General features: G+C 34.1%; 1 protein-coding gene across 4 annotated transcripts; it reads left to right on the top strand.

Annotated features, from left to right (window-relative positions):
- The first annotated feature begins 5,263 nt into the window (after window positions 1–5,263).
- On the top strand, window positions 5,264–36,228 carry LOC128552063 (uncharacterized). 4 transcript variants are annotated; one of them, XM_053533059.1, is made up of 16 exons: window positions 5,267–5,556; window positions 11,072–11,398; window positions 12,434–12,808; window positions 13,651–13,713; window positions 14,013–14,186; window positions 14,724–14,894; window positions 15,470–15,643; window positions 16,212–16,373; window positions 20,780–21,106; window positions 21,654–22,028; window positions 22,880–22,942; window positions 23,244–23,417; window positions 27,431–27,544; window positions 33,373–33,511; window positions 33,925–33,989; window positions 34,139–36,228. In XM_053533059.1, exons 1-16 carry the CDS (start codon window positions 5,499–5,501, stop codon window positions 34,237–34,239), a joined length of 2,862 nt encoding a protein of 953 aa, XP_053389034.1. In that variant the 5' UTR covers window positions 5,267–5,498; the 3' UTR covers window positions 34,240–36,228. The 4 variants fall into 4 exon arrangements, with proteins under 4 accessions (XP_053389035.1, XP_053389036.1, XP_053389034.1 ...); XM_053533060.1 differs by lacking the exon at window positions 16,212–16,373 and having other exon boundaries at window positions 5,264–5,556; XM_053533061.1 differs by lacking the exon at window positions 23,244–23,417 and having other exon boundaries at window positions 5,266–5,556.
- Window positions 36,229–58,313: the final 22,085 nt, after the last annotated feature.

The following is a 58,313-nucleotide window of genomic DNA, read 5'->3' as shown; positions in this document are numbered from 1 at the left end:
GATCCTACAGACAATATGTTTATAAAAAACTTGCTGGAAACTTCAAAGCGTCTGCATTCTAAACCAGTCAACAAAAAGGAACCCGTTTCCTCAGAAATAATAACTGAACTATGTGTAGAGTATGCAAGTAGTGAGGACATATTTGTTATTAGAGATCTTTGCATGATTGTTCTTGGTTATGCCGCATTTTTAAGGTATGACGAGATAAGAAATCTTCGTTGTAATGACATTACTTTTCATGAAGATTATTTTTCATTAAAAATTGAAAGAAGCAAGACTGACCAATATCGCTTAGGCAAAGAAGTAGTAATTGCCAAAGGGGTGTCTTTAGCATGTCCTTATGTAATGCTACGGAGATATTTAAGCGTATTGAAACAAACTGTTAAAAGTTCGAAATTTTTATTTCGGCCAGGGCGTAAGGTCAAAAGGTAGCATTTTTTAATTTACAAAGATAAATGTTTAAGTTACACACGGGCAAGAGAAACATTGATTCACAGATTGAAAGAAGTTGCCGGAGATTTAAATTTGGGCTTACATTCTTTAAGGTCCGGAGGCCGTAAACAACCGCTGCTAACGCAGGTGTAAATGATCGTTGTTTGAAACGACACGGTCGTTGGAAAGCAGATAGCAGTAAAGATGGCTATGTTGCCGATTCTTTAGACAGTAGGCTACAAGTGTCAAAGCAGCTGGGTTTATAATTCATCAGTTTGTTTGCACAATCACGATCAAGCCCGTACTTTTCGGTATTCTAAACGTTCGTCTGGCCTTGCATACGGTGTTTGTGTTTTTATTGTAGTTTAGCAAAGACTAAAAATTTCACGCGTTTCGATAGTAATAGCGTGAAATTATTGTCTATCGCGTTACGTATTCAACAGGGTGAAATTGGTCAGTCGTGTTTATTGAATCGAGACATTATGACAATGTGTAGAATATAATATGTAAGTGGTCATTCTACCAGACGATTTCACACAGAGAACTACGTATAAATCATTTTGTTTTCAAAAAGGATTCGCCTAAATTTTTTTTGAGTGGTAATGAGTCTTTTATTATATAAATTCATAAGATTGTAGAACACTGAAAGTGATCAATGGCACAAGCTTGTTTACATATCCTTATAAATAACCAGATAATGTGCAGAAGCTTGTAAAATTTTTGATACAAATTTTATATATATATATATATAATGCATAAATTGTATATTCTCCTTGTAATGTTTTTAATATCCAACCTTTATTATTTTTCGTGTTATACACATTTCTACACCAAATTTGTTGACAATGAAAAAGTTCATCTTAACTTTAATAATTTGGGCATGTATTATGGATGTGTGTTTTTTACATGATTTATGCATGGTAGCATACGTCCGCGCAAATAAAATGAGGTCCAACATTAGCAAACTGGCACTGACAAACGGAAACAGGTTTCCAGTAAGCTGGTTTTTCCTGGGCGAGCCGGGTTGCAATGCGAGTCAAATTTAAGCGGATTTTTGTTTTGCGCATAATTGGTTAAAATTGTTTATTTCATTTGACTTGGGGGTATGCTATCATATGGATATACAGATTAGCAAGGCTTAAATTAAGCATGTTTTTTTGCAGCATTTGATTCGTATTAATTTGTGACTGAAATTGAAGTGACTTTTGCCTTTGTAAGACAATAATGATATGTGTATTGTTTTATTATAATGTGCCATTCATGGTAATTGATTTAATAGTTTGTACTTCCGGCTGCAACATTTATCAATTAAACGTTCGTCTGGCCTTGCATACGGTGTTTGTGTTTTTATTGTAGTTTAGCAAAGACCCATAAATAGTGACAATTTACCTCTGCAGAGACATCATCTGTCCTTGAAGGAACTTTTATTGATTTTCAAAGTTTGGTCTTTACATATCGATAAGTTTAATTGACCCTGAAATATTCGTAATGGTTTTCCTTTTTACATTCATAGGTGCATGTAGGAGGTGAAAACAAAATACCTTTTTCACATTTAATCTCACTGCGACATTGAAATAACCCCCACTAGGATGCCAGTTCCCCTTCAATTCTAAACAATAAGTCCTATATAAAGATAAACATGGCAATCAAGTAATAACAAACTCTGTTATCTGAGGTCGCTTTAGACATATATGCTACAATAAATAGGCCAGTCAAGCGTGAAAACTTTTTTTAAATATTTTATTTATCTTATAAATAACATTTTAAGGACATTAAGGCTATCTAAAACGACCCGAGAAAAAGAATATTGTAATTAGTGTGCTTTAATATTTACTTTATACTCGCGCTCAATAATCCTTGTGGCAAGACCTGCAACTGAAATATATATAGATGACTTCGACATGCTTACTACAGCCCAAATGAATCACAAATTTAGTTCATACTTGTACACACAAGCCCTACTAGCTGACCTATATATATATTTATGACCCTTTAATATGGGAGAAAATAAGACATATAACACTGCTGTGATTAATGGTCAAAATCGAAATGCTCTATGACGTTGCATACGTTGTTGGCGAACACCGGGAATTTGTATTTCTTACACTTCAATATTTCATGAAACTCGTTTTGGAAATACGGTTGTTTATATTCTTATATCACAAGAAAGGCTAAACAACCACCCTGTTAGTAAATGTGGTTGCATTTACGTTTAACTATTAGTAAAAATCTAATTCAACATAGACTTATAGAGAACAACACAAAAACGACATGTAAGATGTAACAGAATTTACCGAAGTGCATTACGTAACGGTTTGGTAAATTCATAAAATCTTCTTTTTTTTTTTCGTCAAATAAGAAGACTCGGTGCCGTGACGTCAGCTACATTTGACGTCATTATAATAATTTACTTAAGAAATAATTTATAGCAAAAGAGTGTTTAAACACTATTTATACACGATGGACGGTTATACTTCTGGCATAATAATTTCCGAGGGCGCAGCCCGAGTGAAATAATTTGACGGCGTATTACCACCCGAGTGTATAAATAGTGTTAAAACACCGGTTTTAATATAAATTATTGTCCTTAATCTCAAACATTAGATAAAATATAGTAGTTCTCTTTCTTGGTCAAAACAGAAACAGTGACGTCACCGCACGTTAACGTGACGTCGTTCTAGCATACGTGTTTTAACGGAGAAAAGCATATTAGAATGTTCAATACTTTCTGTAACAAACAGGAAGCGAAAGACAGATCAAGTTGAAAACGTAAGATTTTATGTCTTTCCTCAACCGGATTTGTTAAAACTTATTTTCTTTAACTATTTTATACTTTTTATAATATTTATTTTGACAAAAAGTACAGAAATTCTACTTTTGAATTTGTAAGGTTTTATCCTTTTTTGACTTAAAGTTTGATAATGGCGTTTAATATACGTATTCTTTAATCTAGCCGCGATGTCAGACGTGTCAAAAAAAAAATAAACAACTAATATTCCAAAGTTGTTACGTACCAAAATATTTAAAGAAATATGTATTTGTTTACAAAACTGCGACTCAGCCTGAAAGTACATATAATTGTCTGCTCATTGATATGCATAAGTCTTACGTTGAATATAAAGCAAATTTAAGATATGAAAATTGCAAACTCTAGCCGAGATGTCACATCCGTGAAGTTAATGTAACGTCGACGTTACGTTTGAAAACTGAATAACGTATACGTATTACAAATGTACCCGAATATTGCAATATAATTCACTGTCTGATAAATAATTTGATTGAATAAACATTTTATGTACATTTATATCAAATATTTCTTTAAATATCGGAACGACATGATTTATGAAAAATGTAGCCCAAACACACCAAGCAATCCCTGTAACGTTAAAACTGTTAAAAACGTTGATAACGTCAGTTACACTAATGTACGCCAACAATGAACGAAACGTCTTATTTGTTTACCGAGCGCCCATGCTAAAAATCATCTTGGATTCCAATTTTGCTTACACTTATCACTTCTCTATTTAAAACAATAGTTGTCACATGGTCATGAAGAAAGCTACTTAGTCAATAAATCGGTTGAATATCCTTTGTCAGAGTTTGTCATTTACTGGACGCATGCTTTAATATCTGCACATGATTTATCTCTGTAATATAGGATGTTGTGCGATTGTTCGAAGTTGACGTATACTCTAAGTACAACTTGTTTATAATCACTAAGACATTTTCGATGGAAGGGGTTTCAGTACTCTTTACAGTAGTTTATCTTGTTTCTCAGTGGTTCGTTGAAATATAACAATATCATTGGAAAACTTTACTGTTTCAAAGGTGTGTTTTTTTTCATCAAACGTCATCGTGTAACCAAGTGTATCAAACAAAAAGTTGTGCCTGATAAAATATGTATAAAACAATGTTGTTTAAACTATTGAAAAGAGATGAAAAGATCGAAAATTCGTTGTTTTAAATGAAAATAAATTGCACTTGTGTCTTCCCAATTTCACATTATTTTCACTCAGTGATATGATATGATTTTTTGTTTCAAAAAAGTATGAAAATCCAAATCATTTTAAACTTGCAAGAAATTAAGCACTTTTAGATTAAATCTATAGGGTAATGTAGGTTGTCACGCTAATATAGTTACTCTTGTACCAAACTGTAATTGACAAATTACAGTCAAGTTGGCTGTGGCAGTCTGACACGACCATCAAAAACAAACGTGGATTTTGTCATCCCTGCCCTTCAATGATGAAGGTTTGAAAAGTAACAGCCAACCCTGCCCTAGAGTTTTCATTTGAATGTGCCTATTTCACTGTTTGATTGCATGTATTATTACTTATAGTTGCCACCGGTAACCGAAATGAGCGACTTCGCCTGAAAACTGTTAGTAATATTTGTGGAATGATAGTGCAAGATACTGAAGACCCTTCATTTCTAGAATCTCTTCTGGTTCTTTAGCGTGCCAGGTGTAAAACACCCATAAACGGGACTCTTGTCCCAGCAATTTTTAGTTGAAGAAGCGAGGGAGTGTGTGTGGGTGGGGGGGGGGGGGGGAAGGGGACTCACGACACCTAATTTCGTAGTCAGACAGTGGCAGACAGTGGTACCAGTATAAATATCTTGTTACTTTTTATGTAGTCAGTCGTGCATATAAATATTCATATCTGTTTGGCATGCAATACCTTATAAAATCAATGAAATTAACGCGGGCAATTTTAGAACGCATTTAGTCGGAACGAATAAATGAATTATATACAGCATAATGTTTCAACAATATATTTCCTTTCAACAAGATATTTCCTTTTTATGGCTACTGATATGAGGTGTCATCTGTTAAGTAATCTGCATAAATTGATATCAGACTTGTTTTAAAACTGACAAATATAGATTCAGTTTTTGTTATGATATACTTGTAGCTGGTGAATAAAACACATTCGCTGTATACAGGGAAAATTTCTTTTCGAGCGAACTACCACATTGTATAAAATGTTGAAACAGGAAGCTTTTTCGTTTTTCTAAAACGCATATACTTTTGTAAGGACGAACGACAAACAATAATATTGATCAAAATGATTGGGACGTTTATTTGTTTAAAATGTATTTTGATATATTTCCATTTAACAGCAGGTAAGCAAAACAATTACTGGTTTTATTAGCAATTGACTGTTGTATATTGTTATAACACGTATAAGAACGGTTAATGTAGTAGCTAAATACAATACTTTTCAATGCAAAAAGAAAATCTTTGTCTGTATATAGAGGTAAATTGATATGAATCATAACTGTTAATATATTGTGTAGTTGTCATTTGTGTTTAGCATTCTGATAAGATAACAGATTGTTTACAGCACGTACCTTCTTTATTAAATGATTTTGATGTGGGGATCAGCATGCGTATTTCGTATTTTAAAATTCTATAGATCTACTATTTCAACCTAGATTTAATAGAAGAACCTATTGGTTTTTACAATGATATGCGCTTGTCTGTGAAGTGGTGAATAATTAATAGAAGTTTATTACTATCAGATATTTCTTATCTGTTTGCGCAGTTGTTTTCTTATCGAATAAAATGTGATAAAGTCATCCAATATACCTAAATTAGTTTATCAACATACCGATCTAATATACATAAGCCTTAAATTTCTCTGTTTTTCTTATTACATTTTAACAAAATTCAGGTAATAATTACATTAAATACATTATACAGGCAAAACATTGTCGGTGACCATTTGGATATAATTTTAATGAACAACTCAGTTAATACGTGTTTAATTAATTTCAATGACAAGGATCATTTACTCTCCAATAAGATGCTGTATATGTGAAAACACGCTTCGATTTATAAAAACACATACGGCCTACAGTCAAACACGCTGTGATTCTTATAAACATATACGGTCCGCAGTGAAACAAGCTTTGTTTCAAATAAACATAAACTGTCTGCAATGCAACACGCTATGTTTCGTATAGGCATATACGGTGAGCAGGGAAACGCTAGGTTTCATATAAACATATAAGGCACACAGTGAAACACGATATGTTTCATATATACATATTCGGTCTGCAGTAACACACGCTATGTTTGATATATAGAGAATATTACATGCGTGTCTTTTCGTATTGAACTTATTTAACGAGCTGCCGAGCATTTTATCAATTTTATTCAACGAGTTTAATAAATTCAGTGTGAAAAGTCACAAATGTAATTTTCTTTTTATCACATGTTAGCCACTTCATGCACCTTTTTCAAACTCAGCTGCTCTCTAAAATAAGTCGCGATAAATACGGACAGTTCAGAAGGCTAAAAAAGTTAAGTTTTTGAAGAAAGGGAGTGTCGGGAGTGATAATAAAACGGAGAAAAGCAAAATAGAAGAATCGTCGATTATGCATATTTTGGTAATGTATTTGACAATGGTTGCAAAATATGCGGAAAAAGACTTTACTGAAGCCCGCCCAAGCTCAGTAGGTAAGAGCGTTGGTCTACGGATCTCGGGGTCGCTAGTTCGATCCTCGGACTTTACTGGAAAAACCCTATTTTCCGAAACTAAATATGGTCTATATAGTGTACTACATTTTAAAATGTAAAATCTAAAATGCTATGGCATTTTACGGAACCCCTATTTAATAAACGTTGCAGCTGCATTAGGTAAGCATGGGATAATTAAAATACAAACATTTCCGCACAGTTCTATCCGAATGTGAATTTCGTTTAAATTGTATTAATGATACAATTAAAGGCAGATTTATAGAATTTAAGTAAGTACTACAGTAATAAGACTGTTAAAAAAGTTGATTAATTTTCTGAATCAAGTTTTTACGCTCGTTTCAACAGTATGGCGGGTAGTTTCCTTAAACATTGTTCCTGGGAACGACCAGTACTAAACCCCTAACCTCCGACACAAACTACCAAGTGTTCTCACATAAAGAGCCATGTTCGGTAGCGGGGCTCGAACTTACAGTCCTCCATCAGTGAGATATCTCAGTGAATCAGACCACGTAGGCAGTCCTAAAAGTTGACAGTTTATATATATACGCTATTTTTCTTTTGCAAGCAGTACAATGGAATTTTAAAATTCGAATGTTACGTATGAATTTTAAGATTCCGCCGTGTACTGTTTGCAAAGATTACACGTCAATACATTTACATAAATGGTTACCGTTCTACCTGTTTTAACATATGTTATTTGAGCCGCGCCATGGAAAAACCAACATAGTGGCTTTGCGACTAGCTTTGATCCAGACCAGCTTGCGCAGTCTTGCCAGGATCTATGTTTTTCGCTTTTAAAGCCTATTGCAATTTAAGAAACCGTTAGCGAACAGCATTGATCCTGACCAGACTGCAAAGCCACTGTATGTTGATTTTCACAAGGCGCGGCTCATTTCATTAAATATTTCTGTTATTTGTTATTTGTTGCACAGGACGGGGAAAAAAGCCTGAACAGAAACGACTAAATTATGAATTTTAAACATGCCATCACGGACAGGTGCCCCTTCCGTTTACATGACGACATAACGATATAGAATGATGAATGTTCGTCCAGATGCCGTTTGTTTCACGGCTTGTTTCACAATATTGTCTTTCCTAAAATTCAATAAAAAATATATTAAAGTTTGCAATGTTGGTCCAAATAGAAACTAGCAGTATACACTAAAGAACGATCACTCAAAAAGATGCTAAATCCGTTCCCGATCCTGGATTATGTACTGAGCTTTTATTTTACACGTATTTTAGAAAGAATAAGTTTGAATAGAATGGCTGTATAATAAGTCTTAATAAATTAAGAATGCTTATATTTTTAATCAAAAAACAGCCAATGAGCGGCAGTAAGCTTGTCTACCTGCCTGACATAACTGAAATACTGAAAGGGCCGTAAAACAGGATTCTATCAATCAAAACAAACAATAATATGAATTCATTTGGAATTTCCATATAAGCCGACAATCTCGCATGTTAGGCGCCCTTTTCCGAGGTCACCGTACCGCGCTACTGATAATTTCCTGACAAGTCAACACGATGCTGGTACAAATCTATACTTTAGGTTGTGTTTCTGTAATAAGAATGTATATAACAGCCGTACTTAATCAGTATCGTTTGTCTCCTTTGGCTATATTTTTGCATGAAAACAAAAATGGGATAATCTCGTAATATTAGTACTAAAGAAATATTATCAATAAATCTATCTATAAATATAAATTTGCCATCAAAATATTATGTTTGTTTCAAAACAACTTATTACATAAAATAAATACACATACAAAAATAATATATATGCAAATTTAACACACCCGTGTGAGTGATAATTATCTATGACTGCTATATAAGTATAATAATTTTCTAAAAGTTAGAGTGAAAAAGAGTAATATTTTTATTGGGTTTTCTGTCAATTATTTATGTTAATTTCGTTTTGAAAATTATATTATTATTGACCCTTGAGCCATTGGATATGCTATGGTATTCGCTGGAAGAGGTCAATATTGTCCTCCTCCGTTGAATATCACATCATATCCGATGGCTTAACAGTCAATAACTGTTTTATTATATGGGTTCAAGTTTATAAATAAGTAACAAATATTGTTGCAACATATGTAATGTTTGAAAGTAACAATAACTGTGTGAAAACTTATCAAAGTTTACACGAAAACAATTAAATATGGTCAACTTCACAGATGCCAAAAAATTGGAGCAATTCTGTAAAAGCTATGGAGCCCGATATTCGTGCTCAATTGCATAAAGAGGCAAGCAATTCTGGACTGATGTACAAACATATTATAGAGGACGATGACTCTGCAGCAACGAAATAAACAAGGGAGAAAGTTAATTCTGACATTGTAAAATTTTCAGATCCAGCACATACAAAACGGATCGTAGGAAATAAACTTGAAAAGATTAGTCGAGCCTGTCCATCATTAACCGAAAAAGTGAAATCATCATTCATTAAAAAATTCACATACGCTGTCAATCAAAACAAACAAAAAGGAGAAGCTGAATTAATACAGGCGCTAGAAAGCATAGTTCCACATACGTATGGAGAGCACCATCTTTGCAGCCACTGGTGTAAAAATAAGGCTAATAATGTAAATATTCACGTGTTTACGTCATGTCTTAAGCGACGTTGTTTATTGCGTCACAATGCTCTAATTCAAACGGTTGTACTAGAAAAACGCTTCGGTGAACTTTTTCTATTTTGGCACAGCCATTAACATTATAATGAATTTTTACATACAAAAATTTGGCAAAACTTCCACGGGCCAATTATTTGCAAAATGGATCAGAAGCGATTTTTTTCCTGAATTTTCTTAAACAACCAAAAGTCTGTTTTCGCAAGGAATTTATTTTTGTACATTTTTTTTATGTCTTTGGTATGATGCGGCCGGGGATCGAACCGACGACCTCCCGCACTCGAAGCGGACGCTCTACCACTAGGCGTCCGAGGTGGTTTTGTCATATAAATATAAACGGTCTGCACTGAAACATGCTGTATTTCATTTAAACACAATCATATGGTCTGCATTGAAACACGCAATGTTACATAAAATCATGTACAGCCTGCAGTTTAACACACCAAGATTCATATAGACATATACGGTCTGTAGTGAAACTCTTTGTTATAAATCTATACGATACATAGTGAAACGCTATGTTTCATATAAACATATAAGGTCAGCAGTGAAACGCTCTACGTTTAATGTAAACATATACGGTCTGCAGTGAAACGCGCTACATGATCCTTATAAACATATACGGTCTTTACTGAAACACTTTTTTCATATAGGTATATACGGCTATGTTTCAGTATGCAGTGAAACTCTCTATGTTTAATATAAACATAAACGGTCTGCAATGAAACACTTTGTTTTATATTAGCATATACGGTGCGTAGTGAAACGCTATGTTTCGTATAAACATATTTGATGTTCAGAGAAACGCACTTAGATTCGTATAAATATACATGTATACGATCTGCACTCTCTGGTCAACATTTTTCCCATGTGATCAGCTTGTAATATAGTAATTACATGACTTAAAAACGTCATATTGAATCGGCAGCTTTGTAAACAATATGACAATGTATTTAGATACAAATGAGCCATGGATATTATGTACATATACGAAGGATTTTGTCATATCGTATTTGTCGATTTTGGAAGGATTGTGGTTATAGCGTAAAAATTGTGTTTCTACATAAAAAGTAATAATGAAAATGTTAACATTTATCATGTATTAATCCGAGGTTTTTATTCTTTCCTGCCTTTTGGTTTTAATTTATTTTCTGTTTGATTTCAGCGTAATAATCTAAAATTATGATTGGGGTATGAGGAAACAAATTTTGTTTAAATAAATAAAACATTCTCCGTTCCCAGAATTAGACAACACATATGTCGTGTTATATAGGAATGATACAAACTCGCAGTATTACAGTAGCTAAAATATGTTTAATATTAATATATGCAATTAACAATTCGTGGCGATGGTGTGAACTTTTAATGTTTGTGTGTGTGTGTGTGTGTGTGTGTGTGTGTGTGTGCGTGCGTGTGTGTGTGTGTGTGTGTTCGGGTTTAACGTCTTTTTCAACATTTTTTCAGTCTATTTGACCTACAGCAGGTAAAAAATAAACATTGAAATATTTGTTTTCTATAACAGCCCAGTTATCTCAAAAGGAAACGTTGAAGAATATTACAGAATGCGTTCTCAATGCCGGTATTAGATTAACCTGTGCAGGGGACGAGGTGATTGCAATACATTCCCTACAATATGCCTACCACGTCCGTTGTGATGGAACATGTTGTAATACCTATACAAGTACGCACTGCTTTGCTGATGCTGAAGATACAGACATTCAAGACATCCGTCGTGACTGCTCAGGCAGGTCGTCCTGCAACGTACTTAACCTTCCAGATAAAGTATCCTTCTGCTCATTCGGTTTAAAGGACATTTCTTATGTATTTCTACAATACTTTTGCATACCAGGTAAGTACAAAACACATATCAAAATTTAATAATAATGAAATTTAGTGCTTTTCATGATGAAACATACATTGAAATAGGGTGTCTTGCCTTGTGAGTTGACTAGTCCTGTATAAGCTAGCTTGGCCTATTAATATTCAAGTTGATAGTACACTCGGAGACCAGTACGCATAATGAATATTACAGTTTCCTGTTATGCCTATTTGTACTATTTATGGTTTGTAATGCTTGTCATCATGTCGATCTTATTTTGTATCACATTACAATTTATTATACCACACTTTTGTCTACAATGGTAAAATCCCATTACCCGAAAAAGAGATATTTTGACTATCAGAAACATTTTCAACTTTTTTGACACGTGACCAAGCGAAAGTGGCTGTCAGGTCATGTGACCGCGCTGATATTTTGAATGTCATATAAGGGCAAATAACTCCTTCAATCTTTTAGCAAAATGATTGCCTCCCTTGTACACAATGTCCTATTGTAATAACGTCACTATTCAATGTGTACACAGGTAATTACCGCGCTAAAGATGAAACTGTTGATTTAAATGAATTTAAAACATTTAAAAAAACTTTTTATGTGCTTAATTTTGTTCGGTATAATAAAATAAATATCATATGACAGCTAGTGTGACATTGATATTGTCAACCCTCGAAACAGAATGTCGCCACTCGGCTTTCGCCTAGGGTGACATTCTGCCCTCGGGTTGACAATATCAATGTCACACACGCTGCCATATGATATTTATATAATCTTTTCTGTTCATAAGGCAAGGTATTGCCAAATAAGGTAATAATATTTTGTGCTGTCTTGTTGTCTCAGTCGGACAGTGTTTTCCATATCTTTTCACATCAGTAAATTACTCGTTTTCTTGAATAAACGTTATACTAGTCTTTTATGTAATATCAGTCATAACAATCTGAGGTTCTTAATTAACTTCCCGCAGTTTGATTGTTTGTTTTTGTTGTTGTTGTTGCTGTTGATTTGTTGTTGTTTTTCTAATTTCAAAACTGATATATCATGTATCTACAGAGGAAAGACTAGCTTCCATATGTTCAAACGGACAAACACTTACGTCAGACGATGCTCCACTCTATTTGACAAATGATAATTATCCGAGTGTAACGACCGGAAGTGAATCATGCTCCTGTTCCCTTGAAGTATACTCCTGCTCTTCCAGCATTAACATGTACATAATGGACGCAGATCTGTACTTAGATACAAGTAATTGCTACCAGACCTTAGAATTTCTAGATGGATCTGATAAAACTCTGTATGTGATTGGTTGTGAAAGTCACTACTTGAACCAAATAGAAAACAACACAGCGAATAGCCATTATCTAAAAATAGATTTCATCAATAACAGTACGTCAAACCAAGAAGGATATTTTTTCATTGGCCTCGAAGGTAAGTTGAAACTCATTCTAAACAAGTAGTTCGTGGACTTTATAATTAGAAATACATTATTGATATTGTGAGATAATTTTCAAAAATATCAAATATTTGCAATAAATAAAATATTTGCACAGCATAGCTCATATTACGTCAAATATATATTTTCTACATAAAAAAAAAAAACATCCATTATCAATAATCAAATAATTTTAAATCATAAAACGAATGTGTTCTTTTTATATGTTTAAAATCTGACATGAAATTTTAGCGATGTGTTTCTATTATAGTGATAAACAGTCTATAATGAACTCAAAATACAGGCAACATGTACATGTACATTATTTCTTACAAGAACATAACAGTATATGCATCCTGTAATTAAAATGCAATAGAATTTATGTTCCATAGAAACATACAACGGTTTTCAACCAACATAAAATTGGCACGTGACTGGCCGAGTAACTGTGTAAATTTTAGTAAATACATACAATAAAAAAGAAAAGCGCATTTTATTTTATTTACTCGTGAACATGCAGTATATGAACGATAGATTGACCTTCCAGAGGATAAATTAAATGTCTTCAATATATTAATCAAAATTGGTGGCTATTACAAATGTATTTATTGGCTAAGAGTTTGATACAATTTCCAATTATTTGAGAGGCTAATTACGTATTGATATCTATGTATTAAATACCCAGTTACTATAACATGCAATTTGTTCAATCTCGTTCAACTCTCATTATTATCATTACCCATATTCCGTGTAAACATACAGTATTATCAAACAACGTTTATTTGTTTTTTCTTTAAACAAACTTTAGCTCTATCTAAAAGCATTCATTTTGTTTTAGCTTCAGAGTCTGGAGCATCTTTCCGCCTCAGCTGCAGCTATGAAAAAGAAACATGGTGTGCCGGTAAATATAACATTTTACTTCCACGTGGTGAACATATTATTTGTCGCCGAAATAATTGGTTATTGTCATTTTTCATAAAAATAACATTCATAATTTAAAAATCTAATAATTTCTGTGTTCGTGATGATGACGATATGATATCATAACAATGTGTTAACCATCGACTTAGAAGAGATTATAAAAATAACTTTGATATAAGATTTATTGTATTGTAGCATTTTAGAAATATTAATTGCGTCAGGACCAGAGACTTTCAGTTTGTTAAGATTTGTAAACATGAAAACTATTTGTGTGTAAAGGATGTGGTGATGTACCAGTGATCGCGAATGGAAATGTAGAACTCAGCAATGTGAACGATTCCTCCTACGAAGCAGCAGCAAATGTTATCTGTGATTCAGGATATGAAACAAATACGCCTACTATAAATTGTCTTGCTAATGGTACATGGCCTGATCCGGTTTGTACAGAGAAAGGTAGGACTGTTTCTGAGGACTGATTGTAGAATGTATTTGTAAACGTCATTTTCTGTAAGACACTACTGTACATGACAAGAAAATGAAAAACAAAATAGTGTGGTTCTTTGTATATCGTCTTCTTGTCCTCGCGTTTATTGTATAATGAAAAGATATACTTAATGAAATAGCTAAGTAATAATAAACTAAAAATATCATATATTAATGGTTTATATAAATACATATAAACAGATATCATATCAATGATACCAGCAGTACCATTGTCACAGATATATGAATAATATCCCTAAAGATATTCGAGCACAGTGCTGGTTCATTTGCCTGAACCGCACTTTTGTTTTATCTTCTAAATGTAATAAGACTCCCTTCGAAATGGCGGATGGAAAGCTACAAATAAACCAAATAACATAATAGTATTGATGATTACATGATATATCCGAAGAGCTTTAACTCTAGGGGTTATTGTGTACTTATATCTATAGACAGTAGTCTCCAGTTTTATGTGTTAATCTAATACTATTTGGTTAAATTTTACAGACTGTGGGACATTGCCAGCAATTTCTTCAGGAAAATACGAACTAGTCGGTTCCAGTACAACATTTGGAGCTTCGGCTAGAGTCATGTGTGATGAAGGGCATAAGGCTGATAAACAAAGTGTAAATTGTCAGTCCACAGGGATATGGGGATCCGCTGTCTGCACGTTGGCAGGTACAGACTTTAGTTACTCCTGCGCCTTTTTCTGTTTTCTGTATGCAAACTTATTTATCTTCTGAAATAGAGGAAATTGTTTAGTACGGGCCATTCTCGCCTCTTGGAGTAATTATCACATGTATCTTAACTTCGTTATTATCGCTATATGGCCTGGGAATCCGTTGAAAATATTCGTGCTTTGTTAGAAGAAATTATACCTAATATCTATGCATTAAAGATTCCACTTAATTTGCGCTAGTTAGTGTTAATTCGCATTCATCGAGTTTCTGATAATGTGCAGGTAGAAAACAAGTTAGAAATTGTCAAACTGGATTCCTTTGATAACCGCTATGTTATTTATCTACCATTGTCATTATTTTCAGTTTACAAGGTTCCGAATACAAACAAAAAAGAACAGTTATGTTTGTAAAAACAAACCTTTTCAATTAATCACTAATCTACCACGTATTTTCACTTCTGCCGGAACTCTATATAAACAGTAAGCCTAACACTGGAAACCAAGCTGTGCAGTTTTATTTGTTATCGGTTTATATTTGTTCTGTCTTGCTTGAGTTTCTTTTCTATGCTTAAAGATTGCGGAACAGTGCCGGACGTAGTCAATGGTAATGTAACTCTTAACAAAGACAACAACACGACGTTTGCAGCTACTGCTTCTGTAGCATGTGAAGAGGGATATCAACCAGCTAAAGTCTCAATAACTTGCCAGGCTTCAGGAAAGTGGGAAACGCCTTTGTGTGAAACCGTCGGTAAGTAGACAGTAGTTAGTTCAAAACTGTCTATTCACCAACAAAAGTGACTACATCAGAACGACCTTTCGATATAACCCCGTCACAAAACTGACTGAACGATATTTCCAAGTCACAAATCTGACTATACGGAATATCCAGACCTAAACTACATATGTTTTAAATCAAACAGTATTCAAAGTAATTATAAAAAGTTATAAAAATCGTGTTCTCATAGGATGGCATGAGTAATAGCATAACATGGTCGTATAAGTTTGCGCAGGAAGTGTACCTTTTTATAAAACAGGTTACCTATTTTAAACTCGAACTTCAGAAAGTATTTTGTTTGCATATTACATTCTTAACAAGTCTTTGTGTATACACTTTACGTGTCTTCCATGTTGTCAGCACCCTTATTGGTATGTTCTGCCTGTACTTTTGCTTTTATTGTTGAAAGCGTAAAATTACAATTTCATTTCGCTCACCTGTAGTGCTAGTTACGTGATAAATATGCACAGCTGAATAGTTTAACAGCTGCTGTTACCGTACTTATATGAGTTATACAATCACATTATATATATCCTTACAGATAAAAGCACACCTTCATATGGTGGGTCTAAAGATGACAAACCAGCATTAAACCTTGTGCTTATCATTATCATTGTAATTCTGTGCACGTTATTCCTTGTACAGCTCGGAATTATGTGCTTTCTTCAATGCAAGATACATAGCATACGAAACAGAGCATCAGGTATAGTACATTGTTTTACTGCAAGTTACGTTACTATTAATTTACTGTTAATTCGCTATGTAATAGACATTCCTCATTTCTTTATGTTTCATTTATCAGTCCTGCGTGATGAAAAAAGTTCATCAGTCCATCAAAAACGAAACCATAATTAAGCATTTTCCGTATCAAATCAATATTATAAGGATTAAAATGCGGTGGTCGAAAAAGGGCAACTTTTACATTAAATTACTGTGGCATTTTTTTTGGCCTCTGATCAGGCACTTAATCGACCGCATGTGATTATGTTTAGCGCTTCGAAGTACTTTATATGTAAGCAATATATATTTTAAACATTTTTAATCTAAGTTATTGGGCATTTTTCTTAAGTCAACCTGGGAAATAAAACAATATTTTCATAGATGTTCATGGAACAGTTAACACTAATATTCCGCATTATTTTGGGCGCTATTTATCCGCATCTGGAAACAAATCCGACGTCGTCGAAAATAATTTTGAATTGAAACACTCATGAAATAGATATTGCATCTTTGTTTCAGTTTGTTTACAATCTCAAGTTCATTTGATGTCAGTTTTGCTAGTCGTATATGTTATATAGGTCATTGTATATATATTTCTTTTGTACACTGTCCGCTGTTGTATTTGTGACTATGTATGTCATCATGGGCTTTTTAGCCTATTTGATTTGAAATAAAATGTCTGTCTGTCTGTCTGTCTGTCATAACCCTTAAATTTCTCTGTTTTTCTTACTACATTTTAACAAAATTCAGGTAATAATTACATTAAATATTATTATTATATTATTATTATACCACATTTATATAGCACTCTTTTCATGCACTTGTACACGTTCAAAAGGGCTTTACAGAATAAATTGCAAAAATACAAACAAATACGTATACAAAGATAATGCATTCCACATGAACAAAAATCATGAATGAAAACAAGTATAATTTAAAAACAAGATAAAAAAACATAAATGTATCGGTCAGTTAACAAAATATTATACAAAGAAGTGGGTTTATACAGGCAAAACATTGTCGGTGCCCATTTGGACAACTCAGTTAATACGTGTTTAATTAATTTCAATGACAAGGATCATTTACTCTCCAATAAGGTGCTGTATAAGTGAAAACACGCTTCGATTTATAAAAACACATACGGCCTACAGTGAAACACGCTGTGATTCTTATAAACATATACGGTCCGCAGTGAAACAAGCTTTGTTTCACATAAACATAAACTGTCTGCAATGCAACACGCTATGTTTCGTATAAGCATATACGGTGTACAGGGAAACGCTAGGTTTCATATAAACATATAAGGCATACAGTGGAACACAATGTTTCATATATACATATACGGTCTGCAGTAACACACGCTATGTTTGATATATAGAGAATATTACATGTGTGCGTGTCTTTTCGTATTGAATTTATTTAACGAGTTAAATAAAATAATAAAATGTGAGGCGCTGCCATTTTATCAATTTTATTCAACGAGTTTAATAAATTCAATGTGAAAAGTCACAAATGTAATATTCTTTTTATCACATGTTAGTCTTTCTTGTAGAATCATAAAAAATTCTTCTTTCTTTTACTATATAATTATAGAGGATATTTATTTTTTTTCAGTGTAAGATAAAAATATATTTCACCGAGTGAACACTATAATGCAATATTTTCACGAGTGAAATATATTTCGATCTTACACTGAAACAAACAAATTTTCTATTTATTTTATGCATTTTAATGTTTTTAACCAAATGATATTCAGTTTGTCCGCGCAACGTCACGTGCATCGCATTATAACATCATAATGTCGTGACGTCAGGATGCTTTGTAGAAAAAACAAACTATAAATAGTTCTATTACCACTGGGGGAATCACATGATCAAAATAATCTCTAAACCAGAGTTAAATTTTGAAGAAAATTAATAAATTTCCTACTATGGTAAGATATAAAACATAGCCTAACATATGACTAATGAAAATTGTTAAATTATTATGTAGTTGACAATGACAGCTATTCTGTAATTACAAACACTAAGGAAAATACTAAGTCTCAGTTTCTTGAAGTGTTTTAGAAAATCATAAAGTGATTGTGATTAAAATCTATATCGTTTTAGGATACATCTATGTTGCCATATGATAGGCTATATTTAAGATTTACAGCAAAAGTTGCTTCAATCTTATCCAATATTATTCATAAATTTATTTTGGTTTATAGATTATTTTGATCATGTGATTCGCCACAGTGATTACGTTTCCTGATTTCTTTTACATTTCATTATGATAAAATATAATTATTTATGATGATTTTAGGCTACTATTTTTATATATCTTTACTTTTACTGGAGAATATTTTGCAAGGAAATTCCTATCATTTATAATTCGTATCATTTCGCATTCAAAAGTAGTTCCGTACCAGTGAAAAATAAAAAAAGATATTTTTCACTGTGTGAAACAGTGAAAATATCAATTTTATTAAACTGATAAATTTCAGTATATCACAGAAGAGCATAATATAAAAACAAAACAATTTAACCAACGTCTCCTATATTATAATTGACGTCGACGTCAAAGCTTTATTATCATTTTAATTTAATGGCTTTATTAAACTGCCGCAACGTCAAACATGTGACTAAAACATATACGGTCTGCAATGAAGCACGATGTGTTTCATATAAACATATACGGCCCGCAGCAAAACACGCTCTGTGTGTGTGGTGGGGTGGGGGTGGGATTAACGTCTTTTTTCAACAATTTTTCAGTCATATAAACGACGGTGTCTGCTTGTAGCAGTGGGCATAATGCCCAATTTATAGTGCGGCCTCACTGGAATATCACGCCGTAGACACGTGGCATGATACCCCACCCAGTCACATTATACTGACACCTGACTGACTAGTCCTAACACTATCCTCTTAATGCTGAGTGCCAAGCGAGGGAGCTACTAGTACCATTTTTAATGTTTTAGGTATGACGCGGCCGGGGATCGAACCGACGACCTCCCGCACTCGAAGCCGACGCTCTACCACTAGGCTACCGAGGCGGTTTTGTCATATAGATATAAACGGTCTGCACTGAAACATGCTGTGTTTCATATAAACACATATGGTCTGCAGTGAAACACGCAATGTTACATAAAATCATGTACAGCCTGCAGTTTAACACACCAAGATTCATATAAACATATACGGTCTGTAGTGAAACTCTTTGTTATAAAATATATACGATGCGTAGTGAAACGTTATGTTTCATATAAACATATAAGGTCAGCAGTGAAACGCTCTACGTTTAATGTAAACATATACGGTCTGCAGTGAAACACGCTATGATCCATATAAACATATACGGTCTGTAGTGAAACACTTTTTTCATATACAAATGTAGATATATACGGCTATGTTTCAGTATGCAGTGAAACTCTCTATGTTTAATATAAACATAAACGGTCTGCAATGAAACACTTCGTTTCATATTAGCATATACGGTGCGTAGTGAAACGCTATGTTCCGTATAAACATATTTGATGTTCAGAGAAAAGCACTTAGATTCGTATAAATATAATTATACGATCTGCAATCTCTGGTCAACATTTTTCCCATATGGTCAGCTTGTAATATACATGACTTAAACGTCATATTGAATCGGCAGCTTTGTAAACAATATGACAATGTATTTAGAAACTCGGGGCTTTGAATTCTTCATGTGAAAAAGCCATCCAGCTGGCTTACGGAAGGTCTGTGGTTCTACCCAGGTGCCCGCTCGTGATGAAATAATGCACGGAGGGGCACCTGGGGTCTTCCTCCACCATTAAAGCTGGAAAGTCGCCATATGACCTATCATGTGTCGGTGCGACGTTAAATAAAAAAAAACAAAAAAACAAACAAATGAGCCATGGATATTATGTACATATACGGAGGATTTTGTCATATCGTATTTGTCGATTTTGGAAGGATTGGGCTATAGCGTAAAAATTTTGTTTCTACATAAAAAGTAATAATGAAAGTTAATCATTTATCGTGTATTAATCCGAGGTTTTTATTCTTTCCTGCCTTTTGGTTTTAATTTATTTTCTGTTTGATTTCAGCGTAATAATCTAGAATTATGATTGGGGTATGATAAAACAAATTTTATCTAAATAAATAAAAAATTCTCCGTTCCCAGAATTAGGCAACCTGTATGTCGTGTTATATAGGAATGATACAAACTCACAGTATCACAGTAGCTAAAATATGTTTAATATTAACATATACAATTAACAATTCGTGGCGATAAGTGTGAACTTTTAGTGTGTGTGTGTGTGTGTGTGTTCGTGTTTAACGTCTTTTTCAACATTTTTTCAGTTTATTTGAACTACAGCAGGTAAATAATAAAAATTGAAATATTTGTTTTCAATAACAGCCCAGTTATCTCAAAAGGAAACGTTGAAGAATATAACAGAATGCGATCTCAATGCCGGTATTAGATTAACCTGTGCAGGGGACGAGGTGATTGCAATACATTCCGTACAATATGCCTACAATGTTAGTTGTGAAGGAACATGTTGTCACACCTATACAAGTACGCACTGCTTTGCTGATGCTGAAGATACAGACATTCAAGACATCCGTCGTGCCTGCTCAGGCAGGTCGTCCTGCAACGTACTTAACCTTCCAGATAAAGTATCCTTCTGCTCATTCGGTTTAAAGGACATTTCTTATGTATTTCTACAATACTTTTGCATACCAGGTAAATACAAAACACATATCAAAATTTAATAATAATGAAATTTAGTGCTTTTCATGATGAAACATACATTGAAATAGGGTGTCTTGCCTTGTGAGTTGACTAGTCCTGTATAAGCTAGCTTGGCCTATTAATATTCAAATTGATAGTATACTCGGAGACCAGTACGCATAATGAATATTACAGTTTCCTGTTATGCCTATTTGTACTATATATGGTTTGTAATGCTTGTCATCATGTCGATCTTATTTTGTATCACATTGCAATATCTTTTCTGTTCATAAGGCAAGGTATTGCCAAATAAGGTAATAATATTTTGTGCTGTCTTGTTGTCTCTCAGTCAGACAGTGTTTTCCATATCTTTTCACATCAGTAAATTACTCGTTTTCTTGAATAAACGTTATACTAGTCTTTTATGTAATATCAGTCATAACAATCTGAGGTTCTTAATTAACTTTCCGCAGTTTGATTTTTTGTTTTTGTTGTTGTTGTTGCTGTTGATTTGTTGTTGTTTTTCTAATTTCAAAACTGATATATCATGTATCTACAGAGGAAAGACTAGCTTCCATATGTTCAAACGGACAAACACTTACGTCAGACGATGCTCCACTCTATTTGACAAATGAGAATTATCCGAGTGTAACGACCGGAAGTGGATCATGTTCCTGTTCCCTTGAAGTATACTCTTGCTCTTCCAGCATTAACATGTACATAATGGATGCAGATCTGTACTTAGATACAAATAATTGCAACCAGATCTTAGAATTTCTAGATGGATCTGATAAAACACTGTATACGATTGGTTGTGAAAGTCACTACTTGAACCAAATAGAAAACAACACGGCGAATAGCCATTATCTAAAACTAAATTTCATCAATAACAGTACATCATACCAAGAAGGATATCTTTTCATTGGCCTCGAAGGTTAGTTGAAACTCATTCTAAAGTAGTTCATGTACTTTATAATTAGAAATACATAATTGATATTGTGAGATAGTTTTCAAAAATATCAAATATTTGTAGTAAATAAAATATTTGCACAGCATAGCTCATATTACGTCAAATATATATTTTCTACATAAAAAAAAAAAACATCCATTATCAATAATCAAATAAATTTAAATCATAAAACGAATGTGTTCTTTTTATATGTTTAAAATCTGACATGAAATTTTAGCGATGTGTTTCTATTATAGTGATAAACAGTCTATAATGAACTCAAAATACAGGCAACATGTACATAATTTCTTACAAGAACATAACAATATATGCATCCTGTAATTAAAATGCAATAGAATTTATATTCCGTAGAAACATATAACGTTTTTCAACCAACATAAAATTGGCACGTGACTGGCCGGGTAAATGTGTAAATTTTAGTAAATACATACAATAAAAAAGAAAAGCGCATTTTCTTTCTCGGCTACGCCACTCGAGAACATTCAGTATCTGAACGATAGTTTGACCTTCCAGAGGATAAATTAAATGTCCTCAATATCCGTATATACAGCTAATCAAAATTAGTGGCTATTACAAATGTATTTATTAGCTAAGAGTTTGATACAATTTCCAATTATTTGAGAGGCTAATTACGTATTGATATCTATGTATTAAATGCCCAGTTACTATAACATGCAATTTGTTCAATCTCGTTCAACTCTCATTATTATTATTACCCATATTCCGTGTAAACATACAGTATTATCAAACAACGTTTATTTGTTTTTTCTTTAAACAAACTTTAGCATTATCTAAAGGTATTCATTTTGTTTTAGCTTCAGAGTCTGGAGCATCTTTCAAGCTCAGCTGCAGCTATGAAGAAGAAACATGGTGTGCCGGTAAATATAACATTTTACTTCCACTTGGTGAACATATTATTTGTCGCCGAAATACTTGGTTATTGTCATTTTGCATAAAAATAACATTCATAATTTAAAAATCCAATAATTTCTGTGTTCATGATGATGACGATATGATATCATAACAGTGTGTTAACCATCGACTTAGAAGAGATTATAAAAATAACTTTGATATAAGATTTATTGTATTGTAGCATTTTAGAAATATTAATTGCGTCAGGCCCAGGTACTTTTAGTTTGTTAAGTTTTGTAAGCATGAAAACTATTTGTGTGTATAAAGGATGTGGTGATGTACCAGTGATCGCAAATGGAAATATAGAACTCAGCAATATGAATGATTCCTCCTACGAAGCAGCAGCAAATGTTATCTGTGATTCAGGATATGAAACAAATACGCCTACTTTAAATTGTCTTGCTAATGGTACATGGCCAGCTCCTGATTGTACAGAGAAAGGTAGGACTGTTTCTAAGGGAGCAAGGGACAGTTAATTTGAAAATTCCACAAATCTGCGCTGATACTAGTGCGAAAAAAAAGCATGAAAAATCCAATTTTGATACATTCAAGGCAAGTGTTGAGCGAATGAATTGCATAGACTAAGCACATCATTGTGTGACATTTTCAGCCTGCCGATTCTGTTGCTTCTGTGGTAAAAACGAGTAAAACGCAGGTTTCAGGACACTAAATTTTCAGGCAAAAATGGCCCAAAATGCACACCTTGCGCGACCTGTACCGTATTATCTGCAAATGACTGACCTAAACCACATGCATCTTTTTAAAGCATGTGGCCAGACGAAAATAATGGTGGGAAGAAAATTATCTCATAACCGTTTACTTTTTCCGCTATTTTGAGCTGAATCTGGATGGATGAATGACCGTTTCCATTTCGTCTGAATTCCGTTACCTCAGGTAAGACTTTAGACCCGGCCGTCTACACGGAGCTAGGAAAATCGATTCAAGTACATATTTACTTAACACAATAACTACTCGTACGCAGGAATCCTCAGTTCTATAAACATCATAAATAACCAGTTGAATATAAATGCTTTTAAAGTGCATCTGTCTATTTTATTTAAAAAACGTACCCGGGCCAAATGCGAAACTGGCCCCTGCCACTTAAGGACTGATTCTAGAATGTATTTGTAAACGTCATTTACTGTAAGGTGGCAGGGGAGAGCAAATTTGCAAATTCCACATTGACGTGTGGGTACCAGTGTTGAAATATCCATAGAAATCTCGTTTTTGCTTATTTTAGTTTGAAACTCCTATGGACCATTGCAGATACTACAGACTACATAAAGACGCCTCTCCGGTCCTATGCACCTGTCGCTTTCCACGCCAGATGTAGTGAAAATCGACCACAGCACCCAAATTTTATAGACCAAAAATAGCCTTACCGGGCCTCACTTTGAACTCTGCCATTCATTCATTTCTATTTTTAAATCCAATTTCGTAGCATATATGTATAGTACCGACATGCATACCCAGATGGTGTAAAATGTGTCTGCCAACTACCACTTTATTTCTCTAATTTTCACTTGAAAAAAACGTGGATGGATGACAGCCGCGCGTCTGGCCGACTTTTTGTTCTGATATTTATGTTTTAGCCTCAACCGGAAGTACGGAGCTAGGAATTTTAAAACACCCGTCATGTAGAATCATTAACCGTTCCACATTCCCCAGATATACTAAAGAATTAACCAGTAAGATAGATATGCCTTTATATCTACCCTGTCCTGTTTATACAGAAAATCGACAGGGGCCAAAACTACGAAACCGCTCCCCTGCCACCTAAGACACTACATGACAGGAAAATGCAAAAAAATAGTGTGGTTCTTGTAACTCGTCTTTCTGGCCCTCAAGATTTGTGTACAATGAAATGGAAGTCTTTAAAAAAAACTAAGTAATAACGAACTTAAATATATCATATATGAATGGTTTATACATGCACTCAGAAATCATATCAGTGATACCAGCACATTAACTGGCGGTACCATTGCCACAGATATATGAATAAAATCTCTAACGGTCGAGCACAGTTCTGTATCATCTTGCCTGAACCGCACTATTGTTTTTTCGGCGAACGCCGTCTAAGAACGAATTCGTTACCTATGCCACGTGACTTCAGTTTGCAAATCAAACTACTTGATAACGCATTATAGATAATTTATCAAAATGGAAGATTTATGCAACACTCTGCCTGATTGGACGAGAGTGTCAATTTCTTTCACTCTGTTGATTGTGCTACGCTGAGTGAAATGTAGACAAAGCGTTTATCCTAAACGACGCTGTTCACAGTTTTAAAGCTAACTTTGGCTCAGTATATTTAGCAAGAATATTGATATATCTAAAAATGATAAGTAAGTTTAATAAATATGATAAAAACCTGTTCAAATACCAACATATATCAAATTAAAGAAAGAGCTGAATACGGTCTGCGTATCACATGAATAAGGGTGTGATAAGAGTCTTTTATGTAGAGAAGTGCTTTTTAAAAGATTTTCCTTGTTACAATTGTCGTCTGTATATGAAAAGGTTTCTTGCTTTTGTGACTTATTCAGATTGCATATTAAAATGAGTACTTGTTTGCTTTGACATATTTGTTATAAATTATTTAACTGATTTATTATATATGAATATTTTTCTTTAGTATGGTATGCAAATATTGAACTCAGTTGAAAATGAAGGTGCGCTGCATACAGTTTATCTATGTGATACGACTACGGTCAAACTTTGCTTATGAAACAGAAATATTGAAATAATTACAATTGTATGTTTTGCTTGACCTTCACTTTTTTATAGGTGTGACGTCATTGTCCAAAGATTCATGAATAGCGAATATGCATTTGTTAAAGCGGGATCAGTTGGCCTATTTTAGAAATAAATAATAAAAAATCCTTTAATTGATTTTTTCTCATGTATTCTAATCAACTTGATTTGTAGCATCTTTATTAAGCCCGCAGCCAACTTTGTTCAGCTGGGACATTTGACCCCTTTTAGGGGCTGCTAGAGCTAAAACTAGACTAGCCTTTATACAGCGTCTCATGAACAGATTGGTGGATCTTTGTCATACTGGATCTGGAGCATCATTATAAGGTCCTCTTCCAAATTTATTTATATAGGAACTTGGGCACTATTATAGCTAAAAGTAGATATGCCTTTCTTCGCATTAACCACTAAAATGTAATGGATTTTTATCAAACTCGATGTGTAACAATATCGTAAGGTCTCCAGCTATTTTATTACAAATGGGGATAGGGACCAATTTAGCTAAATATATAAACACGTTTAATGACCTCTTCTCATGAGCCGCTTCATGAATCTTCATCAAACTAGTGCTGTAATTGTTCGTCTAAGGATAAACGAAACAAAATTGCAACCCTACGAAACCTTTGCGAAAAATTAAAAGAGAACCATTTAAATTGTTAAAGTGCGGTGTTTAGTTTTGCAATTTGAAAAATGTAAGATGAAAGATGAATGTTAGATGAAAAAAATCATAAACTTCTTTCCTTATAACAATTCGCCGACCATCATTTTTAAAGATATTTATTGTTTTCTTCTAATTGGAACCTCATGAACATTTCAAACCAGTATAGATTACATTGGTAGCTATTATATCGTAGAGGTTGCTCATGAGATACATGTAGGGTTATTTTAAGCGAAATTAAGAATAACAAATACTAGTTTGTTAAGTTTTGATCAAGTCCGCTCAAACCGATATGCATGTGTATGAAAAAGGTACTCAATTGAAATAAATTTGTAAGCAAGAGCTAGTCCCTACTGCTAAACTGGCTGTATCAAAGGACCAGACAGGATTGCTCGAACGTGTCACTGGAGCCGACTAAAACAAAACTATAATCCTGGGATGTATGAACTGCCCATAAAAATAATTTTGGAATATTAGAGGACTTTGGCTATGGCCGTGGAGGACCTAAATCTTTAAGGTCGAGCATCTCTTTTCCAAAAGTTGATCAGTTTTCAAATCTGATATCAGATTATGAAAACTCGAAGTAGTCTTTCTTTAGCTTATTGTTATTTTTAATTTTCCAACATGCCGTCTCTTACTAACTCATTCAGCATGTTTTCACCGAACTATATTATTCAGAACGTTTAGTTATTATTATTTTATATATGAATAAAATCCCTAACGGTCGAGCACAGTTCTGTATCATCTTGCCTGAACCGCACTATTGTTTTTTTCTTCTAAATGGAACAAGACTTTCTTCGAATTTTAAAAATAAAATGCGTTTTTCTTTCCTGAGATTGTTAGCATTGATAACTAAAGACATACAACAAATAAGAATAATAATTATATATTATACAGTCATATCTACATATGAGATTTCTGTATAATTCAAGCTTTTTCTGTCAAGGTAAATTATTATACACCAAAGTAAAACAGTATAGAAATGTACAATTAATGATTGAACACTATGCATGTAGGTATATGTTATTATATTGTAAAACAGCCGCCTGTACAGCAAGTCAGTGGAGATGTACTAATGGAGACTGTGTGTTAGACAGTCAGAGATGTGATAATGTTCCCGACTGCACGGACCAGTCTGATGAAGAAAACTGTGGTGGTAAGTCCAGTAACGAGTACATAAATCACAATCAGTTAATGTAGTCAAACAATAGGAAGAAAATAACAAAGCTGGTGTGAAATGTTTCTTCATAAAATAAATCTTACTTGATGAGTACTGAGAACGAATACGTGATGAAATGGACATTTACTAAATATTTATTGAGTAAAGCATGGATATGTATTCACGAAAATGACATTTGAATATTTAAATCAGTATTTTCCAGTTTTTTAATTGTTTTGTAAAGTAATATACACGTTTTATAACTATGCTGTTTAATTTTCATGTAAAACAACTCTTTCCTTCGATGATTGGGTGTAGTTTGATTTTTTTTCAAATTATGGGACTGACCGTTTAAACAAATTCAACATTATACCGTAACTGTACTGAATTCATTAACCCTTTGTGGTCAACTTACAATAACGTATGCGTGCTGGCCAGAACCTCTTGAAAAATTCAAACCAGTATAGATTACATTGGTAGCTATTATATCGTAGAGGTTGCTCATGAGATACATGTAGGGTTATTTTAAGCGAAATTAAGAATAACAAATACTAGTTTGTTAAGTTTTGATCAAGTCCCCTCAAACCGATATGCATGTGTATGAAAAGGGTACTCAATTGAAATATATTTGTAAGCAAGAGCTAGTCCCTACTGCTAAACTGGCTGTATCAAAGGACCAGACAGGATTGCTCGAACGTGTCACTGGAGCCGACTAAAACAAAACTATAATCCTGGGATGTATGAACTGCCCATAAAAATAATTTTGGAATATTAGAGGACTTTGGCTATGACCGTGGAGGACCTAAATCTTTAAGGTCGAGCATCTCTTTTCCAAAAGTTGATCAGTTTTCAAATCTGATATCAGATTATGAAAACTCGAAGTAGTCTTACTTTAGCCTATTGTTATTTTTAATTTTCCAACATGCCGTCTCTTATTAACTCATTAAGCATGTTTTCGCCGAACTATATTATTCAGAACGTTTAGTTATTATTGTTTTTCTAAGTTTTATTTTGTTTTGCGTTTTTCTTACCTTGTGGCCTAAGAAAAGCAAGTCAAGAGATAGCATGGACGGACAAAATTAAAACCAAATTGATTTTGACAGGAATCGTTATTACCTTCAAATCCATGTTACAAGTTGATTCTTTTTAATGCATATACAGTGTAACATAGAATGAAGTGTTATCGCCGTATAGTTGCATCAAAATGTCGCATGTCGCATCGTTCGAGTCGTATCATACCGTTGCAGGAAAGATAGCTAACACCGGAAACGTCTCAAATTTAAATAAAAGTATATCATACGAGTATATGAAGAGTATGCTATAAGGCTATATACCAATAAAAGAATTTGTTCTTTGTTTCATATAAATTCAGCTACTTCAGACCAATTTTGTTACAGTTCCTAGATTTTCACTCCGTCGTAGACCTATTTTCCACAAGATATCCATACATTTGCTTCAAGAAAACGAAAAGAAAAAGGGGTGTTGAATAGTATGCAGTGAAATGCAAGTCAACTGAAGTCAGGTACCCTCATATTGCCGCATTTCAGAAAGCTGTCCGCAGAATAAACACCCTACTTTCGTTTTCAAGTAAACAACTCGAAAACATGCGAATATTAGCATGAAACGTGTCCTATTTTATGTAAAATTCATTCCACGAGTGAAATAATGCCCATTTGGCCCCCGATTTACGCGCAAATGCGCGAAAAATGGAAAAATTAGGATCTATTTATTAGGGACTTCTTTCGACTACACCACGGAAGCACATTTTGGACCGAATTACTGCATTATAACCATAAGCGAGTAAAACGCAAACGTGTAGTAGACATGATTCTGTTGAGTCGAATTGTTAATATTTGTCAAGAACTGGTTCTAGAAAAACAATACAATATGAACATCTGAAAATTGTAATTACAAGTGTTTAATATACTGCATGTACACTATCCAACATTTTGAGGCGCATGCATTTACGCTTTGACAATATACGAATAGTGTTCTTCGGCTACAAATAAGTGACTACCATTAAACAGATGTTATTATTATTATTATTATTATTATTATTATTATTATTATACCAGATTTATATAGCGCCCTTTTCATGATAAACACGTTCAAAGGCGCTTTACATATAGTAAACGCAGCCACACAGGGCGCGAAATTCATCCTCTACTAGTACAGACACATCTAGCGATTTGACCAGAGGGACAGAGTGAGATAAAGCCCCCAGAACAGATAGAGAGAAATCCTTTTTAGATACAGGCCTGTCCGGCTAACTTAGCCTAGCTCTTTGCGAATAGGCACTCTGGTTCTTTAACGTGCCCGGTGTATAGCACCGATACATGCGAAGCCGTCTTTCCTGGGAAGAACCAGTACAGGCCTCTTAGTTAGGTGGGAGACACTAAAGAGCATCTCAGAAATTTCCAGTGCCTGGACCGGGATTCGAACCCCGGACCTCTGGATTGACAGTCAAGCGTGTTACCACTAGACCACCGGCCCTATGTTATAAGTAGCAAAGTAACCATAATGTCACATTATTTATTAAAAGTCACGGCTTTCATGACGACCAATTTTTCTATGTCATGGCTTTCTGTTTACAGTTAGTTAGATTTATGACTTAGAAAAATGGGTATCTGGACATTTCTTTCATGATTGCAAAGCGTCTGTGATACTGTGAACAGAAATTTCATGTACCAGTTTCGGTTTCCAGCAGGTAGTTAACGTTTTTCAGTTAACGTCACAGAAAGCGTACTCGAATGACAAATTGTTTCTCTGATATTATTACCAGATGCTATTGAAATATATTTACCGGTATCTATTCACAACTGCCACGATTTTTACATTGCCAGTATGCATTTTCCATTACTTGTTGTTTGACAGAATAATACCCGAAATTATGGCGCTTTTTCTTTTCGCACAAACGTTTTACATCTGGAGAGTTGAAGATCTCCGTCCCCTGTTGACAACGGGGCATAGCTTAATCTGGATCCTACGGTGTTCCGTTTGGACAATCGTGACTTTTATTTAACACTAAACCGCGATGCACGATGGTACGATGACGAAAATGCGATGGCGCGATGGCACGATGATGAAACAACGATGATACGATGGTGAAAACGCGATGGCACGATGATGAAATCGCGATGGTGCGATGGTACGATGGTGAAATGTCGATGTAATATCGCGTTTTCATCATCGAACCATCGCGTTTTCACCATCACACCATCGTGCCATCGCGTTTCATTATCGTACTATCGTGCCATCGCGTTTTCATCATCGTACCATCGCATTTTCACCATCGTGCCATCGCGTTATCACCATCGTACCATCGCGTTTTCACCATCGTGCCATCGCGTTATCACCATCGTGCCATCGCGTTATCACCATCGTACCATCGCGGTTTCACCACCGTACCATCGCGTTTTCACCATCGTACCATCGCGTTTTCATCATCGTACCATCGCGTTTTCACCATCGTGCCATCGCGTTATCACCATCGTACCATCGCGTTTTCACCATCGTGCCATCGCGTAATCACCAGCGTACCATCGCGTTTTCACCATCGTGCCACCGCGTTATCACCATCGTACCATCGTGGTTTCACCATCTTACCGTCGCGTTTTCACCATCGTACCATCGCCTTCCGGTTAGAAAGGCGTAATTCCGTGCACTTGAATTTTTGTCAACAATAGATGAATGTATCTTAATGTATTTTGTGAGAAGAAATTTACCATTTAGATTCTGCTGTTTTGCAAAATGTTTTTGAAAATGTTCAGTGCTCAGCTCATTAAAACTGTGTAAAATCTTCAAGACCACGTCCTTTGTATTTATGTATGCATGAAAGTAAATAAAAAGCTGGATGTAATAGTTATTCTTGTTAGGATGTAGAAGGTACATAGTGCAATGTGAAAATGAGATTTATTACTGACACATAATTATACTGTACCACTGCGCATGACCACCGGAAGGCGAAGGTACAATGGTGATAATGCGATGGTACGATAGTGATAACGCGATGGTACGATGGTGAAAACGCGACGGTAGGATGGTGATAGCGCGATGGCACGATGGTGAAAACGCGATGGTACGATGGTGATAATGCGATGGTTTAGGATTCAATAAAAGTCACGATTGTCCAAACGGAACACCGTAGGATCCATACCACAACTTCTACTTCAATGTAGCTACTCGTCAAAATTCGCAAGTAGATATACAGGAATAGCGTCTTCTGTATGTATGTAAGCTTTTGTTTCGTGGTTTATGACTTATTTCGTCGAAAAGACAACCTGCACAAGAATAGTCTACGAATTTTTAACTTGTCTTGGGACATTATCTTAAGTATATCAAATACATATAGCGATCCTGTTGTGGGATGTTGCAATATTTTGGGAAGATGCTCACGTACGAAATGCGTACTTGGCAAGCACATTGCCCAGAGGCAGTACATTACTACAATACATCACAGTAAACTAACCTGCGATAATTAGGCTTGTCAAACATATTGTTTCTATGCAGTAAATGACCCCTATTAATTTAAAAACCACAGGGTCCAAATGACCTAGAACCCTCACTTAATATGTAGGTAATGCACATTGCCAATGTTATTTTAATGACAGGCCTGATGGTCAAAGGTCAGAACTTTTAGTGACCGTTAGTAAAAAAGAAGATTCCTCTAGGATACCAATTGTTTCTGAGATTTCTAATGCTTCGACCGATGATCTTACACTTAATAGGCACGATGCTTCGGGCATAATTTGCCCAGCAAAGCGATCTTCTGGTAATGCATTTCTTAAGAGACAGCTAAGACAGATAACTTATGGACAACTTAGCTAATACGAGGGATGTTCTAAAAGAAATGCAGCACGTATTCGCAATTGTTCGTGTTTAAAGTTAAATAAATTATTTGAACACAACTGAAAGTTGGACATTTTTCTTGTATTTTGTACACATTTCACGAGAACAAAATAATAAATTATTTTTCTACAGAAGTTTGATTACGATACCGTCATATACACAAAAGATAAAAGACTGTTTAGTTTCGTAACTGATTTGGCACATACGATTTGTTTGAATGGCTATAAAAATGTAGTTGAGCTCGATAATTTAACAACCAAACGTTGAATGATGTAATTGTGTCTCTGTTACTCGAATAAAGATTTTACTTTTGGAAGTGTCTGTATTTTTGTGAGAAATATCCAGTTTAATGTTGACATAGATTTTAAACGTCGTAGTATAAAAGATATAAAAAGCCGAAGAGGAATTTTCATAGGGAGAAAGGGACTTTGTAATGAAAAATGTCGTAAATACACGATTTGAAAAGAAAACTGCTAATCTACTTCGAATTTGCACATTTTTTAAAGAATTTGGTACATAAGTAATGAGAATAAAATTTAACATACATAAACTGACAACACTTAAAACAAATTTACAATTGCAGGAAATAATGTAACCAACACTCAAAAAATCAACATTTTTAAAAGAAGACAGATGTTTTAATAAGACTGTGATTTAAAATGTTACAGACTTCAGCACATGCACTTTAGAATTTTTTAACAAAACGATTTTGTCCTTTTCTTAGTGTTTAGTTACCTTTATAATATACCCGAAAAAGGGTCAAAATACACATGATTTTTTTTACAAAATGAGCATAGCTTGCAAAAAGCGGATCCAGTTGCATTAATTTTCGAACACATTATATGACACACCCAACAGTCTTGTACCATTAGTTTATATTGTTGTAACTTTGGCCTTCCATATAATCGTATGCTATACTGAAAGGTACAATTTTATTCTTCTTGTGGCAAATACTAGTATTTATGTAACATCCTCAGATTGTTTGCAACGTCCACTGGAGACTGTAGAGACTGGTGTTTCTTCAAACATAGGAGCTTTCGTCGGTGTTGGCGTTGGTACTTTCGTAACCACCCTAATTATTGTGACCATTGTTTTTACCCTTTACAGATGCCTGCGGTAAGACAGTATTGATATACTCTATCATTGGTCAAACAAATACTATATGTTAATACATTGTTTATTTAGCTGTTGAAATTATAGACATTTGGCCGAATTTTACAAATGTAACATAAGTAGCATCTTTACAGTTGCATACAATTCTACGGAATGAAGACGTTTTATAGGTAATAATTATGGTACATGACATATTATGCATGTTGCACTTCAGAATGAGAAGAAATGTTAATAAATTAAATGCCATTACAAAATGAGTATTTTGGCGATGTGCATGAATACATATCTCAAGATTTATTCCTGGTAATGACAATTGTTTTTTATCGAATACTTGCCGAAAGACTGTTTAAAAAGAGCAATGTTTCTATGTGTATTGTTCTGACATTTCAAGACAAAATTATTTGATTGGTTTTCAGACTTAGACGAAAGCATACACAGAAAGATGTAAACAATGTTCGTGATGCTCATAGACAAAAAACAGGTAACTATAATCATATTTCTTGACTAAATTAAACCTTTATATTCTTAGATTTACAGTTAGGTGAATCTTGGACATATATCTAGCAAAATGGTCAGTGTAACTAAATGTTCTCAATTTATAACATTAATAAAATCTAAAATTTATTTCAGGCACAGGAATTGATAGCGAAACTTCGTTAACATATGAAAGTCTAGATGACACTAAAAAGGAAAGAAATCTGTACAGCCAGCTTTCAGCTTCAAACGAATAGCTTGACTAAGTCACAAAAGAAAATAACGCTTAGTCACATGAAAATGGAAACAACATCGCATGATATTTCAGACTACATCAATGTCAAAATATAAATAGATAGTGGCATTCATTAGATGATTAATCAAGAATCCCTATTGACAGTTTTAATAATAAGTGTTTGTAATTTGCGTTGTGTGTTGTGCTGATTGCTGCTATCATTACATTTTCGAATTTACAAAACAATTGCCTTAGTAAATTACCAATTTTGATAAATTGTTTGTATGCTAAGAATAGTTAAGCTGAAACGATCGATCTACAAACTAGTATAGATCAGAAAAAGAAATCTAGGCGCAATCCTTGATTCGAAAATGGACATGGAAAAGCATATAAGTGCCGCATGTCGATCTTGTTATACACAGTTGCGTCAAATACAACATATAAGGGACTACATCACCTCCGATGCCACAAAGTCGCTAGTAAACTCCCTGGTTACCGCACGTCTCGATTACTGTAATGGTCTTTTGTATGGCATTCCAAGGTCTTGTTTAAACAAACTTCAGAATGTTCAAAATGCGGCTACACGTCTAATTACGAGAACACGCCGTAACGAGCACATAACACCAGTGCGTAAAGAACTACATTGGATTCCTGTACCAAACAGGGTGGAGTTTAAGATCCTGACCCACACCTATAAAGCTCTTCATGATCGTGCCCCTAAATACATCAAGGACATGCTTGATGTATACAGACCTTCAAGAAATTTAAGATCACAAAATTCAAATTTACTTGTTGTGCAAAAACCACGTACTGTAAAATACGGTGACAGAGGTTTTCGACATGCTGCACCAAGACTAAGGAATGCTCTACCTAATGACATAAGAAACTGTGGAACACTCGCATCCTTCAAAAAATCATTAAAAACACATTTATTTGTAAAATACTATGGACAGTGACAATGCATATGTAATAGTCTGACTGTGACTTTGTCAGCTTACCAATCCTAATTCTTTTCTTAGTCTCGTTATGAATTGTATTTTAAACACTTCAGTGTTGTTTTCTGCGTAAAACTGTTTTAGATGTAATTTGTGTTTAACCAGACAATTTGTGCTGTTTGTAGTCATATGCTTTAAATTTTGATGGAATTATGCCTCTTTTTAACTTAGAAAGTTTGGTTAAAGTTTTTGATAAAGTAAAATCAAATATCTCTGTTACTATCAAAGCTATTGACTTGAAACTTAAAATACTTATTTACCATCCCAGGAGAAACAATCCCCTTCATTCTGATTTGAATTTTGACAGAATTATGCCCCTTTTTAACTTAGATTTTTTTTATTTATTTTTTTTTTAAATATCTCTAATGCTATTAAAGCTCTGTACTTGAAACTCAAATAGTTGTTTACAATCAAAGTCTACACCAGGAGACACAATTCCCATAACTCTGATTTGAATTTTGACAGAATTATGCCCCTTTTTAACTTAGTATTTTTGGTTAAAGATTTTGATAAAGTCAAATATCTCTGTTACTATCAAAGCTTTTGGCTTGAAACTTAAAATACTTACTTACCATCAAAGTCTACACCAGAAGAAACAATACCCACAACTCTGTTTTGGTTTTTGACAGAATTATGCCCCCTTTTAACTTAGAATTTTTTGTTAAAAGTCAAATATCTCTGTTACTATTAAAGCTTTTGACTTGAAACTCTAAATAGTTATTTACAATCAAGGTCAACACCAGGAGACACAATTCCCATAACTCTGATTAGAGTTCTGTCCCTTTTTAACTTGGAATGTTTTTACTGGCAAAGCTCTAATTCAGAGTCAAGCACTGAGAAAAGTCGAGCGCGCTGTCTTACGGACAGCTCTTGTTTTTTAGATAGTCTCTTGTAATTCTATATAGAATGGCCATTTACTGATGATATGTATGATTTTTATTGTTTGTATATATATATAAAATGTAAATGGATGAGACTCAAATAAAAAAATAAAAATATGCATAGATATATTGCAAGTGCGATATTGTTTTGATTTTCATGTAGTAGCCTGTGTTTAGCTTTTAATCATGTTAATTATTATTTAATTATTTTAAACACGTATCTTAATTTCATAATTGATCCGTATCATTGCTTTTATTTTTATAACTATCTATTGTACATGTATGTCCATTCTATTGTTAAGCACTTTTTAACGTATATTCTTTTGTATGAAAAGAGTGCTATACAAATATGGTATAATAATAATAATAATAATAATAATAATAAACATAATAAACGGCAAACTGCATGAACATATCCGCATTTGGTGTGTTCTTGGTATGTAACGTCAGAATGTTTCGGATTATGTCATTTAAAATCGAATGGAACTGTCAGTTTTGTTATCTGTAAAATCTTACCACAGAACTAATTATCGAGGGAGCTAACTCCGGAAAGAATATAGCAGTAAAGGTAGTTAAATTAAAAAAATTACCACCCCCACCCCTTAAATCGTTAAATACTTTCAATGTTTCTGGTTTAATAGTATCATTTATAGAATTTTTTTTTTGCATGTTGGCATTAAGGTCAAGAAGGCGTAATGCAGCGTCATCTAGCGGAACGTCAAACATTACGCTTGACGACGCCATGGCTTTGCGTTCTAAGCGTTGACGGTAAACAGCTTGTACGCTAAAGATTTCATTTCGCATCCAGTTTTTCGTCATATTTAAACAATAAAATATCTACTTGTAGTTCATAAAAGAAGTTGGTATAAATACTGCCTACTTTAAATATATATTTCTGATATATTCTTTTCCATCAAAGCTATAATGAACGCCTTGAAGCAAAAAAATATTTATTTATGATTAGCGTAAAAACATGGCTAAGATTTTACCAGCATTTGGCCGTATTCATATTGAACACTCAGATAAAAACTTCCACCGTTTCTATCAGTATGTGTATTTCTTTCTAAATTTAAATAACATGAACATTATAGCTGGATATAGCCACTAAATCGCTGTCTTTTTCAACTTAACCGGGTGATATGAATGAACAGAAGTATGAAATACGAAAGATCGGTGCCGTTTCCAAAATTTAGAACCCGAGTCCCCCGAAACATGACCGCTCAGAGTCTGTTTTAAAACGACACTATCAAAGAAATAAATAAAAAATAATAATAAACAAGAGGGCCATGGTGGCCCTATATCGCTCGCCTGTTATCATTGCACTTGAGGACAAGAAGGTCCTCAGAAAAAAATATCTAAGTCCAAAGGACAGGAACAACAAAGGGAAGAAATTTAACAAAAAAGAAAAAAAATTCTTACAAGGTAAATGTGTCAAAATACACCTAAAAATTGGTGGTACCATCCATGTTGTACCACAGAAAAGTGGTCTCGGTTTTTCCCTACGGCCAATAGTAAAAAAGTTACTAAAAAAAGCTATTTATAGTAACGTAAAAGGGAAGTAATTTAAAAAAAATTTATTGTAAGTGAACAAAAGAAGGATCTGCCAAATAAATATGTTGACATAAATGAAATTTCATTTCAGTATCTTCATTAGTTACGGAGATATACCCATTTTAATTTGAAAAAAAGGGAGGTAATTTGACATAAAATCAGTCCATAGTTATCTACCCTGATTGGCTCAGTCCAACTAATGACAATAATGAAATTTCAAATAAGTCCTATAAGTACTTACTGATATAAATCCATTTTGATTACAGTCATGGGAGGTAATCAGATATGAAATAACTCTGGAACCTACGATTGGATCTGATTGGAATACAAGATTTATTGTTGTTGAAGATATTTTGGAAGTTTGTATCAATTAAAACCATAAATGAAGTATCTATATGGCTGCAAAAGCCAAAATAGCCAATTTTGGACCTTTAAGGGGCCATAACTCTGGAACCCATGATGGAATCTGGCCAGTTCAAGAAAGGAACCAAGATCTTGTGGTAATACAATTTGTGTGCAAGTTTGGTTAATATCAAATCATAAATGAAGCTGCTATTGTGCAGACAAGGTCAAAACAGCTGATTTTGGCCCTTTCAGCGGCCATAAATCTGGAACCCATTAAGAGATCTGGCCGGTTTAAAAAGTAACCGAGATCTTATGGTGACACAAGTTTTGTGCAAGTTTGATTAAATTCAAATCATAAATGAAGCTGCTATTGTGCAGACAAGGTCAAAATAGCTAATTCTGGCCCTTTCAGGGGCCATAACTCTGGAACCGATACTGGAATTTCGCCAGTTGAAGAAAGGAACCAAGATCTTATGGTGATACAAGTTGTGTGCAAGTTTGGTTAAAAAAATCATAAATGAAGCTGCTATTGTGCAGACAAGATCAAAATAGCTAATTCTGGCCCTTTCAGGGGCCATAACTCTGGAACCCATATTGGAATCTGGCCAGTTCAAGAAAGGAACCAAGATCTTATGGTGATACAAGTTGTGTGCCAATTTGGTAGAAATCAAGTTATAAATAAAGCTGCTATTGTGCAGACAAGGTCAAAATAGCTAATTTTGGCCCTTTCAGGGGCCATAACTCTGGAACCCATAATGGGATCTGGCCAGTTCAACAAATGAACCAAGATCTTATGGTGATACAAGTTGTGGGCAAGTTTGGTTAAAATAAAATCATAAACGAAACCACTATCGTGCAGACACGAAATTGTTGAACGACGCACGGACGCACAGACGACGGACGACGGACGAAGGGTGATCACAAAAGCTCACCTTGTCACTATGTGACAGGTGAGCTAAAAACGGTAACAATTTGATATGAATAAACGGGAGGGTAGTTATAACAATGAATTTTCGCATTTAACAATTAACTGTTAACTTCATTAATATTTTTATCTCAAGCTCTTTGTTTTAGACATAAAATAATACAATCATATCTGTTTAACACAGAACAAGAAATATGGGTCGGGCTACAAGTTATTTCAACATCGGCATATACAGACATTCCCACAATGTTAATTTTAATCTTTTTATATGAACATTTTAGACCATGGTTAACAAATATGTGCAATTTAGATTTTAGAATAATTCCAGTTTTGAAACTTCAAATACAACTGACCCTATACATTAGTCTCTTGTCTAATTCACCCAGTCCCCCCCCCCCCTCATGTCGGACCGGATGACACACTGTTTGGAGCGTTCTCCCGTCAATCGAGCGATCATAGGTTTGGTGTCCGGTGCAGTCACTCTATCCGTGACTAATATTTTTCAATGGAACAGTTGTAAGTTACAGTGAAAAAAAAGTTTAGTGCTTGTAAAAAATAATGTGTTGACGAAAACGGACGTAAAATCCAAAAGCAGTACTTATTTCTGGCTAATTCTGACCTTTAAGTTGGTCGAAATATGCACAAGTCAAAACGACATGAAGTTAACCTCAGACATTAAAAATGTTTGGACATGAATTAAATAAGTTATGGCACTTATGCATTTGATAACCATTGTGCCCTTCCTCACCAACATTAATATTCCAGTTATGTCACGGCGGTCTGCTTACACAACCTGACTGTCTTTATAGTTTCTAACCAGCAGGCACTCTCTGTAAGAATTGATAACTTTCCCAATAGCTAGGCGGGCTCGAACTAACATCTCCAGATTCCGGTGAAAATTGTATTCAATTATTTATGAAACTTGTGTGTGTAACATGCATTCAGGTGTACAAGTGTGACAATAAAAATGGGAAAGAAATCAAAAAATGGCTTACAAATTTAGAATACGCCTAAAATGATTTTTTTGTTGTAAACTTTTTTGTGATTAATTTATTTTTCCTTAAAATACAAACAGTTCTTTTCTGAAATTTTGATGCACAAAATCTGCGCGTGAAAAGGGGGTAGGGGAAAATTTAAGACAATGCAGCGAAAATGAAGTTGGAGACCCTCGTATTTTTTTTCGCTCATTTTATAGCAAAATAAATTAATATTATAATTATAGATTTTTAAGAAAATCTATAGGCAGTTTTTTACACACTACTTAGTCACTATATCGCTCAAAAACAATAATTTCGTAGAAAGATTTTGGCATGATTTTTGCATAAAGTAAGCATTCCTTCGGCGAATAGTCGGAGTACATATTTGAACATTACATCACCGTATAGCTTTCAACGGGCCTGTTATATTAAACTTTCAAAAATAATTATTTTTTGAGACGCCCCGAAACTTAATTAATCGCCGTTAAAACGGCAACGTCACAATTATTTAGGTCTAAGCTAAAACGTGATTTTTCGACGCCATTTGCGTAAAAAGTGTGCATTTGACCTTGTTAATAACTGTACATCGGGTGAAGATCAGCTTTTGCTATTATTTAAACATGATTTCAAGGATGCAACATGTTTTTGAAATTTCCGCTCATTACGCCTTCTTTAGCTTAAAACAATGATGATGAATTTATTTTAAATTATGTTTTGAAATACATGTTTACGTCTGAATTGTACCTTAAAATTATTTGAAACAAAGCGCATTCTGAATTCTACGCTCTCATTTACATACATCGAGATTTGGTTTGAAAACTGGTACCTACTTTTTCCGTCTAAAATATAATCGACTCAAAAAGTAAGTATGGTTTGAAATGGAACAGTTGGTAAAAGCCATCAATGTACTGCTGTATGATAACCTCAAAAAGCTCACTATGACAAGGTTTACAAAATTTCAATCGGATCTTCTCATTTTAGTAAAAACTTTAACATGACAAGGGAAATAACAGAAACGGGTTTAGTAAAACACGGTATTAAGTCAGGTGGAACAAACTAAGATGTATATTTTTAATGGCCTCCCGCTGGTTTAATTATAAAATAATCAAGGCCTTCGAGTGGTTTATCGTCTTAATTACCACGGTTCAGAGTTCAGATGCGTAGGAACTGAACCACAAGGGCGTTAGCATACTAAAGCATCTGAATGATGTCGGACTGCTGAGAACTGAGGTCAAAGTGAAAAAATGATGGTCAACATTATTTAGAGCATGCAGTGTAGTTTGAAAGATATAACAATACATGTAATAAACGATTAAGTTTAAGAAACTGTATTTCCCAAATCAAGAGGCTTGGTGTTTCTTTAAATAATCCTGACCACCAGATAAGTATAGAGTTACAGTATTCATACACTACGAAAAATGGAGAAAGAACTAAGAAGACACGTTGGACATCTTCAATCGGCACGGTTCGTAAAGAAAGAGTCTCGTAATAAAAATAACATTTATACAAAAACTCTCAATTCTCAATAATTATGCGGTCGTTTCTCATCCTCACTGCAACTTCTTAAGTTTTGATATCATAATGTCAAAATCTGAAAGATAAATAGATTTACATCTTAGGTACACGGTTTTTAATTCATGACAACCATTTCGGGAAATGTTACATTATTGCAGTAAGAGGTTCAAGCTCCAATTTGGTGAACTGGAACACAGAAAAAGGACAAACACGTGAACTGAAAGTTTATCAGACAAACGTTCGTACACTGATCTATTTAAGTATATATCATAAACTAGCATTCTGGTGTAGGCTAGTAAGACGACCATGGGTTGACTGCTTTGCAACTGGCAGAAACTGTGCCACAAAATACAGCGAGTACCATTAAATGAATAAAATATCTGCTGCTCAACAGTATTTGTATTAATAATAATAATATTAACATCTAGTTTTATGGAAGGTAGAGCACATGAAGATATAGATCAGTACAAATGATACATCTTTATTTTAAATGTGGCCTTCTGAACAACAACAACAAACAAATATAATTTACACCTTCACATAACTTAATTAATATCACATTCATTCTTGGATAAGTATCCCTTAAAATAGATATTGCCTTTAAGTATCCATCCATTTATACAATTTCCTTTTAGTAAATCAATTAGTGACATAATATATACATGCATAATTATATTATAATGGCATAGTTATAATTCAGCTGATATAAGCAAAGAGATTCTTTAAGCTTTAAAGACATTGATTCTGGTATGCAAGGTATGTGGCCTATGGTGATGATACGGTCTGGGTATTGGCAGTAAGGGCCAATATACAAGACTGGACCATTGATAGACTAGCTTCTGTTTATCATAATAAGCTACTGTATAGCTACTGTGCAGAACATAGATTGCATGTGATATTTCTCACCTTTATAGCAAATCAGTTCTCACCTTTACAATGAGTTTAGAAAGCCTGATTAAATTAGGGCTAAACAAACAAAGTGATTAGATACAACAGTATTTTATTTTTTAATAAATCAAGTTTTATTACAATAATATTTATTAAAAATGCAACTGAACGCTTCTTTAATTTCTAATGAAATCCAGCAATGACAAATTTTTCTGGTTTTATTTTATTACTTAGATAAAAAAAATCATAATAATTGAATAAAAAAATACTTGTCATTTCTCTTTTTGCAGTTTTAAATAATCATTTTTTTTTTTAGTAAATAAAGGTAAGAGTTTTCTAAAAGGGTGAGAATTCCTTTGCTGTAAGAGGTATAATTTATTTGGTCAGGACAATACTCAACATGAATGAGCAATTATAATAACAGTATATTATAATTATCAACTAAAATAATTTTGTGTAAATTCTGAAAAAAAGCTGCATTTCAATCAATAAAATGCAAAACACAGGAAATAACCAATTATCTGTACATATCAATTATGATCCTCTGACATGGACTACATGTCAAGTATACAGGGATTTTATGGATCTTTATCAGACTGGACCAGACAGGATCCTGTTTATTGGGAATTAAGATGTCTGGCGTGTGTGTGTGTGGGGGGGGGGGGGGGGGGGGGGGGGTCGCTTATATAGGAGCTTTTCTTTGCCTTTAAGTAAACCAGTCAATAAGTGTGTGATATTATTATCGTTTTACATCTGCTCATGTCACTGATATTAACAAAACGCGATAACTGTGACCTTTATTTACTAATACCGGATTAACCCATAACAGTGAAATAGGGAATCAAGTGGACACATTCTATGACAAATATCTTATATCGCAAAACCAATGCAAGTAGCGGCGTGGTCTAGTGGTTGACACGTATGATTTGTAAGATTACGGTGCTGGTTCGAATACAGGACGAGCTACTTTTTTTATTTTTCCAGCATGTTTATACCTGGAGAAGGAATTAATGTAAAATTATTTATATCATGATTTTCTCGTGCAGTTTTACTGAGTATTTATTGACATTATTCAGAGGATCTCTTATTAGAATAGACATTGAATCTATAAACATTGCAATAATTATTAAACAAATACATAAATAAAAAGAATGAAAGAAAAAATACAAAAGGCGATATAAACCAAAAACCTTTAAAATAGAATAAGTAAAACTCATTTAAAAATGAAGGGCTCGAACCTGCACCATACAAACATAAAAAATAGATGTCCAACACACTATCCACTAGACTACAAACATTACCAACTTTTAGTAACATCGATCTATTGGAAAATCTATAAATTTGCCTATATAAACAAAGAAGGAAAAAAATACTTAAACTTAAATAGAAAAAATTCTATTTGGAAATCAAAAATTCGATACCCCACAAATTAATGTTTAATTTATTCCGGATAATATAAATATTTTTTTTTTAAATATTTTAATATTTGGTTGGTCCTTTTTGACTTTAAATAGACCCACCTCGGTTCATATAGACTCTGTAGGAAACGGATAAAAAAAACTGACTTTTTCAAATATAACAGATAAAATGAGATATTTTCCGCAAAAAAATCAAAAATTCGATACCCCTAAAAATGTAGAAAAATTATTCAATTTTCGATATGTGTAATTTGTTTTAAATTTTATAATGGTTTGTTTGGTCCTTTTTGCATTTTAGTGTGTACAGTGAACATTTCTTAAAAAAATCCGGCACTTTCCGTCGTTATCCGTAAGTACTCGGAAGCTATTACGGAAAATATTGTCGTCTGCTAGTCTGACTTTGTCGGGTACAAATTGTTACAGCTCAAAGCCTATAAATTGTAGACAACTTCACATTGACAAAAAAATGTAATCGGACAATTTAAAACAAATTAATTGTTGAGCTCAGAAACGCCGAAACCTAGATCCGCTGTCGTTTAAAATAACGCTATGGAGGATTTAGTCTTCAATTCGCAATTAAATATACAAATGCTTTTAATTTTCATCCCAAAATATACTTAAAGCAATTAATTCCCATGTGTTTCCGTAAAATATAGTCTGTCAGTAATTAAGTTTCAAAGCATTCTTAAGAAATATAACGATGATTAATTTATTAATTTCCAGATACCTATATTACTTTTTGCCGAATGATCTGGAGACTTTTTTATTGCCGCGGCGGTCCGGGTCCGATCTCCGACGCGGTCATCTTTTTTTCTTCATATGGGATTTTTAAATAATTTTTAAACAAAAAAGAAAAAGAAAAAAATCATTTTCTATTATTCATAATATGACCAAACTTTAATTTGAAAGATAGCCTTGATGAACTGATAATTCTGCTTCTTTCCGAACCTCCTTTGTATATATTATTCTGTATTTTTAAATTAATGCATGTTTTTGGTACATTCTTTAATCATTCGTTTTAAAAAAAAATGCGATATCTATTATTTGATTTAATTGTAACAAATATCTTAAAATTACCTTTTGACTTTTATTGTGTATTACAATATTGCCTAGGGGTAAACAATATCCGGTCAGTGTTGTTTCATGGCGGGTCATAAAAGATATGTTACCCCACTTACTATAAGTGATAGGTATTTTTTATGGATTTATGGTTTTTGCGTTCTAATATATGTTTTTCACTTTCTTCTGTCTTTATATAGTCTTTTCCCTTTCTTTCATGAAATTTGTCTTTACGATTTTTACTCTTATTTCATGAATAGTATGACAGTAAGAAGAATCAGTACAAATTTAGAATTCACATCGTTAACAGAATTGTTCCGTAAATATTTACTGAGTAAAGAACCTGGCCCAAATTTCACGAAAAATCTGAAGTTAAGTCTGCTATTCTAAAAATGAGATATTGATGAAGTTATTGTTATTTAATGATTTTTTTCTGTAACAGTATATTTATAGTTAAAGTATACTATGGTAGCAGTATTTTTCAGCAGTACTTATTCATGTCACGCAAATATGATATTTCTATTTAGGTACGAAATAAGAAACTAAATCCTTACCATGCTAAATTACAATAATGAACTTGTCCAGCTTTCAATTTGGACAGTACTATTAATTATGAAAAGGGTGCATACCAAAAAGGTTACTGGCTGAATGGCAGGCGGTGCAGATCATGATCAGTCTGCACGGATGTGCAGGCTGATCATGATCTTCACTGATTGCAAAGGAAGAACCTATCGTGTTCAGCATGGTAAGGGTTAAGTATTTCCGTTTAACAGTATAAGTCTTATTTCTATATTTCTTTTTCTTTAAAGCGACCGGCCTCCGGATCGTTCGACAATAAAAATACTTTTTAGATATCTTGAAAAAAAAATACTATATTTCTTATGAAGGCTTCAAAACTTTATTACTGACAAACTTTATGTTATGGAAATACATGACAATTTGCTGTTTTACTACCTTTTACGATGTAAATCGAAAAACGTTAGTGGTGTAGAATTTTGAAAATATTTTAGAATCAAAAGCTCATATTCTAATGTTCATAATATGTGAAAGAAAGCACGTATAGAGGAAGTATGAACGTTTTCTAAATATGTTAGATAACATATTCATATTCTTGAATATTTATTTTTTTACTGACAGTTACTTGTGCGTAAATATTTCTTTTCTGTACATAGATATAGACCCTACGTTAGCATGATGTTTCATGTATTAAAAAGAAAGTAAATCTATGTGTTCGATGTATAAAATGTAACGATTTCTAAATATTTTAGATAACATATTCATATCAGTAAATATTACTTTTATTTGACAATTAATAAGGTACTATATAATTTTTCGACTTGTTTTGATTTTCACTTTAATAATTACCAAAACTTCATTCAATTAAAGTATATCGTTTAGCAAACCGCCCGCCTGTAAATGCATCAGATAATGACCAAAGATGTTAATTATCGATTTTTCCCCCGTGTTACTACAACAACAACAATTAGTACGGAAATCAACGAATCCGTCCGATAGCAATGATATTGGATTATTGGTTTTATTGATTTTTATGATAGGTAGATCTGTCCCGCTTTATCGGTTTCGAGATGTTACTAAAAGTTGGTAATGTCTGTTACGGAATAACGGATCGTATTTAGACTTAAGAATTCTACAATATATACAAATTAACACCACATCGGATAACACACCTACTTTCCCTGTTTTTGGATTTTACCAAGTACCGTTAAAATAAAATTATCGCGATCCATTAATATCTATGTCAACAACTAAAGTATTTTATCACAACAGATAACGCATACATATTGTTCGTGAATAAGCTAGGCTGTGCATTGATTTGTTTGAGGGTATCAAATTGCGTGCTTGTTCATGTTTTATTGTACAATTCGTACGGCGAAACCGTCTTAATTGCAGTTAGAAATAAATGAAATTATGTACTTCTTTAAGTGACCCATGACGGCCTAACTTGTGTCCAATACCTAAAATCCGTGACGGATTGATGTCCCATGACGCTATCGTCACGGCTTTTACAGATATGTATAAATATTTACATTCGCCCTATTCTTTTCCATCGTATGAACAGCAAAATCATTTCGTATGAACAGCAAAAGGAAAGGCGCGAAGGTTACGTCATCGCTGCTTAGTGATAACCGACCGCTGTTTTGACGACGTCCGCGTATAGTCAAGTATAGGTTAGAGACCACCAATTGTTTTCCCATAAACTTACATTGTAACATTATGGCGTGTACGGCCTTCCATACATCGAAACATGTATATCTAATTACAAGTTTTTCAAGAACTATCTTAGTTCTACCAAAATATCGGACGAAAAATGTATGAATAGTGATACTTTATTTAAGTAATTTTCGTGTGAATGAGATGACCCCCTGTTTACATCATTGACATGGCGGAAGAAATTCGTTTGATAAAACTTTTTTTCAATACACATAAAATGTAGCAAATTTTGTCAAAATGTATAATAAGATACTGTAAATGCAGCGAAAAAATATCAATTTTGAAAAAATAATCACTTCCTGGGTTTGTTTACATGACTGACCAATCAGAACGCACAGACGTTATATACACTTACCTCATTCCCAGTAAGTTCCCTGTACTTTTTTGAATTGGTGGTCTCTGACCTATAGAAGAATGTTTCGTATCACATTTTCCAATTGTACAGTGATATTGTGAAACATGATCCAATACCAAATGTCTTACAAAGTTTCATCAAGAAATGTTCAGTTTTAAGAAAGATATGGACAGTTTACTGAGGTCTGTATATTTTCTTTTATTGCGATTGCTAACAAATGAAAGCGTTTTATAAATTCCGAAAAAAAATATAAATCTAGAGGCGTGCAATCAAAGGGAAAATCGCAGTCGTGCCGATTCAATATTTATTTTTACCGCGGAGAAATAGGACATACCCAATGATAGCGAGTGATTATATGGAGACTCAAAGCATGTATTGATGTAACACTTAAAATTAACAAGACAATATTTTTGAGTCTATTTCGCTGTCCCTTTTATATCTAAAATGTGTATATATAATCCACTCATAGCCTCATTAGTCGGCTTTGACTCAGAATTTTCTTGTATTATCTAAACTGGCGAACTTACGAAAGAGTTTTAGTGCCTCGTGCGTGTTATTTTACGAAGAATTGTACTCGAATTTTCGAGATACATACTTCGCCATGTCGAATACCGTAAACGAAATGTTGACAAACTCGAAATTTTCAAGATACGTTGAAATTTAAACAATGGTTAAGGATGTGCCTTATTTGAGAATTCAAATCAGGTTCAAACTCGTCCGTTACACGTCAACAAACTGTCATAATCCAAACATATTATTTTCTAGGAATTCGAAGTGAGCATGGGAATTAAAGGGCTGTATTAGGCCAGAGCAATGACATAAATGGAGCCATCATGGTCCTTTGACCGAGCTGACTTAGACGGAACCAGTACCCTGCCATATATAAAAGGTTTGGTTACCTTACGTGACACCTTTTCAGCTTTGTAGGCATTATACTGAATCTTCAATGTGGATTCATCTACATGTACCTAATCCATACATACTACTTAGAAGTACTCACAATCTAGAGACTCGAACATAGGGGGAAAACGTGTATCTCTACCGTACATGCATGCATGAGGTATCCTGGTCTCTAGAGTTAACCAAGGTATCCGATCTTGCCCTCAAACGGTAACAAGTACCTATACTTACACGCCAATTTACTGTATTGTTATCTTTTCTTGCTGTAAGGGCCCGAACCGGTCGAAAACCATGTTAATCAATACAAATAGTAATATATTTTAAAATGCGAGCCTACACGGACATCATCAGTCACTCTATATGGCTACAAAAGGTATCTGCTCTTGGTCAGAACCCAACATATACACGTATAGAAGTTATAAAGCCTGAATGACAAAAGTCGACCATTCGAGTTACATACTTGAAATTCCGAGAAATTCAAGTTACATACTTTATAATATAACGCACCTGGCGATAAATATTTTCTTATTGAATAAGGGCAAATTTACTTATAGATGCCTTTCAAAGTAGTATTGATAAAATCGTCTGTAATAGATATACCTGTTATATTACATACCTGGTTAAAGGGAGAATAAAATATAAAACAGACAAAGACTTGTGAAGATTGTTTAAGTAAGGTTGAAAGAGTTACGTCCCTGTAGTAACATCTAGTTTCTGGCGTTACGTATGTAAATTCTTTGTATATCTTGTAAAATTCAAAGTATAGTACAAAAGTACGAAAAATCACCAGGAATATGTTCTTTTGGGTTAACTTTAGTGGGACATTGAATCAAGATAGGTAAAAATGCAACATCTATTTCTTTCTTGCAATTTTGATTAAAGGCATCAATATCATGAGACCATCGAGTTCTATGTTTTATTGAACATGGGAGCATGAGGAATTACGTATATAGTTAAACCTGCCTTAGCGACCAACTGTATTTAGAGGAGACTAACCTTAAGAAGTTAATTAGCTAGCTTCCAAAATTGATTCTCTGTTCTAACTTAAACTTATCTTAAGCAGTCACCTGTCTTCAGCAGGCATATTGTGTAGATCCCTTGATTGGCTGCGTAATACGCGTTTAGATGTAGACCGTTTGTACAATTTTCAAAGCTCAAACAAGGCGTTAACCCATTTTTTAAATAAAAAAGTTTTCCATACGAGAAAAATTTTTATTGTGATATATTCCAGTAACGACGGCAATAATAGATGAATTTGATTATATCAATTATGCTATTCTTTCTTCCTCCCGAACAACAAATGCACGAGCCAACACAAGATCTTTACAGAGTCAAACTAAATATTGTTGAGTAAATACACAAGTCAGCACAAGACAATATGTGTGTGTTCGGGTTTAAAGTATTTTTCAACGTGTTTCAGTCATATAAACGACGGTGTCTATTTGTAGCAGTTAGCACAATGCCCAACCTTATAGTGCTGCCTCACTGGAATATCACGCCGTAGATACGTGACGTGGCATGATATCCCATCCAGTCACATTATATTGACACCGGGCTGACAAGTTCTAGCACTATCCTCTTAATGTTGACCGACAAGCGAGGAAGCTGCTTGAACCATTTTTACGTCTTTGGAATGATGCGACCGGGGACCGAACCCACGACCTCCCGTTCTCGAAGCGGGCCAGCAAAAGACACGTACGTACAAAATCAAACTAAATATTGTTAAAGTAAGACCGCCAGACAGAGAAAGATGGGTCAAACAACCAGTACAAGTTAGGTACGTACAGGGTCAAACTAAATAGTGATAAAGTAAATACATAAGCCAGCACAAGATAGGTACGTACAGGGTCAAACTGAATAGTGAAACAGTAATAAATACGACAGCACATGTTAGGTATGTACAGGGTCAAACTAAATAATGATACAGTAATACATAAGCAAGCACAAGTTAGGTACGTATACGGTCAAACTAAATAATGATACAGTAATACATAAGCCAGCACAAGTTAGGAACGTACATGGTCAAACTGAATAGTGAAACAGTAATACATAAGCCATCACAAGTTAGGTACGTAGAGGATCAAACATACTTACAGGGTCAAACTAAATATTGTTATAGTGGACGCAACTTGACCCCGATGGTTGACCTTTGTATTATAATACATAATAAGGCACAACCTATTATTGAAAAGGAGTGTACGTAAAACACGAGCTGCACGAGAAATAGGAAATATAAATTTGTGTAAATATAAATTAGTGTATTTGAAAGTTTTAACTGATCAAATGTAAGTATATATACTTTGATACTGCACTGTATACAAACTAATTCCATATAAATATACACGGCTACCCTAAGCACACTTGATTTCTACAATGAAATAATCGATATGAATAATTATAATCAGCCTAAGGTCAACCATCGCGGTCAAGTTGCGACTACTATACAGTAAAATACACCAGCGTGCTTAGCGTTCAAAGGGAGAATAGAACCAAAAGTAGAGTTGTTAAATATGATTTGGTGAGTTATGTCCCTAACGAAATTTCGTATGTCATTACATGTGAACTAAAGTTGCTCATTAATACTTGTACAATTTTTGACTTAATTCACACATTACTCTGATGTCACGTTTTTCAATTTAATTTATTTGTAACTGTGACATAATATTACGTTAAACGTATCCTGTGTCGATGTTATATAACGATAGCATACAGAAAATGTCTTGTTAAAATTCTAAACTTGGTATGTATTGAATTAAGGTAGGTAAGTTGCACGGATACAGGTGACACACATGTCACGTTCGTATCTTTAGCAATTCAGCATTTCACTGTTTACCGAAATGTCTCTGGACTATATCAAAAGTAATATTAAATATATTTGCCCTTTACTATACCAAATAGCTGTCTTAGTAAGAAAAAACATGCAATTAGTTTTCATTGTAGTTGATCATCGCCTCGGAGGCCATTTCAAGATCATTTCAAGAAATGTGTAAATCTGATCCCGTTTTCGTAGCCTCAATATGATTTATGTACCGGGCGCATAGCTATAGTCCATATAATTACATGATGTGGTTAATGTTCTAGATACTTAAATAAACTTAAATAAAACATGATCTTCTTTGAGAATATGCTGAGGAATAAATAGAATGAACCTGGCATGGGAAACTTCATCTTAATTACGTTTTCACTTTCCGATAAGGTAAAACTTTGTATTGATTTTTTGTCTTTTTTTATAACCTGAACAGCTGACATTGCAAATGACTTCAGAAGCAAACGTTATGAACAACTCTCCAACAGCATTACCCATGCTTGTTCTTTGTCTATCATTACAGATAAAATGTATGGTGGCTGATTTCTGCCATTTCGTGTTTTCGCCCCGAAACCCCGCCGAGCGAACACACGAGAGTTAACAAGTTAAAATGGCGAAAACTCGCTATTTAGCGGGGGCGCGGAGCAAAAACACGATAATTAGCGGGGTCGCGGGCGAGATTTAGTAGCTGGTATGTCGGGGGCGCAGGGCGAAAACACGATAATTAGCGCAGCTTAAACGTCGACATACCAGTTACCAAATCTCGCCCAGCTACCCCGCTAAGGCCAGAGTTCTTTGATTTTTCGTTACTCAGACCCGCCGACCCTATTTTCCGTCATTTTCGAAAAAAATAAAAATTGAAATTTCAAAAATTTCAAAATTATTTTCGGGAACGACGACGACAACGTCGATATTCGTCAGCGCATTATCCGTCAGTGTCATATAGGCGCAATTTCCGCTCAAATGGAAGCGTCTCCCGTACGTAAACAAATGACTTTGAACGATTTATGGGCGATGGAAAAGCGGAATATTTGGTTTGTGATCTAGTATATAGACAATAAAACAACGAACAACAAGTTCTGTAAAGGTTACGGTCAGTAACGGTGTCTCTTCTTCTTCTTCTTGTCGTTTGCAAATAAGTAACGGTGTCTCAAAATGTTAGAAAAACATAGATTTACCCGACGTAAATAACAACGGCAACATTGAATGTGAATTTGACATGCCTTTGGCAGTTATATATTTACATGAGGATGACGTATAGGAGCAACAAAGTGCTGCCAAAGGAGTCATCCATTTCAGATTTTGGGGGTTTTTTTTAACCAGGAGGGAAAGGGGCCCAGGCCTGTGATTTGGAGCAAAAACAGCTCGATGTTTGGGCAAAGGGGAATAAAAAACCTTATGTAAAGTCAGTTTTTGGGGAAAACTGCATACTTTAAAAGATATTTTCTGAGGGAAGGACCCTGTTATGAAGGGGATAAAACCCTGTGATATGCTTATGAAGACATATATATATATTACAAGTTGCCTGATTGGAGGTATTTATCTATATATTCCATTGCATACAAATCCTTTTCAGGGACCTATCTAGCTACTTATGCTTTCAGTCATTTTCTGGCCATCTAATATAAAATAAAGAGTGGCCCGACTTTGAATCACTTGCCCCTGACCACTGTGGGATCGAGCCCCACTCAGGTCATCATGTGAAAAAGATATCCACCTGGCTGACGGAAGGTAGGCCATTCTACCCAGATGCCAATTCTTGCCTGAGATGATGCCCAGAGGAGTACCTGGGGTCTTCCAGCACCATTTAAGTCTGGAAAGTCACCATATGGCCTATAAAATTGTGTCAGTGTGACTTATAACACAACAAATAAATATTAAAATGTATTAAATAAAGATCTTGGTCAGAAAAGTTTATGAATTAAAAATAAAAGTATGCACATGCTAAAAATGAAACCAGCCGATCAGACCATTAAAAATTGCTTTTCAATCATCAATTTAATTCTCGCGGGAGATGTTATGGCCAAGGGCAAATAGTACCCATGCCCAAAGAGTGATTTTGTTAAAGTTTTTGAAATCATCAATTTTATGTTCAAGATAATAAAAAAGTTAAACACAGAATGGTAATTTTCTTTGTATTACATGTTAAATGCGTATTAAAGAAGTGTTAAAATCCTTTCAGGCAACACATTTGAAGTGATAACTTATCGTCTGTTGTTTTAGTAATTTTACTGCCTTTTTATTTTTTATTTTTTTCCCTCCTCCTGTCAACATTTTTCTGCCCAAAATCCGAGTAACAAAAAATAAAAAAACTCTGGCCTAATCATCGTGTTTTCGCTCTGCGCCACCGCTAAATAGCGAGTTTTCGCCCCGCGTCCCCGCCATTTTAACTTATTAATTTTTCATATTTTCGCTCGGCGGGGTCGCGGAGCGAAAACGCGAAATAGCAGGAATCAGCCACTATAATATAAATGGGAGCTCAGTTGTATTTTCAGACATGTTCGCACATAGCCAATAAAGCCACTGGGATACCTCGTAGCGCAGTTTACCGCGGAGCCTCGCAACAAAAAATAAGTAAGTGAAAATTTGCTACTACGACAAATGCTTAAGAATATTGCTTCTCGTGGAACTTGCCACATAAAGTTCATAATTATGACTCGTACTCTCGATATTGCGCGCATTTCCGAGTTTGGAGATCTTTACTGCTTATGTACAAGTTTGTATACTAAATAAATTCACACATGAAAACTGTTACTGAAGCAAATTGTTTTTAGTTAGAAAATCTATAGAAATGTAGGACACATTTCTATATAGAAAGCTTTTAAAGTATGTAACCACTAGCTATTTCTATCAAAATCGGTATTATTTCAGGAATTTCAGATATGTGCATGTGAGAACTTTTTCCATTACAACATATAAAGTTTCAAGTCAATATGATAAAAGTATACCGGCTGAAAGTAGCGAGCTTTCTTTAGTAAGCTTGTTATATGGAACAATTTTCTAGATAAACATATCACGTTGTGCGTAGAGCTACTTTTTAACATTTTTACACCGTATAACGAGCTACCTATACCGCAACTAGCATACTTTACTCTAAATATTTGTCACGTTTTACAGAATACACTATGATCTGAGCAATTTATTTGTATCAGAAGTTCCATGAGAGCCTCATAAATCACAATTCTTTTAATCCTTGTTTATAGACACTTTTCAAATGGACTCGATGGTTTCAGTTTTTGAGCTGCAAGGCTCCATTGCCCAACGCTCCGATATACTGGGCACGGTAATATAAGCTACGAGGACCTAGACACCGTAAAAACATTAAACACACGACAGAGTCTTTTTTACTGTCCAGATAGTTGGTGTTAAGCACATTTACTAACATTAATTTATAGCAAGGAAATGGCCGCAAAACACATGGAAGTTCAGAAGTAAATAAGTTATACGCTCAACTGGATAGAATATCTGTCTGCCATAATGAGTAGTTTAATTGTAAAACAAAAGACATACGTTAGCTATATCGGTTAAGTATTTAATCTATTTTCATAGCCGAGTTATAAGACACCAGTTCATCTTTTGTTTTTTATTCAATGATGTTTACAATGAAGTATTCCATAAAGTTGTAAAGATACGTAACAGTTTGTTAAATTAATAACTGGGAGACATATACCTTCAAACAAGCGGAATGTTGGGGTTTCTTATTGGCTTATTTCTCTACCGTTTTCTGCCACTTAGTTGTTCAGGTAAATTTTAATTTATTTAAAACGTCAGCTATAATTGTGTTCTTTACTTTTAATCATATTTGTTTTAATGATCAAACAGTTCGTTTAAGACTAGAGCAAGGAATCATAAACCTGAAAATATACAGAAAAGACAGCAAATACACAAATATATGAGGATGAGAGGGAATTCAGGTAACTATTAATATTCTTCTGACAAAGACATACTTTTCAAGCCAGTTTTAAATATACGCGATTCTATTTTCAGAAATGATGTTCGCTAATTGATGTTTTCAATTTTTGAATGCATTTGTTACATTACACTACAGCACTGTAAGATGCTACATTTGATCAAAGGTGTTGGTAAAACTCATCAATATTTTGATTTAGATACGTTTGCTTGTTCAAATGGAAATAAAATTTCAGCTTTATTCTACTGCGAATATAAAATATATCAAAAGGGATTTCTGCCCAAAATTTGTGACCTTTTAAGCATTAAATTCATCCTAAAATGATATTATTTCTGAAGTTTACATAATAACAAAATACTACTATCATGCTATGTTATTACGATTTTAATGCCAAATATATCTAAACATGTTAAGGTTCGTTAATTTCATATAGCTATTATATTACTACGAACAAAACTATTTGATATACGATATCATAAAAGTACATAGTGTTAAAGCACAAATCATTGCCAAATAAGAAACATGTTTAACTGAGAAACATTATATCGATAATACGCATCTGAACGACAATGATTTTATTCAAGTTGAGATATGTTACTTCAATTCTAACACAATATCAAGGATTATTCCGTACACTCAAACGACATCCAACATATTTAGCCTGTTTTAAGTTGTTTTCTTGTCAGCGTGTTGCTGTCCGACGGTTTGACAAAATAATTATGACGTCTAACAATGACTTTGTTGTATTATAACACAGTTTCAGTTCTTTTTGTCTAATAGGAAAATAAACAGGGCCGTGTAAGAAGTAACTTTGAAATGCTCACCTTTTTCGTGGTGGTCAGTATCCACTCTTTAGTTTCCGTTAGAAACGATGAACACGGAATCCTTCTGTAGCTTCAGTTCATTCAGTTTGAACTGCGGCGATGACGTCATTGCAGTAGAACGTGTTCTATTTGCATACAGAGCTGGCTGTTACAGCACATGTTGCACATTTGATAGTGAAGACTGCTTGGTTAATTCAACAGAATTAGAAACTGCATATATCCGACGGACATGTTCGGGACACAAAACTTGTGACCTTGACCTTGCAGGCAGTCGGGACTTTTGCAATTTGGGTACACAGGAACCTTCTTATGTAACAGTGAAATACTATTGTATACCTGGTAAGACAGGCTTTTACTTATACATTAGAATAGATATCTGAAAATCATTAATGATACTGTATTTAGTTTAAACAGTATTTATTTCAGTCAATCAAGTACACATAACATAAGCATCATTGTAACAAATGCAGTTAGGATTAGGAAAACAGTTACAAGGTAACTTATATGAATCCATTTCCTAAATACTGTATTTGATAACTAAGAACATGCCTGGCGTCAAAGCAGTTTACTTTAGACATATTACCAAAATGTACATACAATGTACTTATTTCTTTATAACGCCCTCAGGCAAAATACTATATTTAATACAAATTATGTAATAAAATTGTACATTTGTATATGCACGATTTATTCAAATTTGCTATCTCTAATGTAAAATGAAACTAGAGCTATCACTAAAGGTGATGATTGTACCCCCCGCATGCACTGACACAGTACATTGCAATTTGACACACACAAGACTGCATAATTATGTGGACTGTATGTATATAGACTGTATGTATACAGTATAGTAACAAAAAACAAAGTCCCATAACTATGCAGAATATTTATCTAAAAGAATGTAACATGCCCCATGCACAACTAGGGTTGGTACTGATCACTTGTGTGAAGTTTCATTAAATTGTGTGCAAGGGTTTGGTAGATTAGGCACGCACAAGATTGCATATGAAGACTGTATGTACATAGTATGTTAACAAGAAACAAAGTCCCATAACTCTGCAATTTTTGTCGCTGAAAGAACCTAACATGCCCCATGCACAACTACTGTTGTTACTGATCAGTTGTGTGAAGTTTCATTAAATTGTGTCAAGGGGATGAGGAGAGATGGTGCGCACAAGATTGTGTCTATGTCTATAGTATAGTAACAAAAAAACAAAGTCCCATAACTCTGCAATTTTTTTTTCTGAAAGAACCTAACATGCCCCATGCACAACTACTGTTGTTACTGATCACTTGTGTGAAGTTTCATTAAATTGTGTCAAGGGGATGAGGAGAGATGGTGCGCACAAGATTGTGTCTATGTATATATTATAGTAACAAAAAAACAAAGTCCCATAACTCTGCAAATTTTTTTTCTAAAAGAACCTAACATGCCCCATGCACAACTACTGTTGGTACTGATCACTTGTGTGAAGTTTCATTAAATTGTGTCAAGGGAATGAGGAGAGATGGTGCGCACAAGATTGTGTCTATGTATATAGTATAGTAACAAAAAAACAAAGTCCCATAACTCTGCAAATTTTTTTTCTAAAAGAACCTAACATGCCCCATGCACAACTACTGTTGGTACTGATCACTTGTGTGAAGTTTCATTAAATTCTGTCAAGGGGATAAGGAGAGATGGTGCGCACAAGATTGCGTCTACGGACAGACGACCAGACGGACAGACAGACAGACAGACAGACAGACAACCTGAAACCAGTATACCCCCCCGCCCTTACAACTTTGTTGTCGGGGGGGCACAATAAAATAATGCTTGTTATTACCGAAACTCGAGTTGTGTCAATATGTTCAAGTAGAACAACCTCATCAGACGGACCTCCCTTGTACCTTACAAATGAAAATTACCTGAGTGTAACAACCGGAGATGCCACTTGTTCCTGCTCTGTTGAAGTGTACAATTGCTCCTCTAGTATACATGTCTATACCATCGATGCTGACTTGTACTATGATACATCGTACTGCAACCAAAGTTTAGATTTCGTCGAAGGGTCAAACACCAGTTTAAAAGACATCAGATGTGAAAGTTCTTATGGTTCGCCAATCGTAGTGAACATTTTAAATACGCATTACTTAAAAGTTACCTTTTTAGACAATGAAGCTGAGGACCAGGAAGGCTACTTTTTTCTTGGATTTAGCAGTAAATAATGCTTTTATTTAACTCATTATTGAATATCAGGCGTGTTTCTTGGATTTAGCGGTAAATAATGCTTTTATTTAACTAATTATTGAATATTAGGGGTGTTTCTCTCAAACCCATTTCTTAAAGAATTAATGAATAGTTATAAAATTAGATATGAAAAACAACATATAGTCTAAAAGCCATGCATACCTTAAACTGTGTCATTTGTCTAATCCATTTATGTTCTTTCTTCTTTTTTTTTGCTTTAGCCTCTATACCAGACACAACATTCAGTATAAGCTGCTCCTCAGAGCAAGAATCCTGGTGTGTTGG

Source organism: Mercenaria mercenaria, unplaced genomic scaffold, assembly GCF_021730395.1.
Source record: "Mercenaria mercenaria strain notata unplaced genomic scaffold, MADL_Memer_1 contig_1994, whole genome shotgun sequence".
Taxonomy (NCBI): Eukaryota; Metazoa; Mollusca; class Bivalvia; order Venerida; family Veneridae; genus Mercenaria; species Mercenaria mercenaria.
The sequence above is the reverse complement of the archived record's forward strand: the minus strand, read 5'-3'. Positions and strand labels throughout refer to the sequence as shown.

Excerpts from the sequence above, each read along its gene's own strand:
- LOC128552063 (XM_053533059.1), top strand. The coding sequence starts at position 5,499 with ATGATTGGGACGTTTATTTGTTTAAAATGTATTTTGATATATTTCCAT. Across the intron at positions 13,714-14,012 it reads AAAAGAAACATGGTGTGCCG|GATGTGGTGATGTACCAGTG; the intron begins GTAAATATAACA and ends TTGTGTGTAAAG. Across the intron at positions 22,029-22,879 it reads TCTTTTCATTGGCCTCGAAG|CTTCAGAGTCTGGAGCATCT; the intron begins GTTAGTTGAAAC and ends ATTTTGTTTTAG.